The sequence below is a fragment of the Heteronotia binoei genome, chromosome 15 (assembly GCF_032191835.1).
Source record: "Heteronotia binoei isolate CCM8104 ecotype False Entrance Well chromosome 15, APGP_CSIRO_Hbin_v1, whole genome shotgun sequence".
Lineage (NCBI taxonomy): Eukaryota > Metazoa > Chordata > Lepidosauria > Squamata > Gekkonidae > Heteronotia > Heteronotia binoei.
The window spans coordinates 5,219,675-5,290,204 of NC_083237.1; the positions used below are offsets into that span (position 1 = coordinate 5,219,675).

Consider the following 70,530-nt stretch of genomic DNA (forward strand, 5'->3'; position numbering starts at 1 on the left):
CGTTCTCGGTCAGATCGGCCCTCTGCCTGGCACTTCTGCGTGCGCCACTCATGTCTCTGGGTCTGAGCGTGGGGTGGGGGAGAGGGCAGCTGTATGCCACAAAAGGAGTATCAGGATGGAGGGAATGGGTAGGGCCAGTGGGTGTTCTGCTCTTCTGTTTGTGGACTGCAGGTCTCCTTAGTTCTGAGCTGCCTGCTTGCCACCTATAAATGCATTTGTGCTCCACACGACCAGAGCCGGTTTGGTGTAGTGGTTAAGTGCGCGGACTCTTATCTGGGAGAACCGGGGTTGATTCCCCACTCCTCCACTTGCACCTGCTGGAATGGCCTTGGGTCAGCCAGAGCTCTTGCTAAGTGGTTAAGTGCATGGACTCTTATCTGGGAGAACCAGGTTTGTTTCCCACTCCTCTACTTGCAGCTGCTGGAATGGCCTTGAGTCACCCAGAGCTCTTGCTAAGTGGTTAAGTGCGCAGACTCTTATCTGGGAGAACCGGGTTTGATTCCCCACTCCTCCACTTGCACCTGCTGGAATGGCCTTGGGTCAGCCAGAGCTCTTGCTAAGTGGTTAAGTGCGCGGACTCTTATCTGGGAGAACCAGGTTTGTTTCCCACTCCTCTACTTGCAGCTGCTGGAATGGCCTTGAGTCACCCAGAGCTCTTGCTAAGTGGTTAAGTGCGCAGACTCTTATCTGGGAGAACCGGGTTTGATTCCCCACTCCTCCACTTGCACCTGCTGGAATGGCCTTGGGTCAGCCAGAGCTCTTGCTAAGTGGTTAAGTGCATGGACTCTTATCTGGGAGAACCAGGTTTGTTTCCCACTCCTCTACTTGCAGCTGCTGGAATGGCCTTGAGTCACCCAGAGCTCTTGCTAAGTGGTTAAGTGCGCAGACTCTTATCTGGGAGAACCGGGTTTGATTCCCCACTCCTCCACTTGCACCTGCTGGAATGGCCTTGGGTCAGCCAGAGCTCTGGCAGAGGTTGTCCTTGAAAAGGCAGCTTTTGGAAGAGCTCTCTCAGCCCCTCCTACCTCACAGGGTGTTTGTTGTGGGGAAGGAAGATAAAGGAGATTGTGAGTCACTCTGAGACTGAGATTCGAAGTAGAGGGTGGGATATAAATCCAATATCATCTTCTTCTTCAAGTGCATGGACTCTTATCTGGGAGAACCGGGTTTGATTCCCCACTCCTCCACTTGCAGCTGCTGGAATGGTCTTGGGTCAGCCATAGCTCTCGCAGGAGTTGTCCTTGAAAGGGCAGCTTCTGTGAGAGCCCTCTCAGCCCCACCCACCTCACAGGGCGTCTGTTGTGGGGGGAGAAGATATAGGAGATTGTAAGCCACTCTGAGTCTCCGATTCAGAGAGAAGGGCGGGATATAAATCTGCAGTCGTCTTCTAAAACCATCCTTCAGGCACTCTGCCTCTTATTGCTTCACTTTGCAATGGTGTTGCTTTACTCTGCTCTGGTTAGTCCTCAGCTAGAGTAGAGTATTGTGTTCAGTTTTAGGCACCACAATTTAGGAAGGATATAGACAAGTTGGAACCATGTCCAGAGGAGGACAACAAAGCTAGTGAGGAAGACCAAGTCCTATGAGGAAGGGCTGAAAGAGCTAGGGATGTTTAGCCTGGAGAGGAGGTGGCTGAGAGGTGATAGGATCACCATCTTCAAGTACTTGAAAGGCTGTCGTATAGGATAGCGCAGAGTTGTTTTCTGTTGCCCCAGAAGGTCAGACCAGAACCAACAGGTTGAAATTAAATTGAATGAATCTTTAGCTAAGCATTAGGAAGAACTTCCTGACCGTTAAAGCGATTCCTCAGTGGAACAGGCTTCCTCCTTGGGAGGTGGTGGGCTCTCCTTCCTTGGAGGTTTTCAAACAGAGGCTAGATGGCCATCTGACAGCGATGAACATCCTGTGAATTTAGGGGGAGGTGTTTGTGAGTTTCCTGCTTTGTGCTGGGGGTTGGACTAGATGACCCTAGGAAAAAAAAATTTGAAAAAATTAAATTAACCTGTCTCTGCTCCCCGCAGGTGGATCTCAAGTTCCCGACGTTTGTGCCAGAAGGGGCCCGCGATCTGATCTCCAGGTTGTTGCGCCGGATCCCCTCCCAGCGGCTCTCGCTGCAGGGCGTGAAGGAACACCCCTGGGTGAAAGCCAACTCTCGGCGGGTGCTGCCGCCAGTCTTCAATTCTGCACCCTAAAACTAGCAGCTCATAGGCTCACGAGGAGACCCTGGAAACAACTGGGGGAATGGAGCAGCTGTATCAGACTTCCTCCGTTCTGCACGATCTTTGCTGGAAGCTGAAGGGGCTGTAACACGTTTCTTTGGAGGCCCCGATGTGCCTTTTCAGAAATATCTGGGAACTGATGACAAAATTTCCCTGCCCAGCCTTACTGGCCACGAACCATTTAGTTCTTTTTTAATAATGCCTTTTAGCCGGGCTCGTTCTGAACCACTGATAAAACGTTTTATTAAAAGATACTTTTTTAAAAACCTTTGGTTGTCTAGCTGTATTTTCCTGAGGGGATGAACTATTTCTCCTCTGACTTTTCTATTTGTCTCTGTACTCTGTATGTCTCTCTTTCTCCCATTAAATGTTAATGATTATTTTGCAAGGAATTGCTGGTGGGCATTTCTTAATACCATGTAAATGGGTGACTACAACTAGCAGCCCTTGGCCCTGAAATTGGAGGGGGTGGGGAACACAGGTAAACATTGTCCAGAAAAGGGCAACTAGAATGATTAAAGGTTTGGAACACTTTCCCTATGAAGAAAGCTTAAAACGCTTGGGGCTCTTTAGCTTGGAGAAACGTCGACTGCGGGGTGACATGATTGAGGTTGACAAGATTATGCATGGGATGGAGAAAGTAGAGAAAGAAGTCGTTTTCTCCCTTTCTCACAATACAAGAACTCGTGGGCATTTGATGAAATTGCTGAGCAGTCAGGTTAAAACTGATAAAAGGAAGTCCTTCACCCAAAGGGTGGTTAACATGTGGAATTCACTGCCACAGGATGTGGTGGCGGCTACAAGCATAGCCAGCTTCAAGAGGGGGTTAGATAAAAATATGGAGCAGAGGTCTATCAGTGGCTATTAGCCACAGTGTGTATGTATATATATGTGTGTGTGTATGTGTATATATATAAATTTTTTTTGGCCACTGTGTTGGACTAGATGGGCCATTGGCCTGATCCAACATGGCTTCTCTTACGTTCTTATTGTTGTTCTCCCCCTGTGTACTCCCCGGTTGATGAGGAGTGCAAAGAAATGCATTATCTCCTGGAAGGCTTGAGATGTGCATTTGAAAAGTTTTTTCCCTCCTCTGGGCAGAGAACAGGCATTAGTGGGGGGAGGAGTTTATGCAATTGCTTTCCAGACATACCTCAGCTCAACTTTCATTCAAATGCTCATAGATCTATCAGGAGAGATAATGACTGGATCAAGATCTCCCCCTTCCTTCTAGCAGGGAACAGAGGTTTGGAGGATTTTAGATTAGCAAGGCTCCAGAACTAATCTCTGGTAAGAAGCTGCAGGAAATAGGTGTGCAAAACCTCAGCTTGAGACCCTGAAGAGCCGCTGCCAGTCTGAGAAGACAATACTGACTTTGATGGACCCAAGGTCTGATTCAGTATAAGGCAGCTTCATATGTTCAAATGTTTGCCTGGTCTGGCTGGGTCAGCGAGTGAAGAAACATGATAAAACTTCCAACTGGATGGAGGTCTCTCTTCCTGGAATGCTCTATGAGAGAATGCAGGCCCCTTAGGCCATTTTTGACCATAAAAAGATAAAGGTCCCCCCCTGTGCAAGCACCAGTCGTTTCCAACTCTGGGGTGACGTTGCATCGCGACGTTTTCACGGCAGACTTTTTACGGGGTGGTTTGCCATTGCCTTCCCCGCCCTTCTCTCTGAATCACAGACTCAGAGCAGCTTACGATCTCCCATATCTCCTCCCGCCACAACACACGCAGTGAGGTGAGTGGGGCTGAGAGGGCTCTCACTGCAGCTGCCCTTTCAAGGACAACAACTGCGAGAGCTACGGCTGGCCCAAGCCATTCCAGCAGCTGTACCTTCTCCCAGACAGTCTGCACACTTAACCACTACACCAAACGGCTCTCAGTGGTCAGCTGCAGTACCGCAGTCCAAGCTCTGCTCACGACCTGAGTTCGATCCCGGCGGAAGCTGGGTTCAGGTAGCCGGCTCAAGGTTGACTCCATCCTTCCAAGGTTGGGAAAACGAGTACCCAGCTTGCTGGGAGTAAAGTGCAGGTGACTGGGGTTGCTATGCAGAGGCAAGCAATGGCCAGCCACCTCTGCTGGCTTCTTGCTCTGAAAGAGGGCCACCTTCTGTTGGCTGTGGCTTAACAGCACCTTCTACCTCTGCCAGTGCTGCCGCATAGCAGATGTTGGGCTAGAATCTGGCAGGCCCAGGTCTGAATCAATGGGTCACTGAGCCTGTGTTTGCATTATACCCTGTTCAGGTCCTTCCCAAACTCTGCTCTCCCCATGTTCCACCCCCTTTCCCAAATCTCCAGGAATTTTCCAACCTGGAGTTGGCAACCTTTTAATACCAATGTGAGGTTTGGAAATCCCTGGAAATATGGGGTGAGGCTTGAGGGAGGGAGTTCCGTAGGGCTGTGATGCCCTAGAGCAGGGGCGGCCAAACTTGCTGAATTTAAGACCCACGTAGCATGAATGTCAGATGTTTGAGAGGCGGAAGACTTGAACATCAGATGTTTGACAGCTGCAAGACAGGAACATCTGAGAGCTGAAAGGAAAAGGAGGCAGGCAAATAGATTGGGGAGGAAGAGGTGGAAAGAAAGCAACTTTAAATGCATTCTCCAAGCCGCCAGCTGGCTTGGCGAAGTGGTTTAGAGAAATGCCTTCTTCACACCTGCCAACAAAGGGTTGAGAGCCACACAATGTGTGTGAAAGATCCACGTGAGCAGCCGTGTTGGTTTGAAACAGCAGGACAAAGCAGGAGTCAAGTTATACCTTTAAAACCAACAAATTTTTATTCAGAATGTAAGCTTTATTAAGAACATAAGCTAGGAAAGACATAAGGCAAAAGAAGGGGGCGGCAAAAGATGAGATGGCTGGACAGTATTACTGATGTAACAAACATGAATTTGAGCAGACTTCGGAGGATGGTGGAAGACAGGAGGGCCTGGCGTGACTTTGTCCATGGGGTCGCAAAGAGTCGGACTCGACTGCAACTGAACAACAACAAAAAAGCTTTTGTGTGTCCATGCGCACTTCTTCAGACGAGGAATCAGGTACAGTGCATGCACACACGAACGCTTACATTCTGAATAAAACGAGTCAAGTTGTACCTTTGAGACCAACCAAGTTTTATTGAGAACATAAGCTTTCGTGTGCGTTCTAAGTACACTTCATCAGACGATACTGATCCCGTCTGCTTTGTTCAACTCCTGCTTTGTTTAACTGCTTCAGACCAACACGGCTGCCCTCTTGGATCATTCTGAATAAATGTTTGTTGGTCTTAAAGATACTACTTGACACCTGCTTTGTTTTGATATGTGTGAAAGAGCCACATGTGGTCTCTTGAGCCACAGTTTGGTCACCCCTGCCCTAGAGTCCATAGATGGGCTGAAGGTCATGCCAAAACATTCCCCCTGAAGGTATCCACCTAATGCTGCCTTTCTGAGGAACAGCAAGAAGCAACTATGGGTGCCTCCGACCCTCTTTGGCTTCCATATTGGGGAAGGGGGCGTGTTTTGTGCTTTGGGTTTTCTGAAACGTTTCTTTTGAGCTTTCTGAAGTGACTTATTTTGGGCTTTGTGTTCTAAAGTGTTTATTTTGGGCTTCCTGAAGCGATTTATTTTGTGCTTTGGGCTTTCTGAAGTGATTATTTTGGGCTTCCTGAAGTGATTTATTTTGTACTTTAGGTTTTCTGAAGTGTTTCTTTTGAGCTTCCTGAAGCGATTTATTTTGTGCTTTGGGTTTTCTGAAGTGATTATTTTGGGCTTCTTGAAGCGATTTATTTTGTGCTTCGGACATTCTGAAGTGTTTATTTTAGACTTCCTTAAAAAAATTATTTTGTGCTTTGGGCTTTCTGAAGTGTTTCTTTTGGGCTTTCTGAAGCGATTTATTTTGTGATCTGGGCTTTCTAAAGTGATTATTCTGGGCTTCCTGAAGTGATATATTTTGTGCTTTGGGCTTTCTGAAGTGATTATCTTGGGCTTTTTGAAGAGATTTATTTTGTGCTTTGGGCTTTCTGAAGTGATTATCTTGGGCTTTTTGAAGAGATTTATTTTGTGCTTTGGGCTTTCTGAAGTGATTATTTTGGGCTTTCTGAAGAGATTTATTTTGTGCTTTGGGCTTTCTGAAGTGCTTATCTTGGTCTTTCTGAAGAGATTTATTTTGTGCTTTGGGCTTTCTGAAGTGATTATTTTGGGCTTTTTGAAGCGATTTATTTTGTGCTTTGGGCTTTCTGAAGTGATTATTTTGGGCTTTCTGAAGAGATTTATTTTGTGCTTTGGGCTTTCTGAAGTGATTATTTTGGGCTTTTTGAAGAGATTTATTTTGTGCTTTGGGCTTTCTGAAGTGATTATTTTGGGCTTTCTGAAGAGATTTATTTTGTGCTTTGGGCTTTCTGAAGTGATTATTTTGGGCTTTTTGAAGAGATTTATTTTGTGCTTTGGGCTTTCTGAAGTGATTCTTTTAGGCTTTTTGAAGTGATTTATTTTTTGCTTTGGGCTTTCTGAAGTGATTATTTTGGGCTTTCTGAAGTGATTTATTTTTGCTTTGGGCTTTCTGAAGTGATTATTTTGGGCTTTTTGAAGCGATTTTTTTTGTGCTTTGGGCTTTCTGAAGTGATTATTTTGTGCTTTCTGAAGAGATGTATTTTGTGCTTTGGGCTTTCTGAAGTGATTATTTTGTGCTTTCTGAAGAGATTTATTTTGTGCTTTGGGCTTTCTGAAGTGATTATTTTGGGCTTTCTGAAGAGATGTATTTTGTGCTTTGGGCTTTCTGAAGTGATTATTTTGTGCTTTCTGAAGAGATGTATTTTGTGCTTTGGGCTTTCTGAAGTGATTATTTTGTGCTTTCTGAAGAGATTTATTTTGTGCTTTGGGCTTTCTGAAGTGATTATTTTGTGCTTTCTGAAGAGATGTATTTTGTGCTTTGGGCTTTCTGAAGTGATTATTTTGTGCTTTCTGAAGAGATTTATTTTGTGCTTTGGGCTTTCTGAAGTGATTATTTTGGGCTTTTTGAAGTGATTTATTTTGTGCTTTGGGCTTTCTGAAGTGATTATTTTGGTCTTTCTGAAGAGATTTATTTTGTGCTTTGGGCTTTCTGAAGTGATTATTTTGGGCTTTTTGAAGTGATTTATTTTGTGCTTTGGGCTTTCTGAAGAGATTTATTTTGTGCTTTGGGCTTTCTGAAGTGATTATTTTGTGCTTTGGGCTTTCTGAAGTGATTATTTTGTGCTTTGGGCTTTCTGAAGTGATTATTTTGGGCTTTCTGAAGAGATTTATTTTGTGCTTTGGGCTTTCTGAAGTGATTATTTTGTGCTTTGGGCTTTCTGAAGTGATTATTTTGGGCTTTCTGAAGCGATTTTTTTGTGCTTTGGGCTTTCTGAAGTGATTATTTTGGGCTTTCTGAAGCGATTTATTTTGGGCTTTGGGCTTTCTGAAGTGATTATTTTGGTCTTTTTGAAGTGATTTATTTTTGCTTTGGGCTTTCTGAAGTGACTATTTTAGGCTTTTTGAAGCGATTATTTTAGGCTTTTTGAAGCGATTTATTTTGTGCTTTGGGCTTTCTGAAGTGATTATTTTGTGTTTTGGGCTTTCTGAAGTGATTATTTTGGGCTTTGGGCTTTCTGAAGTGTTTCTTCTGTGCTTTTTGAAGCCATTTATTTTGTGCTTTGGGCTTTCTGAAGTGATTATTTTGGGCTCTTTGAAGTGATTTATTTTGTGCTTTGGGCTTTCTGAAGTGATTCTTTTAGGCTTTTTGAAGTGATTTATTTTGTGCTTTGGGCTTTCTGAAGTGATTATTTTGGGCTTTCTGAAGTGATTATTTTGGGCTTTTTGAAGCGATTTTTTTTGTGCTTTGGGCTTTCTGAAGTGATTATTTTGGTTTTTCTGAAGAGATTTATTTTGTGCTTTGGGCTTTCTGAAGTGATTATTTTGGGCTTTCTGAAGCGATTTATTTTGTGCTTTGGGCTTTCTGAAGTGATTATTTTGGGCTTTCTGAAGAGATTTATATTATGCTTTGTGAAGTGTTTCTTCTGTGCTTTTTGAAGCCATTTATTTTGTGCTTTGGGCTTTCTGAAGTGATTATTTTGTGCTTTCTGAAGAGATTTATTTTGTGCTTTGGGCTTTCTGAAGTGATTATTTTGGGCTTTTTGAAGTGATTTATTTTGGGCTTTGGGCTTTCTGAAGTGATTATTTTGGTCTTTCTGAAGAGATTTATTTTGTGCTTTGGGCTTTCTGAAGTGATTATTTTGGGCTTTTTGAAGTGATTTATTTTGTGCTTTGGGCTTTCTGAAGAGATTTATTTTGTGCTTTGGGCTTTCTGAAGTGATTATTTTGTGCTTTGGGCTTTCTGAAGTGATTATTTTGTGCTTTGGGCTTTCTGAAGTGATTATTTTGGGCTTTCTGAAGAGATTTATTTTGTGCTTTGGGCTTTCTGAAGTGATTATTTTGTGCTTTGGGCTTTCTGAAGTGATTATTTTGGGCTTTCTGAAGCGATTTTTTTGTGCTTTGGGCTTTCTGAAGTGATTATTTTGGGCTTTCTGAAGCGATTTATTTTGGGCTTTGGGCTTTCTGAAGTGATTATTTTGGTCTTTTTGAAGTGATTTATTTTTGCTTTGGGCTTTCTGAAGTGACTATTTTAGGCTTTTTGAAGCGATTATTTTAGGCTTTTTGAAGCGATTTATTTTGTGCTTTGGGCTTTCTGAAGTGATTATTTTGTGTTTTGGGCTTTCTGAAGTGATTATTTTGGGCTTTGGGCTTTCTGAAGTGTTTCTTCTGTGCTTTTTGAAGCCATTTATTTTGTGCTTTGGGCTTTCTGAAGTGATTATTTTGGGCTCTTTGAAGCGATTTATTTTGTGCTTTGGGCTTTCTGAAGTGATTCTTTTAGGCTTTTTGAAGTGATTTATTTTGTGCTTTGGGCTTTCTGAAGTGATTGTCTTGGGCTTTCTGAAGTGATTATTTTGGGCTTTTTGAAGCGATTTTTTTTGTGCTTTGGGCTTTCTGAAGTGATTATTTTGGTTTTTCTGAAGAGATTTATTTTGTGCTTTGGGCTTTCTGAAGTGATTATTTTGGGCTTTCTGAAGCGATTTATTTTGTGCTTTGGGCTTTCTGAAGTGATTATTTTGGGCTTTCTGAAGAGATTTATATTATGCTTTGTGAAGTGTTTCTTCTGTGCTTTTTGAAGCCATTTATTTTGTGCTTTGGGCTTTCTGAAGTGATTATTTGGGGCTTTCTGAAGTGATTATTTTGTGCTTTGGGCTTTCTGAAGTGATTATTTGGGGCTTTCTGAAGCGATTTATTTTGTGCTTTGGGCTTTCTGAAGTGATTATTTTGGGCTTTCTGAAGAGATTTATATTATGCTTTGTGAAGTGTTTCTTCTGTGCTTTTTGAAGCCATTTATTTTGTGCTTTGGGCTTTCTGAAGTGATTATTTGGGGCTTTCTGAAGTGATTATTTTGTGCTTTGGGCTTTCTGAAGTGATTATTTGGGGCTTTCTGAAGCGATTTATTTTGTGCTTTGGGCTTTCTGAAGTGATTATTTTGGGCTTTCTGAAGAGATTTATATTATGCTTTGTGAAGTGTTTCTTCTGTGCTTTTTGAAGCCATTTATTTTGTGCTTTGGGCTTTCTGAAGTGATTATTTGGGGCTTTCTGAAGTGATTATTTTGTGCTTTGGGCTTTCTGAAGTGATTATTTGGGGCTTTCTGAAGCGATTTATTTTGTGCTTTGGGCTTTCTGAAGTGATTATTTTGGGCTTTCTGAAGAGATTTATATTATGCTTTGTGAAGTGTTTCTTCTGGGCTTTTTGAGCGATTTATTTTGTGCTTTGGGCTTTCTGAAGCGATTCTCTTCGACGTGCTTCCCCGTGTGTGTGTGTGGGGGGGGTCCATTCCCTTCTCTCTCCAGCCCTTCCTGGGGGGGGGGGAGGGCAGGACCCCCGGAGGAGCCAACATGGCGCCCGCCGCCTCCCCCTCCCTCCCCGCGCGAGTGCCCGGATGTGAGCAGCCCGGCCGCCATCTTGCCGCCTTCGCCGAGAGAGCCGCACCGTTCGGAGAGCGCGAGCCCAGCACTCCCTGCCGCCGCCGCCCCTGCCGCCCCGCCAGCCCCGCCGCGGAGATGTAAGTAGCGGCCCGTGCAAGGCGCCGAGGGGCGTGCAATGCTCGCGGGGGTGCAGAAGGGCAGGTGCACGCCCGATGGCGGGGCTCCGCCGCCTCCGTCCCCGCCGGGCGCCCATGGCTCCCCCGCCCACGCATGGTGGGGGGGAGGCTTGTTGGCCGCAAATGGGGGGGGGGGGGTTGCAATGCAATTCTCTCCCCCCGCCGCCCCGTTTGCGCGAGCTCTTGCCTGCAAAAGGCTTTCCTCTCTCTCCCCCCCCCTGCCTCCAGGGCGTGGGAATGCTTTCCACCTGCTTGGCCTTAAGAGGGGGTCTTGGATGGGGAGATGGGTAATCGGGAGGGGGGGGGGGAAAGCATTCCTTTAGATCTTAGTTTTCGAATCTCTGCGCGTGCATGCAAAAGGGGAGGGGGAGGGGGGGACCCACCGGTTGCATGCACCCCTGGCTTTGCAAGCCCCTTAGCCGAATCTGGCCAAACCGGGGTCCTTCCCATCCCCCTTTTCCAATGCATCCTCCTTCCCGGCTGAGGGGTGGCTGCCAAGGTTGCCTTTCCCCTAAACGCCAGGTGTCGGTGATGTCAGCGCCTTCCACTCACGGGTGGCTATGTGCAAAAGCCTCTGGACCGATTTTGCAGCTAGGGGATGTCGCCTGTTAGGAGAGGTGGGGGGTTCGACAATAGCCGACCCCGTCCTTCTCAGCCTTTCCCCACCATACAGTCTCTTTAGGCTTGCTTTGATGCTGCGTTGCAAATATTATATTTCAAATATATATATATATATATATATATATATATATATATATACACACACACACACACACACACACACACACACACACCTGTATGCATGGGCAAACTAACAGCTATTAAAAATGTATTCGGTCTGAATGCGCTGTCTCCTGAGACTCTACCACCTGCTCTGCTTTTCCTGCCTCTCCGCCCTCCTTTGCCCTTTAACAAAAAAATTATTTGCATCTCTTCCCATTCTCAGAATGCCTGGAGGAGGTAAAAAAAAACACGAGTCCTCCGTGTTTGGTAAAAATAGCCACCTGTTCTCTGGGTGCGAATGTTGCTCTCCTGTCAGGCTGCTGCGGGTGTGAGGCTGGATGTAAAGGGGAGGGGGGGGGGCTAGACGTGGCTGCTGCTCCCCTTGCAGCACATGAATGCCAAATGTGCTAGCGATTGAAATTAGCCCAGGGGGAGAGAGATGGCTTCCAGAGCATCCTCCGCCAGATGTTTCCTGGCTGCATCTGCTTTCATGCACGCATCCGGGGCAGGTTTTTTTCCCCCTTGATCAAAATGACCCTCAGCCTCCGAAATACAAGAACTTGAAGTGGGGGAGAAGGGCATGCATTGAAAACTGATGCTCCTTCTCTCCCCCCCCTCCCTTTACCCTCTTGCATATTTTTAGGTTTTGCCAACGCAAGCAATGCAGATGGGTGACGCTAAAAATACCCTTTTGGCAATAGGTGGTACCGCCGCTTTCCCTGCCATTGAATGGGGTCTTGTTTGTTCTGGGGTGTGTGTGTGTGTGTTGTGTCCGTGTTTTCCATCTTAGCAGAGCTGCTACCCTTCTTAATAGAAAAAGTCCTTGGATATGGATGATTTTGGACATTTTCCATCTGTCAGTTGCAGGTTGACTCCTCCTCTTTCCTCTGGAAGGAAAACACATTCTGGAGGAGGTGGAAAGCTTGAAGCCACAGTGGGGTGTGGGGGTGTGTAGATGGAACTTTGTGGGTGCCAAAAAAAAAAAAAGTTAAAGAGAGATCAATGTTTCCATCTGTTTGATATGGCCAGAGACCCATCAAGTAGTTAAGAGAGATAAAAGATGGATTTCTTTATTTCTTTGCTTTGCATGTGTCGAACAATAATGTAGCTCAAAATCCCTCATGAACAATAATGTGGCTCAAAATCCCTCATTCACCCATTTCTCTCACAGAGAGCTGTTTTGGTGTAGTGGTTAAATGTGCAGACTCTTATCTGGGAGAACTGGGTTTGATTCCCCACTCCTCCACTTGCACCTGCTAGCATGGCCTTGGGTCAGCCATAGCTCTTGCAGGAGTTGTCCTTTAAAGGGGCAGCTGCTGTAAGAGCTCTCTCACCCTCACCTACCTCACAGAGTGTCTGTCGTGGAGGGGAGGGGAGGTAAAGGGAATTGTGACCGCTCTGAGATTCAGAGTATAGGGTGGGATATAAATCCAATATCTAAAATCCAATATCTTCCAGTTGCGTTTCTCCCATGGGCCTCTGTGCTGTCTGCATAGGACATAGAATGGACTGATAAAGTACCTCCCTCCACAAAAAGTTGGATTGTTTTGTTTTTTCCTGCCAGTTATCTCTATTCTGTTATTGCACTTGGTCCATGATGCCCCCCTTTAAATGAAGATCTGAGTCCCCCAGTCCTTCATCTTAAAATATCAGAGTTGACATACTGTTACTATTTACTAGTTACAATCTCCTGTTTTATATTCCTATTGGTGATATTTATCAGATTTATGCATATCTGTACTGACAACTATAAGTAATTACTTGTGTTTTTAATGCCAATAAAGGTATATGTATGTATAAAATATCAGAGGAAAAACTGCCAAAATTAATTGGGGGTGTGTGTGGGATGGATTTGAAGGATCTGCTCAAATGAAATGTGAAATTACTTTCAAATCCTGGAAGGATTGCAGCTTTGGGTTAACCTTGATTGTGTTCTCTGGAGTCCTCTGCTTAATGGGTGTGGATCCTAGGAGATCCAGCCAGGACTCCTGAATCTGCTTCCTGAACAATTTCCCTCTGTGTCTTGGCCAGCAAATTTGAATTCCTCTTTGGCTACCTTTGATTGAATTAAACTTCCTGGGATTTGTATTTTAAAGCACTGGATATTGCCCTCGTGTGAAACAGCTTGTCTTCTTGCGGCACGAGTGATTTGGAAGAGGAGGTATTGTGTGTGTGCAGAGGGGCAGCTACTTCTGTGTGGCAGTAAGACTCTGGGCCCCTTTTGTGTTTCCCTAACCCCTTGCCCCTTGTGTGACGGCCTTCACAGTCTGCAACTACGCATCTCTGGATGAAGGACTCTCTCTCCCCCATACGTCCCTGTGAACCAGTTAGGGTTGTCTTGTTGCTGCATTTTGGCAGTTTCTCTCACCCAAGGGTGCCTGTTTGGAGTCTGCTTTAACCTGCTCCTTCTTTGTAGCGGGTCCCACATTAGACAGCAAGCTCCCCAAGGAACTAAGGGTGGGGGGGAAATGTCCATTGAAGGTGCAGCAAACCCTGTTTAATTTGTGAGGGCAAAGGGCCCTTAACTTGCCAGAGGTTAAGTAAGTCTCTGTTCCCAGGACTGTGAGATGATGATGATATTGGATTTATATTTTGCCCTCCACTCAGAAGAGTCTCAGAGCGGCTCACAATCTCTTTTCCCTTCCTCCCCCACAACAGACACCCTGTGAGGTAGATGAAGATATTGGATTTATATCCTGCCCTCCACTCCAAAGAGTCTCAGAGGGGCTCACAATCTCCTTTACCTCCCCCCCCCCACAACAGACACCCTGTGAGGTAGATGAAGATATTGGATTTATATCCCGCCCTCCACTCCGAAGAGTCTCAGAGTGGCTCACAATCTCCCTTTCCTCCCCCCCCCCCAAAACAGACACCCAGTGTGGTAGATGAAGATATTGGATTTATATCCCGCCCTCCACTCCAAAGAGTCCCAGAGCAGCTCACAATCTCCTTTCCCTTCCTCCCCCACAACAGACACCCTGTGAGGTGGGTGGGGCTGGAGAGGGCTCTCCCAGCAGCTGCCCTTTCAAGGACAGCCTCTGCCAGAGCGATGGCTGACCCAAGACCATTCCAGCAGCTGCAAGTGGAGGAGTGGGGAATCAAACCCGGGTCTCCCAGATAAGAGTCCGCACACTTAACCATTACACCAAACTGGCCCTCCACTCCACTGGCTCCAGATGTGCTTGGAACTGCACAGAACCTCACCAGAATGCTTGATCTTATTATTAGATTTTTTAAAAAGAAAGAAAGAAAGGGAAAGGCCTCAAGGCCCTGCCTAAAGTGGGATCATAAGAGATCCCATTGTTCCAAGCAAGGGGTAAACAAGCAGAGCTGCAGAAAGCCCAGCTTGGTGCGACCTTGCTGTGTTTTAAAACAAAGGCCTAGTCAAGAGATGAATCATCGCCCTTTTATCTGGGGTGAAGTCATTTCCCCCAAAGGCTGGTCATTCCTTGTAGAGGACTCGAAAGCTGTAAAGCTAGGGTGACCAACTCTGGGGTGGGAATTGTCTAGAGGTTTTTTTGGGGGGGACCTTGGGGGGGAACTCAGTGGGGTATAACGCCCATAGATCAGGGGTGGCCAAACTTGTTTAACATAAGAGCCGCGTAGAATGAACGTCAGATGTTTGAGAGCCACAAGACATAAATGTCAGATATTGGAGGAAGGGAGGGAGAGAAAGAAAGAAAGAAAGAAAGAAAGAAAGAAAGAAAGAAAGAAAGAAAGAAAGAAAGAAAGAAAGAAAGAAAGAAAGAAAGAGAAAGAAAGAAGGCAAGGGAGAGGTGGAAAGAAAGCAACTTTCTTTTAAGTGCGTTCTCAAAGCCACTGACTTGGAGAAGGGATTTAAAAACAAACAAAACAAAAGCCTTCTCCAAACTGGCTGGTGGATCAGTGGGGGCTTTGAGACGCAAGCCGTATGTGTGAAAGAGCCACATGCGACTCCCAAGCCACAGTTTGGCCACCTCTGTCACAGAGTCCCCCCTTCAACGCAGCCATTTTCTCCAGGGGAACTAATCTTGATTGTCTCAAGCTCAGCTGTAATAGCAGAAGATCTCCAGGTGCCCACCTGGGGGTCGGCAGCCCCTCCGTGTTGCCCACCAGTGAGCTTGTACCCCGATCGTCTCTCTTCCACCCCAGATGGAGGGGGAGAGAACACATCCGTTTAAATGCTTTTCTTGCCTGGTCACCTTGGGATGAGCAGCTGCAGGTGAACAGCTCTTTGCCGTTGTGAGCCGAATGCTTCTCTTCCCACGGCCGCCTGCTTCACCTTGAAGGCTGCCACATTGGTGCCCAGTCTGTGCCTCTTTGCCGAACATTAATAGCCGTGAGGTTCTGAGGTTGGAGACACGAAGCTGCCTTCCACCGATCGTCAACTCAGACGGGCAGTGGCTCCTCCAGGGTCTCAGGTGGAGGTCTTTCATATCCCCTTCAACTTGAACCTTTTAACCGGGGATGCTGGGGATTGAACCTGGGACCTCCTGCATGCTGAGCAGATGGAGCAGATGTTCTGCCGCTGACCCACGACCCCTCCCTGTTGTCACATATACTTCGTCATCGGGGGGGGAGAAGCCTGTTTTTCAGTAGCTGTTGGAATTATCCAGCTTTAATTGTGGCCGGATACGAATGTACTTCCGTTCAGGGACTCTCTGTGATAAATTCCTTAGACCAGGGGTGGAGAACGATAGCTCTCCAGATGTTAGAGCAGGGGTGGGGAACAGTGGCTCTCCAGATGTTTTTCAGCTGGGACTGATGGGAGTTGTAGGCAAAAAAAAAACAAAGAGAGAGCTACCGTTGGCCACCCCTGCCTTAGACTTATGTCGGTGATGGTTTTGAACTGATCTTGGTAGCAAGCTTACGACAGCTTTGTTATTGGGGGGGGGGGGCAGGGTTTCAAGGTCAGTCTCAATTTCTCTGGGGTAACTGACAGGAGCGGAGGATCTGGGGATTGGGTTGCCAATCCCCAGGTGGGGGCAGGGGATCCCCCGGTTTGGAGGCCCTCCCCCCACTTCAGGGTCATCAGAAAGCAGGAGGGGGGAGGGAAATGTCTCTTGGGCTCTCCGTCATTCCCTATGGAGACCAATTCCCATAGGGTATAATAGAGAATTGATTGGTGGGTAACTGGGGCTCTTGGGGGGCTGTTTTTTGTCGTAGAGGCACCAAATATGCAGCATAGCGCCTGGTGTCTCTCCTCAAAACAGCTCCCAAGTTTCAACAAGATTGGATCAGGGGGTCCAGTTCTGTGAGCCCCAAAAGAAGGTACCCCTATCCTTCATTATTCCAAATGGAGGGAAGGTATTTAAAAGGTGTGCGGTCCCTTTAAATGGGATGGCCAGAACTCCCTTTGGGGTTCAGTTATGCTTGTCACAACCTTGCTCCTGGCTCCGCCCCCAATGTCTCCTGCCTCCACCCCCAAAGTCTCCTGGCTCCACCCCCAACGTCCCCAGATATTTCTTGAATTGGACCAGGCAACCCTAGCTGGGGATGGTAGCTTTGGATCTTCCCTGTTGTGAAATAATGAATGGTGTGAGAAAGGGGTCAGAAGTAACGGGATTGATAGCATAGCACAGGCATGTATAGCAGGACAATCCCCAGGACACCTTTGCCATTTATATACATTCATTGTAACATTTCGATAGTTGAAGCAGCTGGTTTATTAATTGAAATCGACATCCCTGGTATCTAAGTCTGGCGGTTCAATATATCAGAACTGGCCACGTTTTCTCAGCCTCCTTATCCTAGCTGAGAAACAGGAGCCCAACTGAAAGGAGTGTTTTGTTTTTCTAATTCTTGCTACTCCAAACCCTGTATCCTAGCCTTTTTGCAGGTTTCTCTCAATTGTATTAAAACTACCGCAACGTTATTGCCGTACAGAAATAAACACAGGGGTAACCACGACAAACAGCTGAGGTATTATCCTGCTATGTAATCTCTGTATTACATAACACATCATGTTAATTCTTGTTTCAGATTTCTGCTTTGGTTTCAGATTTTTGCAGTCTTGGTGGGCTCTCCTTCCTTGGAGGTTTTTCAACAGAGGCTAGATGGCCATCTGACAGCAATGAAGGTCCTGTGAATTTAGGGGGAGATCTTTTTGAGTTTCCTGCATTGTGCAGGGGGTTGGACTAGATGACCCTGGAGGTCTCTTCCAACTCTCTGATTAACTTCCTGACCACGAGAGCGGTTCCTCAGTGGAACAGACTTCCTCGGGAGGTGGTGGGCTCTCCTTCCTTGGAGGTTTTTCAACAGAGGCTAGAGGGCCATCTGACAATAATAAAGATCCTGTGAATTTAGGGGGAGGTGTTTGTGAGTTTCCTGCGTTGTGCAGGGGGTTGGACTAGATGACCCTAGAGGTCCCTTCCAACTCTATGATTCTAATCCTATTACATTGTTTATGGGTTGTCCAATCCCGTTGATGGCTTTGCTGACCTAGCAGAATCTGCCCTGAGTCTCTGTGAGAAAGGCAGATGATAAATAATGGAACTAAATTAAAAAAGAGATAATTCTGTTACTGATTTTAAAAGCTCCATTTTTAATTGGTAGCGGAGCCAGTGTTGGAAACAACTGCTTAAGAAGTGAATTTGTTCTCTAACGCAGGATATTGTAAACAGCGAGGAAACTTCATGCACTGAGAATTGGAGAAGAGATATTGAAGATAGAAGAGATTGGATTTATACCCCGCCCCATACCCTGAATCTCAGAGCAGTTTACAGACTCCTATACCTCCCCCCCCCCCAAACAGACACCCTGTGAGGTAGGTAGGTGGGGCTTAGAGAACTCTCCCAAAAGCTGCCCTTTCAAGGACAACTCTGCGAGAACTATAGCTGACCCAAGGCCATTCCAGCAGCTGCAAGCGGAGGGGTGGGGAATCACAATATTGCTGAATAGATGCTACAATCAAAATATCATTGAAAATATTTGGCGCCACAGTGGCATTTTTAAGCACTGTGGGGGTGCAGTGCCTGGGATATGTTTTGTATGCTTTATACAAAATTTTCTGGCACATTTTCAGTCTGAAATGTACAAGGCTGAAGTTGGTTCCCCCTTCGTATTGAAGTTTCTGTTTTCAAATTCATCGGCAGGCACTGATTCTATCTGAACAGGTCTGCTCCTAGAATAAGTTCTGAACCACCCCTGTTTATGGAACCAGCAGGGGGCGCTCTGTAAGGAGCCGTGGAGTGATGGCCAGTTTGAAGTCTGGTCTTTTTTCTTTTCTTTTGCAAAAGACAAACGGAGTGAAATTTCAGAGGAGAAAAAAAAATCACATATGTTTTCGGGTTGGACGGGAGGGATGTGTACTTACCCTGTTTCCCATACTAATTTATGAGGAAGAAATCAGCAGTGGGCATTTGCTCACATGGAGAGAGAGAGAAACAGATACAGTAATTGGAAGGAAAACCCAAGCAACAGAAATGAGAACAGAAGAGAAGCCATGTTGGATCAGGCCAGTGGCCCATCCAGTCCAACACTTTGTGACACAGAAGAAGAAGAAGAAGATATTGGATTTATATCCTGCCCTCCACTCCGAAGAGTCTCAGAGCAGCTCACCATCTCCTTTCCCTTCCTCCCCCACAACAGACACCCTGTGAGGTGGGTGGGGCTGGAGAGGACTCTCACAGCAGCTGCCCTTTCAAGGACAACCTCTGCCAGAGCTATGGCTGACCCAAGGCCATGCCAGCAGGTGCTAGTGGAGGAGTGGGGAATCAAACGCGGTTCTCCCAGATAAGAGTCCACACACTTAACCACTACACCAACCATAAGAGAAGCCTGTTGGATCAGGCCAATGGCCCATCCATTCCAACACTTTGTGTCACAGAAGAACATAAGAGAAGCCCTGTTGGATCAGGCCAATGGCCCATCCAGTCCAACACTCTGTGTCACAGAAGAACATAAGAGAAGCCCTGTTGGATCAGGCCAATGGCCCATCCAGTCCAACACTCTGTGTCACAGAAGAACATAAGAGGAGCCGTGTTGGATCAGGCCAATGGCCCATCCAGTCCAACACTTTGTGTCACATAAGAACATAAGAGAAGCCATGTTGGATCAGGCCAATGGCCCATCCAGTCCAACACTCTGTGTCACAGAAGAACATAAGAGAAGCCATGTGGATCAGGCCAATGGCCCATCCAGTCCAACACTTTGTGTCACATAAGAACTTAAGAGAAGCCATGTTGGATCAGGCCAATGGCCCATCCATTCCAACACTTTGTGTCACAGAAGAACATAAGAGAAGCCCTGTTGGATCAGGCCAATGGCCTATCCAGTCCAACACTTTGTGTCACAGAAGAACATAAGAGAAGCCCTGTTGGATCAGGCCAATGGCCCATCCAGTCCAACACTCTGGGTCACATAAGAACATAAGAGAAGCCTTGTTAGATCAGGCCAAAGGCCCATCCAGTCCAACACTCTGTGTCACATAAGAACAGAAGAGAAGCCCTGTTGGATCAGGCCAGTGGCCCATCCAGTCCAACACTCTGTGTCACATAAGAGAACTCATGGTGGATCAGGCCAATGGCCCCTCCAGTCCAACACTCTTTGTCACAGAAGAACATAAGAGAAGCCATGTGGATCAGGCCAATGGCCCATCCAGTCCAACACTCTGTGTCACATAAGGACATAAGAGAAGCCATGTTGGATCAGGCCAATGGCCCATCCAGTCCAACACTTTGTGTCACAGAAGAACATAAGAGAAACCATGTTGGATCAGGCCAATGGCCCATCTAATCCAACACTCAGTGTCGCATAAGAACATAAGAAAAGGCATGTTGGATCAGGCCAATGGCCCATCCAGTCCAACTCTCTGTGTCACACAGTGACCAAAAAACCCAGGTGCCATCAGGAGGTCCATCAGTGGGGTCAGGACACTAGAAACCATCCCACTGCCCCCCCCCCCCAGCACCAAGAATAAAGAGCTTCACTGCCCCAGACAGAGTTCCATCAATATGCTGTGGCTAATAGCCACTGATGGACCTCTCAAGTATTGAAATCTCTTTTGGGAAGTTGGGAAGATTTCCTTTTTCTGTTTGTCTGGAAAGTTTGAACCAATACAATAAATTCCAGCTGTGTAGCGCTATAATAAACTGTTTTATGGCATTAAAGTGCAGTATTTCTGTGTCGTTATTCACTTCATAATCGCTACAGAGAACAATAACGTGAGAATCAACATGGGGAATATTTGTCGAGCTTGTGCAGCCAAAAGGCTAAATTCCAATGCCGTACACGTGGAATTTACCCTACATATTGATGGCAATAGAAGAAGTGTGAACTACAGTCGACTTCATTACCCACCATTGTCAAATTTCTGGAGGGCCTTCGTGGCAGCTTTTGGTACAACTGGAACTTTTTAGAAGATGATGATACTGGATTTATATCCTGCCCTATACTCTGAATCTCAGAGTCTTAGAGCGGTCACAATCTCCTTTACCTCCCCCCCACCCCAGCAGACACTCTGTGAGGTAGGTGGGGCTGCGAGAGCTCTTAAAGCAGCTGCCCTTTCAAGGACAACTGCTACAAGGCTGACCCAAGGCCATTCCAGCAGGTGCAAGTGGAGGAGTGGCGAATCAAACCCGGTTCTCTCAGATGGTAAGAGCACAGAAGATTTGTGGATGTTCTCTCCCCTCATTGGTGGATCTGTATAATATGGGATGTAAAAGGAAGATACAAATGATTTTAAGGGACCCTTCACATCTGGGCCACTTGCTATTTGAGATCTTACCGTCAGGCAGGCGATATAGAGTGTTGAAGGCTAAGACAAATAGATTCATGGGCAGCTTCTACCCAAGTGCCGTGGTTAGGCTAAATGCAGGGTTATGAATGGTTATTTGTTTTTAGATGCATTTAAATGGTCTATGTATATGTCCTTTTTGGGGGGGTGTTGATGTGTTGGTATGTTTGTGGAAGAGCACCTCATTTCGTTGCTCTCATTTTCTTTTTTGAGAACAATGACAATAAATTTATCTATCTATCTATCTATCTATCTATCTATCTATCTATCTATCTATCTATCTATCTATCTATCTATCTATCTATCTATCTATCTATCTATCTATCTGACATGTAGGGCGTTGGAATTTAGCCCATTGGATGCACAAGATCAACAATCTCCTTGTTATTGTTCCCTGCAGTCATTATGATGTGAATAATGACACAGAAACATTATACTTGAATGTAATTAAAACTTCTTTTATTATAGTGCTACACAGTTGGAATTTCTTCATTGCACTGGCTCTTTACCACCATGGGTTCTTTGGTCTGTATGTGGAGAGTCTGAAGGACAGGTCCGATGTGCAGTATGAGAATCCTGTGGGGTTTCTGGGGACCTTTTCTGTTTTTGATGCCTTGCCAGGGTAGTGTCTTGTGGTTCCAAGGAAGCAGGAGTTAGGGTCCTTCAGGACTGAGTTTGGGGTGCAGTCCTAGGTTTTTTAGCTGCTTAGCAAAATGAGCCAGTGGGATTTCCGGGGTCAGCCTACTTCGATGCCCTTTGCTCAAAACCTAAGCTATTGACTGGCATCTCTTTTGGCACCCAGCTTGGTGTAGTGGTGAAGTGCCCGGACTCTAATCTGGGAGAACCGGGTTTGATTCCCCACTCCTCCTCTTGTAGCTGCTGGAATGGCCTTGGGTCAGCCACAGCTCTCATAGAATTTGTCCTTGAAAAGGCAGCTTCTGGGAGAGTGCTCTCAGCCCCACCCGCCTCACAGGGTGTCTGTTGTGGGGAAGGAAGGGAAAGGAAATTGTAGGCCACTCTGAGCCTCTGTTCTTGAAAGAGCAGCTGCTGTGAGAGCCCTCTCAGCCCCACCCACCTCGCAGGGCGTCTGTTGTGGGGGAGGAAGGGAAGGTGATTGTAAGAGAGCCTGTTTAGTGTAGTGGTTAAGTGCATGGACTCTTATCTGGGAGAACTGGGTTTGATTCCTCACTCCTCTTGCAGCAGCTTGGGTCAGCCATAGCTCTTGTAGGAGTTGTCCTTGAAAGGGCAGCTGTGAGAGCTCTCTCAGCCCCACCTACCTCACAGGGTGTCTGTTGTGGAGGAGGAAGATAAAGGAGATTGTGAGCCACTCTGAGACTCTGAAATTCGAAGTGGAGGGCGGGGTATAAATCCAATATCTTCTTCTGTCTTCTTTTCCATAGGACACTTTATTTGAGGGATGTATGAGTTGGAGTTGGGGGAGTGGTTTGAAGCTCATTTGCGGGATAGGGGCTGGGAACCAATTTCAGCCTCATCCTCGTGCCCCAAAGGCTTGCAGAATAGAGGAAAAAGTCTTGTTGTAGCTGCTTTTGACAGGACAGGTGTTGTGTATGCTAATTTTTACAAATGTCAGCAGTTCAGAACTTCTCCTTCATTTCCTCCATGATTATGAGGACTAGAGATTTGAAAAGAAGAAGCCGCAGAGGAAATATTGTAGCCCAGGAAAGCAAGTCTGTTTATCTGCCTTCCCCCAGACAAATTTTAGGCTGTTATCTTCTTATTCAACTTCAAATGTGACAAACAAGAATCCTGAGCTTTTGGCCCTAGCTGATTTTGTTGGATCTGGTATCTCCCTCACCCTCACCACAGATCACTGTAAACATTTATAGTGTCTCATCAGTTTGTTTAAACTGCCTTTGTTGGCTGCCCTTTTCCCCTATGAATCTCAGAATAGGTAAAAGACATAAAATAAAATATATAAAGTCCATTAGAATTTTTAAAATCACTGTTTAGGACTTCAGGTATATGAACAGTTCTTAACGATGTCTTCAGCTGCCTCCTGAAGAAGGGTCTAGGTGTACCTCCCTCGGGGCGATTGTTCCATAATTGTGGGGCTGCCACCGAAAAGGCCCTACCTCATGTGGCCTCCGAACAAGCTTTGTTGATTGATGGGATAGTCCAGAGGGCCCCTCCCTTCTAATTTCTGGACCGGAACATACAGGAGAAGACAGTCCTTCAGATAGCCTGGTCCCAAGCCATGAAGGACTTTGGCAGGATTTTGTGCTGTTATAATTTGATGCGTGTGCAGAAGCTGTTGCTGGATAGATATGAGGTGCCTTTCTCTCTGCAGTGGATTTGGAGGATAGGTCATGGGTCACACCGGGCTTTTTGCTTTTCAGCAGAGGAAACTGGCAGCAGTTAAGGAGATGTTCCCAGCACCCCAAAAAGTCTCCTCTTGGGAAGACTGGTCTACAACTGCAAGAGTCGTCTGTGCCCTGCTAAACCCTGGGCGCTTCTGGCAAAACCTTGGTGGGTTGGTGGTGGGTTTTATCCTTTCCCATTATTCATTTTGTCCTTGCAGAACTCTCAAGAGCGTGGGATCTGCCTTGCCAGTTTGCCAGCATCTGCTAGCGCTGCGATTGTCCTTCTGCGTTCTCCTCTGGGAGTTTTTCCCAGGGTTATCTTTTATATCCAATTCTCACCACTGCGTTGTGGCTTCATTGCGTGTCAAAAAACGGACAGCAGGCCGTCAAAGACCCCAAGCCCTGCTTCTTTTCTCCTTTCGTGCTGTTGTGTCTTCTTGGCAACAGAACAGAGCTTTCTGTACTCCTTTCGGTGGTTTAGTAAATTCAGTATTTAGCGCCTGGGGCAGGGGAATGAAGCAGTTCTGAAGGACACTCGAATTGGTCAGTTCAGTGTGTGTGTTTGGATATTAATGGCATCTTGCATGATCCAGAACGACCAGAGGGGACAAAGTGTTTTGTGGGGGGGCAGAACCTCTACTGTATGCCCAGCAGAAGCCTAGATAAGGGGTGTCAAACTCATCTGTTATGAGGGCCGGATCTGACATAAATGAGATCTTGTAAGGCTGTCCCATGTGTGTACCTGTTTATGGTGTCAAACTCATCTGTTATGAGGGCCAGATCTGACATAAATGAGATCTTGTAAGGCTGTCCCATGTGTGTACCTGTTTATGATTAGGTAACAGAGATATAAACTTTATAAAGGACACAGACAAACACAAATATTTTTTTAAAAAAACCCTTTAAACATCCTTAAAATATTAGCACTTGGTCTTAAAGGTGCTTGCTTTGAGAGCCAGTTTGGTGTAGGAGAGCCAGTTTGGTGTAGTGGTTAAGTGTGCGGACTCTTATCTGGGAGAACCGGGTTTGATTCCCCACTCCTCCACTTGCACCTGCTGGCATGGCCTTGGGTCAGCCATAGCTCTGGCAGAGGTTGTCCTTGAAAGGGCAGCTGCTGTGAGAGCCCTCTCCAGCCCCACCCACCTCATAGGGTGTCTGTTGTGGGGGAGGAAGGTAAAGGAGATTGTGAGCCTCTCTGAGACTCTTCTTAGTGGAGGGCTGGATATAAATCCAATATCTTCATCTCTCCCATGGGGCCCAGGGAACTGGGCAAAGGAAGCTCTGGCTCTTTCCTTCCTTCCCCAGGGGACCAGGAGGGGGAGGAGCCTCAGCCAATAGAAGGAAGAGAGGCTTGGCTCAGTAGCTCTGCTGTGCGATGAGAGCCCAGCAAAGCAAGCGCTGCCTCCCTCCCTTCCTTCCCAAGGGAGGAGCCTCAGCCAATGGAGAAAATAGAGGCTTTGCTTTGTAGCTCCAGTGCAATTGAGCAAGCCTGGCAAAACAAGCTGTGATGCAGAAGGAAGCAAGAGAGAGGGAGAAGGAAGCAGATGACAGCCAGTTGCTCGGAGACCTGATCAAAACTCTCCGGGGGCCCAATTTGGCCCCCGGACCACATGTTTGACACCCCTGGCCTAGACTCTTGGATCTGGTTCTCACTAGCATGAGTTAATTTGTGTGTGGGTAGGACTGCTTCAAAGTGGAAGTTTGGAGCTCCCATGAAAAAAAGATTCACTCTGCATTGAAAGCTCTCATGTTGCAGAGAAGGCCGGGCTTGACCCCGTTTCCCTGAGAAGCTACTTTTCTGTGTGGAGGGAATGTTTTTGGTGTGGAGGATTGTTGTCAAGTTAGCCCCCACTTGTGGTCAAATGGCACAGCTAGGGTTGCCAGCCTCCAGGAGATCTCCCAGAGCTGCAACTGGTTTCCGGACAACAGATCACTTCCCTGGGAGAAAATGCCCACTTTGAAGAAGACTGCAGATTTATATCCCGCCTTTCTCTCTGAATCAGAGACTCAGAGCAGCTTACAATCTCCTATCTTCTCCTCCCACAACAGACGCCCTGTGAGGTGGGTGGGGCTGAGAGAGCTCTCCCAGAAGCTGCCCTTTCAAGGACAGCTCTGCGAGAGCTCTGGCTGACCCAAGGCCATTCCAGCAGGTGCAAGTGGAGGAGTGGGGAATCAAACCCGGTTCTCCCAGATAAGAGTCTGTGCACTTAACCACTTAGCAAGAGTGATGGCTGACCCAAGGCCATTCCAGCAGCTGCAAGTGGAGGAGTGGGGAATCTAACCCAGTTCTCCCAGATAAGAGAGCTCTGGCTGACCCAAGGCCATTCCAGCAGCTGCAAGTGGAGGAGTGGGGAATCTAACCCGGTCCTCCCAGATAAGAGAGCTCTGGCTGACCCAAGGCCATTCCAGCAGCTGCAAGTGGAGGAGTGGGGAATCAAACCCAACTCTCCCAGATAAGGGAGCTCTGGCTGACCCAAGGCCATTCCAGCAGCTGCAAGTGGAGGAGGGGGGGAATCAAACCCAGTTCTCCCAGATAAGAGTCCACACGCTTAACCACTACACCAAACTGGCTCCGAAGGGTATTATACTTTTGCTGAGGTCCCTCCCTAAGGTGCACCCCCCAATCTCCAGGGTTTTCCCCACCTGGAGTTGACAACTCTAGGTAGAAGCCAGGTACAGGTTTGCCTCAAGCAAACTGGGCTTTGAAGGTGTTCTCTTTTTTTAAAGGCTTCTTTTTCAAAAGATAAAACAGAAGATTATTAGGATGCAGAATTCTCCACTTCTCAGCTTCAGTCTTCTGCTGGTTTTATTTTGCATAACGGAACATCATATTCCCTGTTGACGATCAGATTCTGTGGGGTTGCGATAGGCTTTCGGTAGAGGCTGATGTTCAAAAATATATTTCTGTTCCTGGTAAGCTTGGGAGTTTTTTGGTGGGCTCTGGGGATGAGACAGTGTTGACAGAGACCTACCGCCCAACCACATTTTGTGGGCTCTGTTTTGCTCTTTCTCTGGTCCCCTTCCTAAAGTGAGCCGTTCTGTCACCCTTGGGTGCTGCCCCATTTCTTTTTCCTCCGGGGTGGATAATGTTGCTCCGTCCCCACTGGCCACTTTTGATCAGCAGCCTTAGCGTACTGGTATGAAAGGAGACACCTCCTGCAAATGTGTGGGAGCTAGGAGATATCTCCTTGTCTCTTCCTGAACATGATGCATTTCTCCCCCTTCTTACTCAGGGTGTTTTTAAATCCAAGGAGTTGAATGGGTCCAACGTCAGATTCTGGGTCTTGCAAAGGCTCTGTCTCGAAGAAAGGTATCTGGCACAGCTGGAGAAGATGATGATGATATTGGATTTATTTCCCGCCCTATACTCTGAATCTCATCGACTCAGAGCAGTCACAGTCTCCTTTACCTTCCCTCCCCCCCCCCACCGAACAGACACCCTGTGAGGTGGGTGGGGCTGAGAGGGCTCTCACAGCAGCTACCCTTTCAAGGACAACCTCTGCTAGAGCTATGGCTGACCCAAGGCCATGCTAGCAGGTGCAAGTGGAGGAAGAAGAAGAAGATATTGGATTTATATCCCACCCTCCACTCCGAAGAGTCTCAGAGCAGCTCACAATCTCCTTTACCTTCCTCCCCCACAACAGACACCCTGTGAAGTGGGTGGGGCTGAGAGGGCTCTCACAGCAGCTGCCCTTTCAAAGACAACTCCTGCAAGAGCTATGGCTGACCCAAGGCCATTCCAGCAGCTGCAAGTGGGGAAGTGGGGAATCAAACCTAGTTCTCCCAGATAAGAATCTGCACACTTAACCACTACACCAAACTGGCTCTCCAAATTCTGGGCACCTAAAAATCGGTGCTTCTCATATTCAGTTTGGGCAGTTTTTCTGGCTAATCTAGGTTTGTTTGACTCTGCTGCGGCCTTCTTACCAGGGATTAACTAAGGGGGTCCTCAACCTTTTTGAGCCTACAAGCAGAAGCCCCTTTGGAATTCTGAAACAGTGCAGTAAGCGCAACAGTGCAGTAAGCACAGTGGCTGCCCCAGAAGGCGGGGCCAGACCCACAATGGCTGCTGCAGCAGCTTACTTTCAGTAGCACAGCGGAGATCCTTGTCAACAGCCAATCAAATCTCCAGTAGCCAATAAGAAACTTTGCTGAGCAGAAGACTCGCCTGCCCCACCCACTTTCTGCAAATACTTGGCAGGCACAATGATAGCGCCTCTGGGCATTATGTCAGAGATTCCGGGATAAAAATACGGATCCTTCGCTCTTAGTTCTCCCCTCTAATGACAGCCCTTGCTTCCCCCCTGGTCAGCTCCCCACAACCTGTGGAATCTCCTGAGGACAAACGAGAGGACATTCTTTCTTCTTGGGGCCTGGGCTCAGACTGGCAGTTGCTGCGTCTGTCTTCTGTTTAATACCTAAAAGAAATTCAGAATTGCCTCTTATAAATAAAGGGTTTGGAGAGTCACAGTTAGCATGTTTTATTCTCGGAATGACACGTGGTCATTTTTTCCTTAAATTTTCCTGCAAGTTGTAGTGGGAAGGGCTGTGTTTGCATTTGTGAGAGGCCCTGGAAAGAAAATATTGAAGATGAAGAAGATATTGGATTTATATCCCGCCCTCCACGCCGAATTGTCTCAGAGCGGCTCACAATCTCCTTTCCCTTCCTCCCCCCCCACAACAGACACCCTGTGAGGTAGATGAAGATATTGGATTTATATCCCGCCCTCCTCTCCGAAGAGTCTCAGAGCAGCTCACAATCTCCTTTCCCTTCCTCCCCCACAACAGACACCCTGTGAGGTAGATGAAGATACTGGATTTATATCCCGCCCTCCACTCCGAAGAGTCTCAGAGCGGCTCACAATCTCCTTTCCCTTCCTCCCCCACAACAGACACCCTGTGAGGTAGATGAAGATATTGGATTTATATCCCGCCCTCCACTCCGGAGAGTCTCAGAGCGGCTCACAATCTCCTTTCCCTTCCTCCCCCACAACAGACACCCTGTGAGGTAGATGAAGATATTGGATTTATATCCCGCCCTCCACTCCGGAGAGTCTCAGAGCGGCTCACAATCTCCTTTCCCTTCCTCCCCCACAACAGACACCTTGTGAGGTAGATGAAGATATTGGATTTATATCCCGCCCTCCACTCCGGAGAGTCTCAGAGCGGCTCACAATCTCCTTTCCCTTCCTCCCCCACAACAGACACCCTGTGAGGTAGATGAAGATATTGGATTTATATCCCGCCCTCCACTCTGAAGAGTCTCAGAGCGGCTCACAATCTCCTTTCCCTTCCTCCCCCACAACAGACACCCTGTGAAGTAGATGAAGATACTGGATTTATTTCCCGCCCTCCACTCCAAAGAGTCTCAGAGCGGCTCACAATCTCCTTTCCCTTCCTCCCCCACAACAGACACCCTGTGAGGTAGATGAAGATATTGGATTTATATCCCGCCCTCCACTCCGAAGAGTCTCAGAGCGGCCCACAATCTCTTTTCCCTTCCTCCCCCACAACAGACACCCTGTGAAGTAGATGAAGATATTGGATTTATATCCTGCCCTCCACTCCGAAGAGTCTCAGTGTGCCTCACAATCTCGTTTACCTTCCTCCCCCCACAATAGACACCCTGTGAAGTAGATGAAGATATTGGATTTATATCCCGCCCTCCACTCCGAAGAGTCTCAGAGCGACTCACAATCTCCTTTACCTCCCCCCCCCACAACAGACACCCTGTGAGGTGGGTGGGGCTGAGAGGGCTCTCACAGCACCTGCCCTTTCAAGGACAACTCCTGTAATAGCTATGGCTGACCTGAGGCCATTCCAGCAGTTGTAAGTTGATTGGGACATGATTAGGCATATGCTGAGCTCTTTAGTTCCATGTACACAGGCTTAGTGCCTGTAAGGAACTGCACAAGAGGAAGAAACCATTTGGAGATACCATTCTCTCCCCCCCCCCCACCCCAGTATTCTGTACTCTCTTAAGAACTCTTAGGCTAAATTCCTTCCTCCTTTTCTTCAGTGGATGAGTCTGAGCTGCACTCAGAATTCTTTGCCTTCTAGAACAGGGGTGTCAAACTCATTTGCTTTGAGGGCCAGATCTTGACCTGGGCCAAAATGTAATGCCAGGTCAGGGAGATATAAACTTTATAAAGGATACAGACACACACACACAACTAAGCATAATCCACCTCACTGGGTTGCTGTGCCTCAGCCAACAGAAGGAAGAGAGGCTTGGCTCAGTAATTCTGCTGTGCAATTGAGAGAGAATAGAATACAATCTGAGAGAGGTCGCTATAATGGATAACACAACAAAAAATACAACTAGTGACCAATTTACTAAGAAATATATAGAAACCAGTCCAAATGTCCAAAACATGTACATTCAAATCCCGAAGTAGTGTGGTGACAAGCCAATCGATTAAGTACGCGTTTCTTTCCAGTCTTCATCAGACCTGGGACCAATATTTATTCAATTATATAGATTCTTTACATAATTTTTAAAAAAGGGGGACGCAGAGCATCTCCAACAGCAATTTCACATCTCTTGCAGCTCAATATGAGGGCTTCTTGCGTCCCCTTTTTAAAAAAAATTATGTAAAGAATCTATATAATTGAATCAATATTGGTCCCAGGTCTGATGAAGACTGGAAAGAAACAAGTACTTAATCGATTGGCTTGTCACCACACTACTTTGGGACTTGAATGTACATGTTTTGGACATTTGGACTGGTTTCTATATATTTCTTAGTAAATTGATCACTAGCTTGCATTTTATGTTGTGCAATTGAAAGAGCCTGGCATAACTAGCTCTCCTTCCCCCACTTCCTCCCCAAGGGAAGAGCTTTGCTCTGTTGCTCCTGTGCGATTGAGCAAGCCTGGCAAAGCAAGCTGTGATGCAGAAGGGAGCAAGAGAGGGAGAAGGAAGCGGACGACAGTGAGTGGCTCGTGGGCCTGATAGGAGCCTTCCAGGGGGGCTGCGTGTTTGACAGCCCTGTTCTAGAACTTCTCAGAATCATGCTGATTTTTGTTTTTCTTTGCTTGGTTAACTAACCCATATTGTGCTGCATATCTGGGAGGCCTCTGTGTTGTTTGTGGGTATCCCCTTTGTGCTCTTTTCTGTGATGGATAGCGGGACCAGCTAGATTCTTGTAAATATATTGATGGATTCTCCAGCATCAGAAGCTGAGTTGCATGCTGTAAGCTACACTTGGTGACTCGGGGAGCTCTAACCAGATCTCTGATCTTGCCTAAGCCCAGTGTAGTGATGGTGGTGGTTTGTTCATACCCCTACCCCACCATTGGCTGGAATAGAAAAGCTCGCCTGAGGACTGCATCCTCTCATATGGCTCCACCCAGAATTGGAAACCCACCAGTTAAGCCCCATTTTGGGGCAGAAGCATGGACTTCTCTGTGGTGACCCCTGCACTGTGGAACGCCCTTCCCCTGCATGCTATCTGGCTACCACTTCATAAGCCGGTCATGCTGTCAAGGGTTAACTTAGACTCTGTGGCTTCGGTCTACTTATTTTTATTATTGTCTTCCATTTCTAAATTAGATCTGACTTGTTTTGAAGTTGGGAAAGCAGTAACTCGGTTTCATACATGATGTGTGAACGTTAATCACTTTGGGGGAGTTTGCAAGATCTGGTATGAACACTGGGCATTATTTATGGACCTCCCCTCTAAGACTGTCACAGCATCGATGGATTAATGGCATGAATACTAATGAGTTAAAGACAGGTTAAAGACCCATAATGCTTTGTGTTCTCTACAGAGCGATGCTCCTAAAAGAGAACTGTACAAAAGTGCGGGGGACTAAATTGCTCTTTTCCTCCCCACAGGTCAGCTCCCGCTGCTGCTGCACCCCCCGCCGCTGGAGGAGAGGGGGGTGGCCCTCCTCCCCCACCCCCCAACCTCACCAGTAACAGACGACTCCAGCAAACGCAGGCGCAGGTTGATGAGGTGAGAAGCTGATGGCCCTGCCTTGCGCAGGGAGGGGTGGGAATCCGGAGAGCCGAAAGATAAGTTCTCGATGACCCCAGCATAAGAACACAAGAGAAGCCATGTTGGATCAGGCCAAAGGCCCATCCAGTCCAACACTCTGTGTCACATAAGAACACAAGAGAAGCCATGTTAGATCAGGCCAGTGGCCCATCCAATCCAACACTCTGTGTCACGCAGGGGCCAAAAAAATCAGGTGCCATCAGGAGGTCCATCGGAGGGGCCAGGACACTAGAAAGCCTCCCACTATGCCACCCAAGCACCAAGTATACAGAGCATCACTTGTCCCAGACATGAGGACATAAGAGAAGCCATGTTGGATCAGGCCAATGGCCCATCCAGTCCAACACTCTGTGACACACAGTGGCCAGAAAACCCAAGTGCCATCAGGAGGTAGACCAGGACACTAGAAGCCCTCCCACTGTGCCCCCCAAGCACCAAGAATATAGAGCATCACTTGCCCCAGACATAAGGACATAAGGGAATCCATGTTGGATCAAGCCAATGGCCCATCCAGTCCAACATTCTGTATAACATAAGGACATAAGAGAAGCCCTGTTGGATCAGGCCAAAGGTACATCCAGTCCAACACTCCGTGTCACATAAGAACAGAAGAGAAGCCATGTTGGATCAGGCCAATGGCCCACCCAGTCCAACACTCTGTCACAAAAGAACATAAGAGAAGCCATGTTGGATCAGGCCAATGGCCCATCCAGTCTGACACTCTGTGTCACATAAGAACATAAGAGAAGCCATGTTGGATCAGGCCAATGGCCCATCCAGTCCAACACTCTGTGTCACATAAGAACATAAGAGAAGCCATGTTGGATCAGGCCAGTGGCCCATCCAGTCCAACACTCTGTCACATAAGAACATAAGAGAAGCCATGTTGGATCAGGCCAATGGCCCATCCAGTCTGACACTCTGTGTCACATAAGAACATAAGAGAAGCCATGTTGGATCAGGCCAATGGCCCATCCAATCCGACACTCTGTGTCACATAAGAACATAAGAGAAGCCATGTTGGATCAGGCCAATGGCCTATCCAGTTCAACACTCTTTGTCACATAAGAACATAAGAGAAGTCATGTTGGATCAGGCCAGTGGCCCATCCAGTCCAACACTCTGTGTCACATAAGAACATAAGGGAAGCCATGTTGGATCAGGCCAATGGCCTATCCAGTCCAACACTCTTTGTCACATAAGAACATAAGAGAAGCCATGTTGGATCAGGTCAATGGCCCATCCATTCCAACACTCTGTGTCACACAGTGGCCACATATATTTACACACTGTGGCTAATAGCCACTGATGGACCTCTGCTCCATATTTTTATCTAACCCCCTCTTGAATCTGGCTATGCTTGTAGCCACCACCACCTCCTGTGGCAGTGAATTCCACATGTTAATCACCCTTTGGGTGAAGAAGTACTTCCTTTTATCCGTTTTAACTTGACTGCTCAGCAATTTCATTGAATGCCCACGAGTTCTTGTATTGTGAGAAAGGGAGAAAAGGACTTCTTTCTCTACTTTCTCCATCCCATGCATCGTCTTGTAAACCTCTATCATGTCACCCCGCAGTCGACGTTTCTCCAAGCTAAAGAGCCCCAAGCGTTTTAACCTTTCCTCATAGGGAAAGTGTTCCAACCCTTTAATCATTCTAGTTGCCCTTTTCTGGACTTTTTCCAATGCTATAATATCCTTTTTGATGTGCAGTGACCAGAATTGTACACAGTATTCCAAATGAGACCGCACCATCGATTTATACAGGGGCATTATGATACCAGCTGATTTGTTTTCAATTCCCTTCCTAACAATTCCCAGCATGGCGTTGGCCTTTTTTATTGCAACCGCACACTGTCTTGACATTTTCAGTGAGTTCTCTACCCCGACCCCAAGATCTCTCTCTTGGTCAGTCTCTTCCAGTTCACACTTTCAAGATATTATGGCACGCGGCACTGAGAAGCAAGAACCTGGCCCTTTCTCAAGGTCTTTAAACTGAGGAAGCCGTCTTGTTCCGAGTCAGGCCTGTGGTCCATCACGGGTGGTCTTGTCTACTCAGACTGGCAGAAGCTCTCCAGGGTCCCAGGCAGGATGGAATCATAAAATCTTAGAGTTGGAAGGGACCCCCAGGGTCGTCTAGTAGTCCAACCCCCCTGCGGAATGCAGGAAACTCACAAACGCCTCTTCTTAAGTTCACAGGATCAGCATTGCTGTCAGATGGCCATCTAGCCTCTGTTTAAAAACCTCCCGAGAGGTCCTTCACATTATCTCCTGCCTGGTCCTTTTTATCTGGAGATGCCGGGGACTGAACCTGGGACCTTCCTGCATGCCAAGCCAGTGCTTTCCCACTCAGCCACAGCCTCTCCCCAAAGAACATGCACACATGAAGCTGCCTTAGACTGAATCAGACCCTTGGTCCATCAAGGGCAGTCTCGTCTACTCAGACTGGCAGCGGCTCTCCAGGGTCTCAGGAAGACGTCCCTCACATCACCTACTGCCTGGTTGTTTTTTTTTCCAGGCAATGTCGGGGATTGAACTTGGGACTCTCTGCATGCCAAGCAAAGGCTCTGCCACTCAGCCACAGCCCCTCCTTTTTTGCATGCTGGATGATTCAGAGGGATAAAGCTGACGTCTCTCTCCCAGCATGGTCAGAGATGGGAGTTCCTTTGCAGTGTTTGAAGGGTCAAAAGCAGTGTCCCCTCTAAGCTGAGTTAGTGTGAGCTAGCTCATAGTTTTTTTAGCCTCCAGCTCACACATTGTTTTCTTAGCTCAGGAAGGATGACCCCAGAGCAATTGATGCAGTAGCTCACAACTTTAATGCCAGTAGCTCATGAGGTAGAATTTTTGCTCACAAGACTCCACAGCTTAGAGCAGGGGTGACCAAACTGTGGCTCTGGAGTCACATGCATCTCTTTCACACATATTATGTGGCTCCAAGGTCAAGGAGGAACTTAATGCAGACTTACTCTCAATGCTGGTCTTCCCTATGCTGGTCTTATGGGGACTGTTATTCCCAGCTTTTGTTCTTTAAAAAGTCTCCTTCTAACATGATCGTGTTATATTGGGAGGGACGGTGGCTCAGTGGTAGAGCATCTGCTTGGTAAGCAGAAGGTCCGAGGTTCAATCCCTGGCATCTCCAACTAAAAAAGGGTCCAGGCAAATGGGCATGAAAAACCTCAGCTTGAGACCCGTGAAAGCCGCTGCCCGTCTGAGTAGACAAGACTGACTTTGATGGACGGAGGAGGGTCTGATTCAGTCTAAGGCAGCTTCATATGTTCGTATGGTGCATACACATGTATTTTATCTTTCTGTGCAAAGAGAGCATCAAGAGTTTTCATAAAGACGTGTGTGTGTGATCTTTGTTAGTGTCTTGCGGCTCTCAAATGTCTGGTGTTTATTCTGTGTGGCTCTTAGGTTAAGCAAGTTTGGCTTAGAGGAAGCATTCGTCAAGAGTCTTTCACGTTTTGCGGTGTTGGAGGGGTTGTCACCAAAATTCGCCATGTGTCACTCTTGGATGGCTTTGTGTATCATCTGCCCCTCCCCCCTCCTCTCCTTGTTCCAGGTGGTGGACATCATGAGGGTGAACGTGGACAAGGTGCTCGAGAGGGATCAGAAGCTTTCGGAGTTGGATGACCGTGCCGACGCCCTGCAGGCTGGAGCCTCCCAGTTTGAAACCAGTGCTGCCAAGCTCAAGCGCAAGTACTGGTGGAAGAATCTAAAGGTAATGCAAATTTGGGGAGTCCTCAGATCCCTCCAACTGGCCACCTCCCCAGTGGATATCTTGGACGATGGGTTCTCAGAAAGCGCCCGACCCCCAGATCTGTTTATAACACCGCAAGAACGTCAGAGGAGCTCTGTTGGAACAGACCAATGAGGGTTCATCTAGTCCAGCCTCCTGTCTCACACAGTGGCCAGCCAGTTCCTCTGGAGGGCCAACAACAGGGCAGAGAGGCCGAGGCCTTCCCCTGAGAAGAACCTCGGAAGAGCCCTGCTGGATCAGACCAGTGAGGGTCCCTCTAGTCCAGCCTCCTGTCTCACACAGGGGCCAACCATTTCCTCTGGAGGACCAACAGCAGGGCAGAGAGGCCGAGGCCTTCCCCTGAGAAGAGCCCTGCTGGGTCAGACCAGTGAGGGTCCACCTAGTTCAGCATCCTGCCTCACACAGTGGCCAGCCAGTTCCTCTGGTGGGCCAACAACAGGGCAGAGAGGCCGAGGCCTTCCCCTGAGAAGAACACCAGAAGAGCCCTGCTGGGTCAGACCAGTGAGGGTCCATCTAGTCCAGCCTCCTGTCTCACACAGGGGCCAACCATTTCCTCTGGCGGGCCAACAGCAGGGCAGAGAGGCTGAGGCCTTCCCCTGAGAAGAACCTCAGCAGAGCCCTGCTGGATCAGACCAGTGAGGGTCTCTCTAGTCCAGCCTCCTGTCTCACACAGTGGCCAACCAGTTCCTCTGGAGGGCCAGCAACAGGGCAGAGAAGCCAAGGCCTTCATAGGAACATAAGGACAGCCTTGTTGGATCAGACCAATAGTCTATCTAGTTACAGCCTCCTGTCTCACACAGTGGCCAACCAGTTCCTCTGGACAGCCAACAACAGGGGCATAGAGACAGAGGCCTTCACAAAAACATCAGAAGAGCCCTGCTGGGTCAGACCAGGGAGGGTCCATCTAGTTCAGCATCCCACCTCACACAGCAGCCCACTGGTTCCTCTGGAGGGCCAACAAGGCTGAGGCCTTCACCTGACTCTGGGACTCAAAAGTTTACTGTCTCTGACCATGAAGGTCATCATGGCCAGTAGCCACTGATAACATAAAACGGATTATTGAATGCGGGGGGCTTCTGAGCACGCACCAAGTGTCTCCACGTTGAATGACCCAAAGCCTGCCATCTGGCCTATGGGAAGTGAGGTAGAAATTTCTTTGTGTGGGCCTCTCTTCTGAGGAGGGCTCAGCGTCTCTGCGCCCCCTCTCCAAAATTAGCAGCCCTTATTTTTTACTTTCTCGCTTTTTTCCCTTCTTCTTGCAGATGATGATAATTCTGGGGGTGATATGCACCGTTATCTTGATCATTATCATCGGTGAGTAAGAGTGGAGGGGGAGGGAGAAGAACTTCTTGCGCTGTTCTTGGGTGCGCTTAGTCTGGGCTCTGGTCAGAAAGCACAAAATGTTCACCAAGACCAGCGTTCCATCTCATCTGGCATCTTCCGCCTCTCAGGGTGGCCACTGCAATGCCCTGGGAAGCCTGTACGTGAACAGAAGAAGAGCCCTGCTGAGACCACTCGTCCATCTAGCCCTGCATCCATTCTTCTGGAAGGCCAACAAGAGGGCAGACAGGCCAAGGCCTTCCCCTGATGTTGCCTCCTAGCTCTGGGAGTCACCATGGCTAGTTGCCATTCAGAGACCTCTCCTCCATGAACAGGGGGGGCCAGGCTGCAGCTTGGGAGCCACACGCGACTCTTTCACACACATTGGTGGCTCTTGCAACCCCCACTGCCCCATCAGCTGGCTTGGAGAAGGCTTTTGTTGATTTAAATCACTCCGCCAAGCCAGCTGGAAGTTTGGAGAATGCATCTAAAGTTGAAGGAAGGGAGGGAGGGAAAGAAGGAAGGAAGGGAAAGAAGGAAGAAAGAAAGGGAGGGATTGAGGGAGGGAAAGAAGGGAGGGATTGAGGGAGGGAAAGAAGGAAGAGAGGGAAGGGAGGGATTGAGGGAGGGAAAGAAGGGAGGGAGGGAGGGAAAGAAGGGAGGGAGGGATTGAGGGAGGGAAAGAAGGAAGGAAGGGAAAGAGGAAGGAAGAAAGGGAGGGAGGGAAAGAAGGAAGAAAGAAAGAAAGGGAGGGAAAGAAGGAGGGATTGAGGGAGGGAAAGAAGGAAGAAAGAAAGGGAGGGAGGGAAAGAAGGGAGGGAGGGAGGGAGGAAGGAAAAGAGGAAAGCAAGGGGAAATAACCAGCGGCAAGACCAAGTATTACGTCTCTGTCACTGGTCATGTAGTGGTTAAGTGAGCGGACTCTTATCTGGGAGAACCGGGTTTGATTCCCCATTCCTCACTTACACCTGCTGGAATGGCCTTAGGTCAGACATAGCTCTTGTTAAGTGGTTAAGTGCACAGACTCTTATCTGGGAGAATGGGTTTGATTCCCCACTCCTCCGCTTGCAGCTGCTGGAATGGCCTTGGGTCAGCCATCGCTCACGCAGAGCTGTACTTGAAAGGACAGCTGCTGTGAGAGCTCTCTCAGCCCCACCTACCCCACAGTGTGTCTGTTGCGGGGGCGGAAGGTACAGGAGATTGTGAGTCATAGAGTGGAATATAAATCCAGTATCATCTTCGCCTTTCTGTTAACAATCCCTTTGGCTTTTCTTCCTCCACAGTCTACTTCAGCACCTAGTGGAATCTACGGAGCCATTTCTCATCCAGGAACAGCGGCCGGGAGAGGCGCGAGGGGCAACGCATCCCCCCTCCTCTAGATCTCAGCCATATCTTCCAGCCCCGCCCCCCCCCACACCTTACCCCCTCCCTTTCCTTCCCCCGTTCCCCTGTGTGTGTGTGCGTGGGTTTGCATTGCGTGTGGGTGTCTTGTAAATAGCCTGATTTGTTATTTATACATATATATATAATATTAATAATAATTATATTTTGTCTGTTTGTAGATTTATTACTAGACTTTCCATGTGTCATGGAATCTCCCTCCCTTGCCAACCTTCTGCCGATCCCCCCCCCCCCCCCCCCCCCAAATCTCCTCTCTCTCGGACGGTGTTTTTTCAGTGTCTTGATTTTTAATTACAATCTTTGAGGACCAAGGGACTCCCCTCTCAGCCGGGCTCAGAAATTCCTCGACGCCTCTTCCCGTTGTCCACCCCACCCCTAGCCCGTTATGTGGAGGCCCACGGAGCTCGTGCCCGGCCTTTAACCGAGGCTCTCCTCTGTTCTCTTCCTTCTACCTTGGAGATTTCAGAACGCTTCACCGATTGAGGGATCCGGAGCATGTCCCTGTTACTGCCTGCCTGGGTTCTCTGTACTCCCGAGTGGCTTTTTTTTTTTGACCGGACCGTGCTGGCGTGTCGTGAAATTTCTGTGCCCCGCTCTCCCCCCCCCCCCACCCCCCTTTCCCCACAAAACGAAATATTTACCCCCTTCTTTGTGATCTTCTGTAACATTCCTGGAGTTGTGCCGTGTGCTGTGTCTTGACAAGTAATCAACACTACACCTTAACGCTCCCTCCGGTTCCGAAACGGGGGAGGCAGAGGACGGGAAATCCTGCCGGAGGCGTCCCTGCTAAAAAGGACGATGCCGGTGATTCTTTTCCTGCCATAAAGTATCCTGTCTGGAAACTGCCTCGTTTTCTTTTTCTAAAAAAAGAAAAGAAATGTACATTCCACACCTCTCCTGAAGAGGAGGCGCAGAATATGCAGAGGGATCTCGGCCTGTGGTTCCCCAGAATAACTTTTAGATTCCTTCTGTTAGCAATCACTGCCTATTTAGTAGGGAATTGGTATGGATGTGAGTGTGAATGCGTTTGAGAGTGGGGGGGGGGGTCGCAAAGGGGTTTTTGTTTCTTTGGGGGAGGATATATCGAAAGCGTAGTTCAGAAAACCGTTATGATACGAAGAGAGATAGGAATGTTGGGGGTGTATGAAAGTGAGGCTGTGTATAATGTATAGGGCTAGTAGAAGACATCTTTTCCTCTCCGGTCCTGTTTAGATTTTGAGCCGCGCACCAAACGCCCCCTTGTGTCTCCAATCCTGCCGATGACCCGAGGCCAAGGAACCTGCTTAGGCTCTCTGCTTTTGACCTCTGATTGGAACTAACAACTGAGGGGTTAGTTCTGCTTGCGTGTGGCTGGAGAAATGTGAATCTCGAGGAGATTCGTCGGACGACTGGCTGGTTGGGAACACCCCCTCCCGCCCCCTTTTCCTTCCCCCCCCCCTCTAAATCAGCCAGTTCCACTCTGCAAATGTTATAATCGTGATTGTTGTGGCGAGTGACTCTCTCCAATTCTCTGTTGAGCACAAACTGCCATCTTTCTTGGCCCGTTTATAGCGTCGGTGACTTGTGACCTTTTCTTTTTTTTTTTAATTTTTTGGTACATCGTCCCCTTCCCCCTTTCTGCCCCCTTCCCCTCTCCGAGAAGAAACAAGAATTCTCCCCTTTCGACTCTCTCTGTGTACCGATCGCTCTCCGATGCCAAGGAATCGCAGGAGGAACGAGAAGAAGAAAGGCGTGGCTTTTTCATGGCGTAGTAGCGTGGGACGGTGGTGGGGACCACCCTTGCCAGCTTGGAGGGAAGAACTGGCAGGGAGTGCCCCACTCCAAAGGGATGTGAGTATGGGGAGGGAAGGGGAGGAAGGAAAGAAAGAAGTCAGGGAACGTTCTAGCTGCCAGTGTGGAGGGACATAGCAGCCAGGAAGTTCCATGACGGACATCCCTCCTTCCTCCCTCTGTCCCTTCGCCAAGCCAAGAATAGCCTCGGCCTGTTCTTGGGGGAGTGGCTGGCTTTGTGAACTGCTGGGGGAGACGGTTCAAGGTGTATAGGGGGTGTGCAATCGATGGGGGGAGAGAGGCTCCTTTGGGTAGCTGGTAAGTGTGATCGCTTGGCCCGGACCCCTTCTGCATATACTGTTGAGAAGGGAAACGTGTACCTGTTTAGGTAAAACGGGTGCGTACGCATTTATTTATTCGAGAGGAGGGGGAAGACAGAAGGAGCTGCAATTCTTCAGCTGGACAGCAGGTGTCACTGCTGCTCTCCAGCTCTTCAGACGGCTCTAGCAAGGCAGATCCAAAAAGGGGTAGAATTAAGAGTCTACACATTACATTAAGGGGGCTTATGGGGTTTAGGCTCCATGACTTGGTTGCCGATGCTCACCCCTCCTCCTCCTCCTCCCTCTTCCTCAGCAGGCCTGGGTTTATTCAGGAAGGGGTTGGATTCAGCATGGGCAGAACCGGGAGTGACTATGCTGTGAAAAAAAAAATGAAATTTTAAAAAAAGTACAATAAATGTCCTGTGGAGAACGCCCAACTTCTGTGTGGCATTTTTTTTTTTTTTTAGCTTTATTCTTCACACCGTCAGGCTTAATTGTCTCAGGAGGAAGGGAATTGAAAACAAATCAGCCAGTATCATGATGCCCCTGTATAAATCGATGGTGCGGTCTCATTTGGAATACTGTGTGCAGTTCTGGTCGCCGCACCTCTAAAAGGATATTCTAGCATTGGAAAAAGTCCAGGAAAGGGAAACTAGAATTTCCTTATGATGAAACGCTTTCCTTATGAAGAAAGGTTAAAACGCTTGGGGCTCTTTAGCTTGGAGAAATGTCGACTGCGGGGTGACATGATAGAGGTTTACAATATTATGCATGGGATGGAGAAAGTAGAGAAAGAAGCCCTTTTCTCCCTTTCACAATATGAGAACTTGTGAGCATTCGATGAAATTGCTGAGCAGTCAGGTTAGAACGGGTAAAAGGAAGTCCTTCTTCACCCAAAGGGTGAGTAACATGTGGAATTCACTGCCACAGGAGGTGGTGGCGGCTACAAGCATACCCAGCTTCAAGAGGGTTAGATAAAATATGGAGCAGAGGTCCATCAGTGGCTACACACATACGGTATATATATATTTGGCCACTGTGTGACACAGAATATTGGACTGGATGGGCCATTGGCCTGATCCAACAGGGCTTCTCTTATGATCTTATGTGACAGAGTGTTGGACTGAATGGGCCTTTGGCCTGATCCAACAGGGCTTCTCTTATGTGACACAGAGTGTTGGACTGGATGGGCCATTGGCCTGATCCAACATGGCTTCTCTTATGTCCTTACGTGACACGGAGTGTTGGACTGGATGGGCCATTGGCCTGATCCAACATGGCTTCTCTTATGTTCTTATGTGACACGGAGTGTTGGACTGGATGGGCCACTGGCCTGATCCAACATGGCTTCTCTTATTTTCCTATGTGACTCAGAGTGTTGGACTGGATGGGCCATTGGCCTGATCCAACCTGGCTTCTCTTATGTTCTTATGTGACACGGACTGTTGGACTGGATGGGCCACTGGCCTGATCCAACATGGCTTCTCTTATGTGACTCAGAGTGTTGGACTGGATGGGCCATTGGCCTGATCCAACATGGCTTCTCTTATGTTCTTATGTGACACAGAGTGTTGGACTGGATGCGCCATTGGCCTGATCCAGCATGGCTTCTCTTATGTTCTTATGTGACACGGAGTGTTGGACTGGATGCCTGATCCAACGTGGCTTCTCTTATGTTCTTATGTGACATGGAGTGTTGGACTGGATGGGCCACTGGTCTGATCCAACATGGCTTCTCTTATGTTCTTATGTGACTCAGAGTGTTGAACTGGATGGGCCATTGGCCTGATCCAACGTGGCTTCTCTTATGTTCTTATGTGACTCAGAGTGTTGGACTGGATGGGCTATTGGCCTGATCGAGCATGGCTTCTCTTATGTTCTTATGTGACTCAGAGTGTTGGACTGGATGGGCCATTGGCCTGATCCAACGTGGCTTCTCTATGTTCTTATGTGACTCAGAGTGTTGGACTGGATGGGCCACTGGCCTGATCGAACATGGCTTCTCTTATGTTCTTATGTGACACGGAGTGTTGGACTGGATGGGCCATTGGCCTGATCGAACATGGCTTCTCTTATGTTCTTATGTGACTCAGAGTGTTGGACTGGATGGGCCATTGGCCTGATCGAACATGGCTTCTCTTATGTTCTTATGTGACTCAGAGTGTTGGACTGGATGGGCCATTGGCCTGATCCAATGTGGCTTCTCTATGTTCTTATGTGACTCAGAGTGTTGGACTGGATGGGCCACTGGCCTGATCGAACATGGCTTCTCTTATGTTCTTATGTGACACAGAGTGTTGGACTGGATGGGCCATTGGCCTGATCGAACATGGCTTCTCTTATGTTCTTATGTGACACGGAGTGTTGAACTGGATGGGCCATTGGCCTGATCGAACATGGCTTCTCTTATGTTCTTATGTGACTCAGAGTGTTGGACTGGATGGGCCATTGGCCTGATCGAACATGGCTTCTCTTATGTTCTTATGTGACACGGAGTGTTGAACTGGATGGGCCATTGGCCTGATCCAACATGGCTTCTCTTAAGTCCTTATGGGGGTTCAACAAAACCGGCACACCAGGCAAGGCATCTTCTTTTGGCTTGGCTTCTTGAGGCCAAAGATGGCATGCAAAACTTGGCATATTGTCACCTCCCAGAGCTTTTGGACGTGGGGATGTCTGTCAGTACGTGATACAATGTGAGCCGCTTAAGATTACCCACATACCAACAGGGATTGACTTGGCTGAGGATACCGATAGGGCGTGTCCTTCATCTGACCGAGACAATCAACTGCTAGGTGAAAGAGAGCTTATCTCTAACGCTTGGGTTGGATTGCTCGATTGTAAAACGGTTTGAGCAATTAGGGAACAAATGGTAGAGAAATACAGCAATTAAATAAGTTACATAAATAAATAAAAAGCATGTGTGCTATGAAGCCACTGCACATAAAATGCTCCGGTGTTAGTTTCCTGTTTTGCCCTCAAATGCACTGCTATGGAATTGGCTAACGCAGTCACCTGCTAGTCCTCAAGTTTCATATATTCAAATATGGACGGATCAGAATACTCTGCAGGGCTTTTTTTGTAACAGGAACTCCTTTGCCTATTAGGCCTCACCCCCCCTGATGTAGCCAATCCTCCAAGAGCTTACAGGGCTCTTCTTGCAGGTCCTGCTGTAAGCTCTTGGAGGATTGGCTACATCAGGGTATGTGGCCTAATATGCAAAGGAGCTCCTGCTAGAATTCCAAGCTCTTGGACGATTGGCTACATCAGGGGTGTGTGGCCTAATATGCAAAGGAGCCCCTGCTAGAATTCCAAGCTCTTGGAGGATTGGCTACATCAGGGGTGTGTGGCCTAATATGCAAAGGAGCTCCTGCTAGAATTCCAAGCTCTTGGGAGTATTTGGCTACATCAGGGGTGTGTGGCCTAATATTCAAAGGATCCCCTGCTAGAATTCCAAGCTCTTGGAGGATTGGCTACATCAGGGGGTGTGGCCTAATAGGCAAAGCAGTTCCTGCTACAAAAAAAGCCATACATGTGTGCAAGCCAGGATTGCATCTCCAAGAATTCAGTGGGACAATTGACCACATATTTAGCCAACTCTTAACTGGAAGGGTTAGGGTTTCGTTTTGCCTGGGGGCCAGTCTCCTAGAATTTAAGTGTAAGCCTAAACTGTAAGCATCTCGGCAGTCTTGTCCCACCCGCCCGAAACTGTACATGGCTTGTGTTCATAGACACAGGAAAAACATAACACCTAAGTATTGCAAAATTAATTCTGGCTCACCCCTTCGGATCCACAGAAGTCCACTGCAAACGAGCCACTTTGGGAGCTCTGATGCAACAGAAGCTCAAGTGTTCAAGTCTGCAAGAATTTGAGTCCCGTAAACAAGATTTCCGGGATATAAGTTTTCAAAAGGCCGCGTTCCCTTCTTCAGACTGTAAATTGGCTTTGCTCTTTTGCAGCCTGTGATTAAAAGGGCTCAATCTGAGAAAGGGGGGGGGGATTTCTTGCTTCCCCTGCTGAAGCTTGTGGCTTCGGTCACTCCTTGGAGCTGACAGCACCGCTCTGCACGCCCCTTCCTGCCCTGTGGTGCGGTGGATCGAATGGTTGACCAGGAACCCTGGGTGATCCCTCCTCCTGCCGTAGAAGCCCTGCTGGGTAGCCTTGGGCCCTCTTAAAGGTAAAAAGGTAGTCCCCTGTGCAAGCAGCAGTCGCTTTCGACTCTGGGGTGATGTTGCTTTCACAGCGTTTTCACGGCAGAGTTTTTACGGGGAGGTTTGCCATGGCCTTCCCCAGTCATCTACACTTTCCCCCCAGCAAGCTGGGGACTCATTTGACCGACCTCGGAAGGCTGAGTCAACCTGGAGCCGGCTACCTGAATCCAGCTCCCACCGGGGACCGAAATCAGGTCGTGAGCAGAGAGTTCAGACTGCAGTGCTGCTGCTTTACTACTCTGAGCCACAGGGCTCTTAACATGTGGAAAGGAAAGGTCCCCTGTGCAAGCACCAGTGGTTTCCGACTCTGGGGTGATGTTGCTTTTGCAACGTTTTAACAGCAGACTTTGTACGGGGTGGTTTGCCATTGCCTTCCCCAGTCTTTTATACTTTTCCCCCCAGCAAGCTGGGGACTCAATTGACCGACCTCAGAAGGATGGAAGGCCGAGTCAACCTGGAGCTGGCTACCTGAACCAGCTTCCACTGGGATCGAACTCAGGTCGTGACTCGTGAGCAGAGGGCTCCTACTGCAGCTTTACCACTCTGCACCACGGGCTCTGCTTGACCTGGTCTATTTCACAGGGTTGTGAGAAACCAGAGGAGAGGGGGATGCTGCTCTAAGCTGCTTTTGAGTCCCAACAAGAGAAAACCCAGATGATGGCGCCCCCCCCCCCCCCCCGCTCCCGGTCAGTCTCCAGGTATTTTCCAAGGAGATGACAACTTCAAGAGCAAAGATTCTGGGGTGCAGGGTGGAAGAGACTACAGGGGAGTCAGGCCTCTTTTTGTAGAAAAAGTTCAGGAATCCTTTGCATATGAGGCCACACCCCCTGGTGCTAAGCCAGCTGGAACTGCATTCGTACTCAAAACAAGTGTCTTAATAATGCACCCTCCAAAGCAGCCGTTTTCTCACGGAGAACTGATCCCTGGGTGATCTCCAGTTCACACCTGCAACCCAAAGTATTTGTCCCTCTGGAGAAGGTTGCCGAGTCCAATTCAAGTAATATCTGGGGACTTTGGGGGTGGAGCTGGGAAACCTTGGGGTGGAGCCTGGAGCAAGGTTGTGACAAGCATAGTTGAACTCCAAAGGGAGTTCTGGCCTTCACGTTTAACAGGGACCGCACACCTTTGAAATGCCTTCCCTCCATTGGAAATAATGAAGGATAGGGACACCTTCTTTGGGGGCTCATAGAATTGGACCCCCTGGTCCAATCCTTTTGAAACGTGGAGGGTGTTTTGGGGGGAGGCGCTGGATGCTATGCTGAGAATTTGGTACTTCTACCTCAAAAAACAGCCTTCCCAGAGCCCCAGATAACCACAGATCAATTCTCCATTATACCCTATGGGATTCGGTCTCCATAGGCAATAATGGAGTGTCCAGCAGACATTGCCCTCCGACCCCCCACCCCGCTTTCTGATGACTCTGAAGAAGAAGACGACGACTGCAGATTTATACCCCGCCCTGAATCAGAGACTCAGAGCGGCTTACAACCTCCTAGATCATCTCCTCCCACCACAGACACCCTGTGAGGTGGGTGGGGCTGAGGGGGCTCTCACAGCAGTTGCCCTTTCAAGGACAGAGACTCAGAGTGGCTTACAGTCTCCTACATCTTGTCCCACCACAACAGACACCCTGTGAGGTGGGTGGGGCTGAGAGAGATCTCACAGCAGCTGCCCTTTCAAGGACAGAGACTCAGAATGGCTTACCATCTCCTATACACCCCCCCCCCGCAACAGACACCCTGTGAGGTGGGTGGGGCTGAGAGGGCTCTCACAGCAGCTGCCCTTTCAAGGACAGAGACTCAGAGTGGCTTACCATCTCCTATACTCCCCCCCGCAACAGACACCCTGTGAGGTGGGCGGGGCCGAGAGGGCTCTCACAGCAGCTGCCCTTTCAAAGACAACTCCTGCCAGAGCTCTGGCTGAGCCAAGGCCATTCCAGCAGCGAGGAATCAAACCCGGTTCTCCCAGATAAGAGTCTGCACACTTAACCACTCCACCAAACTGAAGCAGGGGGAGGGTCTCGAAACCAGGGGTTCCCCTGCCCCCCACCTGTGGATTGGCAACCCAGGAGTGTTCAAATTACCTCCATTTCCAGCCAGACTGCTCCAAGTTTAGTGGAGATGGCGGTATGAGACGGCCAGGTGTGTTTGCGAGGAAGGGAGAGGCCGGCCGATTGGTACAATCTGGTTGATGCCCATTTTTTTTTGTTCCCGGGGAAGGCTCTAGAGTGCTTTTTTGCCCCACTAAACAAGGCTAGGTGTGGCCCGTGGTGAAAGCCCAAAGAAGCGTCACCGCGGCTCCAGCCAATGGCAGGATGTGGCGAATTGCTTTTCCAGCTGGTGTGGGTGGAAGAGAGAACAGCTAGGCCCCGGAGCTGCTCTATTAATAATTCCAGTCAGACGGGAACAAAATGTCCTCACCTCCTGACCCAGCTTTCTAGGTTGTGCTTTGCCGTGCTCTGGAGCAGGAAGGACATGCCTGTGGCAGGTGGATTCCTGTCACCAAACTGGAAATAGTCTGCACCCGCCAACGATGCGAGCCATGGGGCAGAGGGGAGGAGTTCAACGTGCCTTGCGGAGCCGTGGGTCGGCCTGCAGGCAGAAGTCCCTGCTGTGGGGCGGAGGGAGGGGGTCAACTCTGCAGGAAGGCAACTGGGAGGGAGGGCCCCAGGTAGAACCTCTGCATGCAGAAGGTCCCGGGTTCGAATCCTCAGCATCTGCCTGAGATCCTGGAGCGCTGCTGTCAGTCACAGTAGACAATAACAATCGCGATGGACGAAGAGTCTGAATCAGTATATGGCAGAGCTTCATGTGTACACGTGTGTCTGAAGGAAGGTTAGGGTGTGCTTTCTTTTCTCGGTCTTGATGTCTACTGGAAGTAGAAGAACTAAAGTTGCCAACCTCCAGGCGGGGCCTGGATATCTCCTGTTGTTCTCTAGACCACAGAGATAAGTGGCTGGTTTGGAAGGTGGATTGCTGAAGTCCCCCCCCCTCCCTTACACACACACCAATCTCCAGGAATTTTCCAAGAAGGAGATGACAACTCCAAGGGCAAAGATTTGAGGGTGCAGGGTGTGTTTTGGTGTAGTAGAGGGACTACAGTGGAGTACAGTGTCCTCCTAATCCACAGTCCCTCCACAATTGGGGAGGCACGGTGGCTCAGTGGTAGAGCATCTGCTTGGTAAGCAGAAGGTCCCAGGTTCAATTCCCGGCATCTCCAACTAAAAAGGGTCCAGGCAAGTAGGTGTGATAAAACCTCAGCTTGAAACCCTGGAGAGCCGCTGCCAGTCTGAGTAGACAATACTGACTTTGATGGACCGAAGGTCTGATTCAGTAGAAGGCAGCTTCATATGTTCAGTCCATTTACTGCAGGAGAACTGGAGACTGGCAACTCAGTCTATTCTGTCTTTGCCCCTCAGAACTGTTAATAAGGATCACCTCCATTTCCACACAGATTGCTCTGCGCGGCAAAACAGACAAGACTCCGGCGGATGCCTTGTTTCCAAGTCAGGGCAAAATTCCACCTGCTGAATTCCTGCCTGAGCCACAGCGGCTAAAAGCAAAAGAACTGGGAGGCGGGGAAGAACCTGGAGGCTAATGCCACTTATAACCCTCCAGTTCTCAGCAGATTTCATCAGAAGGAAGTCCTCTGGAGCTTATTGGCAATGACATCAGCGCAAAGGAGTCCAGAAACTTATCTGCTTTACAGGCACGAGGCCAAAGCGTTTATATTTACCCAGGCTTTGACGTGAAGGACAGTTTCTCTTTTCTTTTTAGCTTTTTAAAAATGGGCTGCTTCTAGCCTATTTTAAGATCACTTTTAAGCTGCTGAGTCTTGTTTCATGCTGTTTCTAGGCCCTGCTTTGTTTCGATATTGGTGATTTTTTTTATTGCAGGTTTTCTTACATTGTTGAGCTACCTCGTTTCTGGACCGATGGCATTTTCTATGCATATATATTATTTTTGCTTTGTTTATACCCCGCCTATTTCTCCAATGGGAATCCAAAGTGGCTGACATCAATTTCCTCTCCTCCACATTATCCTAGTTAAGCTGAGAGTGTGCCATTTGCTCAAAGTCACCCAGCACCAACAGCCGGATGCCCCATATTTATACATTTCATTTATATCCTCCTGCTTTATCTTCACAACAACCCCATAGGGTAGTTTGGGCTGAGTTTGCACCAAGCAGGTTTGCTAGCCTCCAGGTGGGACCTGGAGATCGCCCACTTTTGGGCTGGGAAATCTAAAGAAGAAGCAAGAAAATACTGGATGAAATTTTATGCCTGGTTAGATAATCAAGATTCTGAAGATTCTCTGGTGTGAACTTATTTTTTCTTCTTCTTTTTTCCCCTGTATTTTATACTATAAAATCTACCTTTATTGGAATTGTCAAAATTATTAGATAACTTTAAGAAAAGGTGTATGCTATAAAATTTGAAAATGGATTATGTACAGTTGAGACAAAATAACGAGGGACAATTTATGTAAAGAAAAATTGCAGAATTAAGCTTTTTGAAAGTATTTTTTTTAATGAAAATGATACCAGAATGTATTGTGCTTTTTATTTTCCCATTCCCCATCCCTATCTTTTTCTGAAACTAATAAAACTTTTTGAAAATGAGATCGCCCGCTTTTACAACGGATCTCCAGCCGGCAGAGATCAGGTCCTCTGGAGAAAATGGCTGCTTGAATGGATGGACTATGGCATTGTCCCATGCTGAAGTCCCCTCCTCTCCCTAAACCCCACCCTCTCCCAGCTCCATCCCCAAAGCCTCCAGGTATTTTCCAACACAGACCTGGCAGCTCTAACACCAAGCAAACTTCCGTGGCAAAGGGGAGATTCGAACCGGGGTGTTGCAGACGGTCTTTTCTCCCTTTCTCACAATACGAGAACTCATGGACATTCCATGAAATTGCTGAGCAGTCGGGTTAGAAGTCCTTCTTCACCCAAAGGGTGATTAACACGTGGAATTCACTGCCACAAGAGGTGGTGGCGGCTACAAGCATAGACAACTTCAAGAGGGGATTGGATAAGCGTATGGAGCAGAGGTCCATCAGGGACTATTAGCTACAGTGTATTGTTGGAACTCTGTCTAGGGCAGTGATGCTCTGTATTCTTGGTGCTTGGGGGGCACAGTGGGAGGGCTTCTAGTGTCCTGGTCCCACTGGTGGATTTCCTGATGGCACTTGGGGGGGGGGGGGAGTTATCCACTTTGTGACACAGAGTATTGGACTAGATGGGCCATTGGTCTGATCCAACACAGCTTCTCTTATGTTCTTATTGCAGTCTGACTACTTCATGCAATTCATATTATGAAAGAATGGTTATGACATTGAGGGCAACCTCTCTCCTCTCCCTTCTCTGTCACCTTCTTTCCTTCCCCCTCAACAGCCATCCAGACAGTATCCTGCCTAACCCCCCTTTAACTGCATCCCGTCTTCAAACTGGTATGGCTCAGGGGTGGACTTAGGACTGGGGTAAATCTTGTTGTTAATGGAGGTTTTCCCTCAAAGCTGGATGAATGCCCAACCATAAGAACATAAGAGAAGCCATGTTGGATCAGGCCAATGGCCCATCCAGTCCAACACTCTGTGTCACACAGTGGCCAAAAATTTTATATATATAGACATATATATACACACACTGTGGCTAATAGCCACTGATGGACCTTTGCTCCATATTTTTATCTAACCCTCTTGAAGCTGGCTATGCTTGTAGCTGCTACCACCTCCTGTGGCAGTGAATTCCACATGTTAATCACCCTTTGGGTGAAGAAGTACCTCCTTTTATCCGTTCTAACCCGACTGCTCAGCAATTTCATCGAATGCCCATGAGTTCTTGTATTGTGAGAAAGGGAGAAAAGTACTTCTTTCTCTACTTTCTCCATCCCATGCATAATCTTGTAAACCTCTCTCATGTCACCCCGCAGTCGATGTTTCTCCAAGCTAAAGAGCCCCAAGCGTTTTAACCTTTCTTCATAGGGAAAGTGTTCCAAACCTTTAATCATTCTAGTTGCCCTTTTCTGCACTTTTTCCAATGCTATAATATTCTTTTTGAGGTGCGGTGACCAGAATTGCACACAGTATTCCAAATGAGACCGCACCATTGATTTATACAGGGCCATATATATGCATACTAATTGCTGTATGAAAGACCACATGCTTTATTTGATGGATGAATTGCCACACAAACCAGGGAATGTACCAAAATGTGCACCCAAATATATTGTGTACATACCAGTGCTCGTGTGGTATAGTGGTCAAGAGCGTTTAATTAGTATCTGGGAGACCTGCGTTCGAATTCCACTCTGCCTGCTGGGTGACCTTGGTCCACTCACAAACTCTCAGCCTAACCTACCTCACAGGGTGGTTGTTGTGAAGATAAAATGGAGGAAATGAGAACAATGTAAACTTATTTGGATCCCCACTGAGGAGAAAGGCAGGTTACAAATAAAGGAAATAAATATAATATATACAAAACCTTTTTTTTTAATTTCATCTGTAATACCCACAGTAACAATAATTGGCCCTCCTACTGGTGTTTAATTATATCCTATCATTAAAATTCTAACTATATTTTGATGTTTTCATGTTCATTGCCTTGTGGACCCTGACTGGATGGAAATGCAGCATAAAAATGTTTTAAATCAACAAATAATACTCCTGATGAGTGTGTGTGTAGGCATGAAGTACGCATTAAATGAATTAAATGAGTTAAATACAGTTGGGTGGCCTGTTAACTTTTGGGAAGAGAATGCCTCACGCATTTAAGTTTCACAATCCTGTCACAATTATCAATGTTATGTAAGTAATGTTGTTGTTGTTGTTCAGTCACACAGTTGAGTCTGACTCTTTGCGCCCATGGACCAAGTCACGCCAGGCCCTCCTGTCTTCCACCATCCTCTGAAATCTGCTCAAATTCATGTTTGTGACATCAGTAACACTGTCCAGCCATCTCCTCTTTTGCCGTCCCCTTCTTCTTTTTCCTTCTGTCTTTCCCAGCATCAGGATCTTCTCCAGGGAGTGCTCCCTTCTCATGGGGTGGCCAAAGTATTTGAGTTTCAGCTTCAGCATCTGACCTTCCAGGGAACAGTCTGGGTTGATTTCCCTTAGGACTGACTGATTGGATCTTCTTGCAGTCCAAGGGACTCTCAAGAGTCTTCTCCAGGGAGTGCTCCCTTCTCATTGGGTGGCCAAAGTATTTGAGATTCAGCATCAGCATCTGACCTTCCAGGGAACAGTCTGGGTTGATTTCCCTTTGGACTGACTGGTTGGATCTTCTTGCAGTCCAAGGGAATCTCAAGAGTCTTCTCCAGGGAGTGCTCCCTTCTCATTGGGTGGCCAAAGTATTTGAGCTTCAGCTTCAGCATCTGACCTTCCAGGGAACAGTCTGGGTTGATTTCCCTTAGGACTGACTGATTGGATCTTCTTGCAGTCCAAGGGACTCTCAAGAGTCTTCTCCAGGGAGTGCTCCCTTCTCATTGGGTGGCCAAAGTATTTGAGCTTCAGCATCAGCATCTGACCTTCCAGGGGACAGTCTGGGTTGATTTCCCTTAGGACTGACTGGTTGGATCTTCTTGCAGTCCAAGGGAATCTCAAGAGTCTTCTCCAGCATCGCAGCTCAAAAGCATCTGTTCTTCTGCGCTCGGCCTTCCTTATGGTCCAGCTCTCACAGCCATACATTACTACTGGGAATACCATCGCTTTGACTATATGGACTTTTGTTGGCAGGGAGATGTCTCTTCTTTTTATTATACTGCCCAGGTTCGCCATAGCTGTTCTCCCAAGGAGCAAACGTCTTTTAATTTCATGGCTACAGTCACCATCTGCAGTGATCTTGGATCCCAGAAATATGAAGTCTGTCACTACTTCCATGTCTTCCCCTTCTATTTGCCAAGGTGTGATGGGGCCAGATGCCGTGATCTTGGTTTTTTTTGATGTTGAGCTTCAAGCCTACTTTTGTGCTCTCCTCTTTCACCCTCGAGAAGAGGTTCTTTAGGTCCTTCTCACCTTCTGCCATTAGAGTAGTGTCATCTGCATATCTGAGGTTGCTGTTTTTCTTAGCAATCTTAATTCCAGCTTGTGCTTCATCCATGCCAGCATTCCACATGATGTCCTCTGCATATAAATTAAATAAGCAGGGTGACAATATACATCCTTGTCGAACTCCTTTTCCTATTCTAAACCAATCAGTTTGTTCCATATCCTGTTCTGACCATTGCTTCTTGACCCTTACACAGGTTTCTCAGGAGACATGTGAGGTGGTCTGGCACTCCCATCTCTTTAAGGACTTGCCAGTTTGTTGTGATCCACACAATCAAAGGCTTTAGCATAGTCAACGAAGCAGAAATAGACTTTTTCTGATACTCCCGTGCTTTCTCCATAATACAGCGAATGTTGGCCATTTGATCTCTAGTTCCTCTACCTCTCTGAAACCCAGCTTGAATTTCTGGTCAATGACGTACTGCTGAAGCCTAGCTTGTAGGATTTTAACATGACCTTGCTGGCGTGTGAAATGAGTACAATGGTGCGATAGTTTGAACATTCCTTGGCATTATCCTTCTTTGGGATTGGAATATAAACGGATCTTTTCCAGACTTGTTGACATATTTTGTGCATCACTTTTAACAGTATTTATCTTTTAGGATTTTGAATAGCTTAATATGTAAGCCACAATATCCTATCAAATGAGATTTTAGACTGTTACGTTTTAAAGATATGTTATTCATAGGAGTGATACATTTTGAAAATGTTACTTAAGTTTCTGAGGAAAATAAAGATTTTTTTTGTTTAAAAGTTCCTCAGATCCAGCAGCGCCCCTCCCCCACCGCCTCGTCACCCCCCTCCAACGGTTCCCCCCCCAAGGCCACGCCCCTCCACTCTGGCCACACCCCCTGCCTCGCGCGGCTATAAACATATAGAGCAGCAGCGGCCCCGTGAGCCTTGCCGCACGTGTGTTCCCTGCAGCGGAAGGCCGGGCCTCCGCCAGCCAATCGGAATCAGAATTTGAAGCCGCAGCCAATAGGGACCGAAAGGGGGCGTGGCCAGGGCACGCGTAGCGTAGCATGCTGCCAGCAGCCGCCCAATCCGAGGCGAGCGAAGGCGGAGAGGCGTCAAGGGCTGGGAGGGGGGGGCGCACCTGGCCGCGGACGGGCTTCGGCTTCACGCGTCTGTGTGCATGTTGCAGAGCTGGGTGACCAATGATGCGGCGACGGGGGAATGACGACCGAGGACGAGCGTCCAATGGGGGCCGGCGGAGGGGGGGAAGGGGGCGGAGAGCGCTTAGAGAGTCGGCCAATGGGAGGACGGGGAGAAGGGGGCGTGTCGGACGGCTGTCCAACTCACGCAGACGGGTGCATGGTGGCGGCGACGCGGCTGGCTGGACGGAGAGGGTCGCAGAAGAGGGTCGGTTGTCAAAGTAAGAGGGGCGGGGAAGCACCAGCTGGGGGCGGAAATAGGATCTTGACTGGGCAGCAGAGGAGGGCTGGAGGACAGAGGAAGGGAAAGGGAGGGCAGCTGCAGGGGAACTGGGGTGGGGGAAGACTTTGGGGTCCCAAATAGTGGGGGAGAAGGCGGGCTGGAGGGCAGGGGGTCACCCCTGGGGCAGGGAGGGGGAGGGCAGCTGCAGAGGAGCTGGGGTGGGGGGAAACTTTGGGGTCCCAAAATAGTGGGGGAGAAGGAGGGCTGGGGGACAGGGGTCACCCCTGGGGCAGGGTGGGGGAGGGCAGCTGCAGAGGAACTGGGGTGGGGGGGAAACTTTGGGGTCCCAAAATAGTGAGGGGGAAGGAGGGCTGGAGGAAAGGGGGTCATCCCTGGGGGGAAAAGGGAGGGCAGCTGCAGAGGAACTGGGGTGGGGGAAAACTTTGGGTCCCAAATAGTGGGGGAGAAGGAGGGCTGTAGGACAGGGGGTCATCCCTGGGGGGAAAAGGGAGGGCAGCTGCAGAGGAACTGGGGTGGGGGGAAGACTTTGGGGTCCCAAAATAGTGAGGGGGAAGGAGGGCTGGAGGACAAGGGGTCACCCCTGGGGCGGGGAGGGGGAAGGCAGGTGCAGAGGAACTGGGGTGGGGGAAAACTTTGGGGCCCCAAAATAGTGGGGGAGAAGGACTTCGGGGTGGCTGCAGAATGGGGGTGTGGGTAAAAGGAGGCTATTTTTGTGGGAAAGATGGCAGGCAGGGTGGGGTTGGGGTGGCAGGGTGGGGTTTTGAAGAAAGGGAGGCGGAAGATCAGGAAGGAGCGGTGGCCCAGTGATCGAGCATCTGCTTGGTCCCAGGTTCAATCCCTGGCATCTCCAACCAAAAAGGGTCCAGGCAAGGTCTGAGACCCTGGAGAGCCGCTGCCAGTCTGAGTAGACAATACTGCCTTTGATGGACTGAGGGTCTGATTCAGTAGAAGGCAGCATCATATGTTCATATATGTACCAGGTTCTGGGGGTGGTGGTGCTGGAGTTCTCTGGGAATACTCCCTCTAAGCTGCTGGCAATCAAATTGTGAGCTAGTGCATAAATTAGTTTGCTCTGGGGCCATTTTTCCTGAACCAAAACGAAAATGTGAGAGTTATAGGCTAGAAAACTGAGCTGGCTCCCATTAACTCAGCTTAAAGGGTGCACTGGGCTGGACATCTGATTTCCAGACTACAGAGATCAGTGGCCCTGGAGAAAAGGGCAGCCTAGGAGAGTAGACTGTGGTATACCACAGAGTCTAGGAGAAATGGAAGTTCTAGAATACCTCTGCATCGCCAAGGAATTCCCTTCCCAGCCACCAGCCTTTCTAGCACTGCATTAAACCTCCAGGAATTTCCCAAGTCAGAGTTGGCATGCCTAGAAGAAGGGGAGAAACTCAAGGGGGCAGGGCGATTGGGATATCTAGGGGGTGGCTGTGTCTGAGTTGGGTAGGAGAAAACAGTGGGGGAGACTGAAGAAAGGGGCTTTTGAGGAAGAGGGGTGGGATTTGGGAAGCAGTCTGGAATGAGATGGGGGGCTAAGGCAGCAAGGGTAGAAATCAAAGAGGTGAAAATAGAAGGAAGTGAGTTAGGAGGGGTCGGGGGTGGGGAGAACAGCTCCCTGAGGGACCTTTTAAGATTTGGAGGAAGGGAGCAGCAATGTTAGGAAGGAGGGATGAGAGAAATTGGGGGAGGGAGAGGATTTGGAGCGGGTTAAGAAAGAAAAGGGGTGATGGAAGTTACTAGGGAAGGGGGTGTTTGGTTGGGAGTCGGGTGGGGAAGATGGAGGGCTGCGTTATGGATGGTCCAAAATTGAACACCGTTTGGGGGCTGAACTGGGTTGGGAGTTTGATGGGTGGGAAGAAAAGCCGTGTGGGGCTACGAGAGGCCAGAGAAGGAGCTGGGCCAGAAGCCCTGTAGATCTGAAGAGCAAAGCTAAGCATAGACCTGGGGGGGGGGGGGGAGAAAAGAGGATTAAGTGATGGGGTTGGGTGGAGGTGGAGCTGGGCAGGATGAATGGATGGAGGCTAGACGGCGAAGGAGCGATTAGTTGATTCTTTTCCAGAGGAAAAGATGGGGGGAACGGGGAGCACATAGGCTGGATTTACGCCAGGTGATTTCATGCTGATATTTTGTAAACCCCCTCTTTCCCTCCATTCTTCATGTCTTCCTAATGGAATCTGGTTTTTGTGTGTGAATATGTGTGTGCACAAGCATATAAGGAGACTGCTATTCAACCTAAATGGTTTGTTTTATTCAGTGTTCCACTGGAGTTATTTGGCTAAATATATTAACGACTACCTCTATTAATGTTCCGTGTTTGGTAAAGCGTCCGACTCCTATAAACAAGAAAGCTGAGATTATTTTTTTGGAGGAGGTGTGTGTTTAATTGTTCAACTGTCTGGTTCCAGAAAGCAACAATAGAGGTGGGCGGACGAGGTATTCAGATGACGCCAATAAGTCAGAGAATGGAGCTGGGTAAGAAAATAAAATTGGCGGGGGGGGGGGTGGAGTAAATAGAAATTCTGGAGATCAGAAAATGAGTGGAAAAAAACAGTGATTTGGGGTGATATTAAGAAAGGAGGGACAGTGCTGAGGAAGGAAGGGGTGTACAATGAGACCCTTGGGAAGACAGAAAGGTAAGTTATAAGTTTTGTAAATAATAGTATTACTTGATCAAGTATTGAGGGAGCTGGTGAGAAAAGAGTGGGAAGGTAGTTCAGGGAGTATTGGGGGGGGGGATATGCCAGAGAGCAGGACCGTACCATATCTAGACTTTATCTTTGGGGTCAGCATTCAGCGGGGTTAAAGGTCTGTCCCTGGGAAAAATCTCTGGTGAGTGGGAGACTTGAACCGGAAGAGCAGAAGGGGTGTTGGGGATATGTCTGTAGAGAGAAGATCCGTAAAGTACAGGAGAAGAATAAAGTCTGCTTCTTGGGAAAGTTCTATAGCAAGAAATCTCTTACATTAATCGAGAGGTGGAAGAATGCAATCGGTGCACAGGTGGATCGGGAAAGCTATATTGCAGAGGGAAGAATCGGGAGCACGTTTGCAAAAGTTAAGACGATTTGTATTTTATCCCTATGGGTCCTTGATGGTAGCCTGTCTCCTGAAAAGTCAGGCTGTGCATGTTGACGAGCAGGTGGGGGACTCCGGTGGTTCTCTGTGGGGAAACAGGAGCGGCTTTTTGCCACCGCCCTTGTGCAGCTGCCCGCCTTCCCTCCGCTCACCACCTTGTGCCTCTTTGAAACCGAGCGTGCCTGTTTGGTTTTCTTACCGCTAGTGGGCAGAAGCCCGAAGTCTCCCTTCCCCGCCGCTCCAGAAGGCCAAAAGGGGGTCTGAGGAACTGACGGCAGCAGTTTGCTGACATCTGAAATGCTCTTTTCCTATGCAGCCGTGGGTCTCCGATTTCTGCAGGTGCTGGAACCCCGGGAGAAATGGCTTGATGCAGACCCAAAGCGGGCAGATGTACCTACGTGCGTCTTTCGTTAAGAACTCTGCGATTAGATAACGGCTGCTAAGGATAGTGTGGCACTGGCTATCGGCGGGGATTATGTAACACCTGCAGAGTGGGGGGGAGAGAAGCGTCTTGCAGGAGGCCTGCTGGGTGCACTTTTTGGGGGGGGGTTCGCTCACGTAATATTCCTTGGGAGAGTGAGTCATATCACTGGGCTTCATCTGCTTCGTTGCTCAGGGCTGGGGCTTATCTGGATGGGCAGGCACGTGAGGCTGAGGGCGAGACGAGCATGGGCGGGGGGAGTTTGGAGATGGGGGTGAGCAGCCGCTTTGCTGTGGTGTGTGTGGGGGGGAAACGTGGCCTTTCTCTCTCCGCAGATGAGTTTTTGGGCTGTCGCTTTCCTGTTTGGTGCCTGTGTAGACAATTTTATGATAAAAAACCGACAATGCTGTCGGTGCAAAATTCGGAACAGTGAGACACCTGGAAGCTCAGAAGGCCTTAGTAGATCGGACCAGTGAGGGTCCATCTAGTCAGCCTCCTGTCTCACACAGAGGCCAGCCAGTTCTCTGGAGGGCTAAGAGAGGCCGAGGCCTTCCCCTTAGAAGAACATCAGAAGAGTCCTGCTGGACCAGACCAGGGAGGGTCCATCTAGTCCAGCCTCCTGTCTCACACAGTGGCCAACCAGTTCCTCCAGGGGGCCAACAGCAGGGCAGAAGGCCGAGGCTTTCCCTTAGAAAGACATCAGAAGAGCCCTGCTGGATCAGACCAGTGAGGGTCCATCTAGTCCAGCCTCCTGTCTCACACAGTGGCCAACCAGTTCCTCTGGGAGGGCCAACAACAGGGCAGAGAGGCTGAGGCCTTCATAAGAATATCAGAAGAGCTCTGCTGGATCAGACCAGGGGTCATCTTACCTAGTGGCCAACCAGTTCCTCTGGAGGGCTAACAACAGGGCAGAGAGGCCGAGGCCTTCCCCTGAGAAGACAGACACCCTGCGAGGTGGGTGGAGCTGAGAGGACTCTCACAGCAGCTGCCTTTTCAAGGACACCTCTTGCGAGAGCTATGGCTGACCCAAGGTCATTCCAGCAGCTTCAAGTGGAGGAGTGGGGAATCAAAGCCGGTTCTCCCAGATAAGAGTCCATGCACTTTAGCACTACACCAAACTGATCTCCTACTGTTCCCACCCCCCAGCGCCCAAGAATACAGAGCATCACTGCCCCAGACAGAGCATACTCTCTAGACCTTGTGGCTAATAGCTGTGAGACCCTGGAGAGCTGCTGCCAGTCTGAGTACGCAATACTGGCCTTGATGGACAGATGGTCCCATTCAGTATAAGGTAACTTAATGCGTTCATCTGTTCATTTTCCTGCCTTATAAAGGAATGCTGTTGCTTGCATAAAGGCCTAGAGTTACTCTGCTGGGAAGATCTGCTCAAACTCTATGGAAACGAGGGTTGTCCCAGAGCTCTTACTTGAGACGGGTGACTTTCAGATTCACCACTCGCTTTCAAGGGATCTGCGGTGGATCTGTTTCCCTGTTCTTTTACGTTTTCGGTTTCGTAAGTTTACGGGTTGAGTTTTATTAGCTTTTAATCGCCTTTTACCCAAAGGGTCTCGTGGCAGCGTGCAACATAAAAGCAGATAACAAACATAAAACAGTATGTTAAAAACTATTAAAATATGTGGGAAGCTCCATACCACTAACAAGAACAGCCCAAGCAGGTGGATTGCACACCAACCTAACCTAAACGATTCAACTTGCAAAAACTCGGCCTGCAAAAACTAAACATGTCCGGCAGGGCACAGGTGTCATCCAGAGTGCGTTCCGCAGCCGGGGGCCACAACGGAGAAGGCCCTTCCCCTGGTGACAGTTAACTGAGCCATCCTGAGGCCAGGCACCTGGAAGAGAGGGGATCAAAGGGAGTAGGGGGTGGGGTGGGGTGGGGTTGTAACAGGAGAGGTGATCCCATAGGTATGAGGGTCCCAAACCATTAGGGTTTTAAAGGTTAACACCAACACCTTGAATTGGATCCAAGACTTAATTGGTTGCTAGTGCTGTCTGCCTATGGAAGACAATTGAGGCATTAATTACCTGTGTGGTTCAGACCAGAAATAAACATCTTATCCCTAAGCACCTGCGATAGCTGGACCAGCAGGACCAACAGATACTCAACGATCCCCCCCCCCTCGGTCTTCTGCCTTTTTGCTTGCTCCTCTGAAGTTCTAGGAGGCATTTTGCTGGAGAGACCAGAGAATCTAGCCCCTGTGGAAACCTAGAGCAAGGCCAAAGAAATCAGGGGGGTCCCTCGTGTCTGTTTCCCTCCAGTTTGGTGTAGTGGTTAAGTGTGTGGACTGTTATCTGGGAGAACCGGGTTTGAGTCCCCACTCCTCCACTTGCATAAGAACATAAGAGAAGCCATGTTGGATCAGGCCAACAGCCCATCAAGTCCAACACTCTGTGTCACACAGTGGCAAAAAATTTTATATACACACATACACTGTGGCTAATAGCCACTGATGGACCTGTGCTCCATATTTTTATCTAAACCTTCTTGAAGGTGGCTATACTTGTGGCCGCCACCACCTCCTGTGGCAGTGAATTCCACATGTTAATCACCCTTTGGTGAAGAAGTACTTCCTTTTATCCCGTTTTAACCTGTCGAAGTACTTCCTTTTATCCGTTTTAACCTGTCTGCTCAGCAATTTCATCGAATGCCCACGAGTTCTTGTATTGTGAGAAAGGGAGAAAAGTACTTCTTTCTCTACTTTCTCCATCCCATGCATTATCTTGTAAACCTCTATCATGTCACCCCGCAGTCGACGTTTCTCCAAGCTAAAGAGTCCCAAGCGTTTCAACCTTTCTTCATAGGGAAAGTGCTCCAGCCCTTTAATCATTCTAGTTGCCCTTCTTTGGACTTTCTCCAATGCTATAATATCCTTTTTGAGGTGCGGTGACCAGAACTGCACACAGTACTCCAAATGAGACCACACCATCGATTTATACAGGGGCATTATGATACTGGCTGATTTGTTTTCAATTCCCTTCCTAATAATTCCCAGCATGGCGTTGGCCTTTTTTATTGCAAACGCACACTATTATTGCAGTTGCTGGAATGGCCTTGGGTCAGCCATAGTTCTTGCTAAGATGTTAAGTGCATGGACTCTTATCTGGGAGAACCGGGTTTGATTCCCCACCCCTCCACTTGCACCTGCGGGAATGGCCTTTGGTCAGCCATAGTTCTGGCAGAGTTGTCCTTGAAAGGGCAGCTTCAAGGAGAGCCCTCTCAGCCCCACCCACCTCACAGGGTGTCTGTTGTGGGGGGAGAAGACATAAGAGATTGTAAGCTGCTCTGAGTCTCTGATTCAGAGAGAAGGGCGGGGTATAAATCTGCAGCCTTCTTCCTCCCTTTTTTTCTGTGTTCTTTTTTTCCCACAACGTGAGTCACACTGTTTCTCTTTTTTTTACACCCGCTTTTGTGACAGGTGTCGCACCAGTTCAGCTTCCTGTCATTTTACTGGGTCAGTCTTTTGTGTGTCTTAATTCCGCTAACAGAGAATGTGTTGCGTTCACTAAGGGAGGAGGAAATCCAGCAGGACGGTGGTACCAGAGTACCCTTTCTGCGAGAAATCCCTCTTCCAAAGGAAGAAAAATCAAGATGAGAAAGAATGGATAGATAGGTAGGTAGATCCCAGCTTTTATAGGCAACCAAGGTTCTTTAAAAGCAGAAGACGACGACGACATTGGATTTATATTCCGCCCTCCACCCAAGAGTCTCAGAGCGGCTCACAATCTCCTTTATCTCCCTCCCCCACAACAGTCACCCTGTGAGGTGGGTGGGACTGAGAGGGCTCTCACAGCAGCTGCCCTTTCAAGGACAGATCTGCCAGAGCGATGGCTGACCCAAGGCCATGCCAGCAGGTGCAAGTGGAGGAGTGGGGAATCAAACCTGGTTCTCCCAGATAAGAGTCCACGCACTTAACCACTACACCAAACTGGCGAAAGAGCTGGAATATTGCACAGCTGCGTGTGGGTCGTCCCGAACTCGTGAATGAATGAACACCCTCCCCCAAGAGCTGGCGATTCCTCCGTCATCAGATGACCCAGAAAGCCAGTCAGATGGAGTGGAGGGAGCCGGCGAGTGCCACTTTACGCGGTTCACGCTCCCGGACCGGCGGGCAGATGGCGGGGCAGAATGTGAGACAGAAAGAGGACAGCTAAAGCGAAGCTTAACTCTTGAGGGCAGAGGTGAACGGCCACCAGAGAGCAGGATTAGCGCCGGGAACATCCCCGGCTGGTGCATCCTCGCGGGTCAAGGCCTCTTCGGCGGGATCAGTTAGAATTATCTCCGTCCCGAAGGAAGGCACCGCTGACGTTCCTTTGCGAAGTTTACGGGTTCCTGTGGGCGATCGATCGGGTCCCCCGAGGAATGACCCACTTGAAGGTACTGGCTTCTTTCTTTCCTGGGAATCGGAGAGGAGGAGGAGGGGGGAGGGAAGGGGAGAGTTGCAGGAGACCCGGCTTGGGACCGCGTTGGCTGGTGAGATGCTCCTAACTTGGCTTCGTAAAGTCTTTAAAAACTAGCAGACAGTAGATCAGAATGTTTTGCGCTTTTATCTCCCCCCCCCCATACCCTTACCCTCCTATTCTTTTGGAAACTAATAAGACTTTTGAAAACTGCAAAAACTAACAGACAGCAGAGTTGGGTGCAGGGAAAGACTCTCTGCCAACCAGCCCAGCTGGAAAGCAGGAGCTGGTAGGACTTTATGCAGAATCAGCCAAGGGTTTAAGTCAGGGGTGGTCAAACCTCCTTAACATAAGAGCCACATAGAATAATATGTTAGATGTTTGAGAGCCACAAGACACGAGCATCAGATGTTTGAGAGCTGAAAGGGAGGGAGGGAAGGAAGGAAGGAAGGAAGGAAGGAAGGAAGGAAGGAAGGAAGGAAGGAAGGAAGGAAGGAAGGAAGGAAGGAAGGAAGGGAGATGGATCGAGGGAGGTAGCGGTGGAAAGAAAGCTACTTTAAATGCATTCTCCAAGCTGCTGATTGGCTTGGCTTGGAGAAGTGATTTAAAGAGAGAAAAGCCTTCTCCAAGCCAGCTGACTGGGCGGTGGGGGCTTCAAGAACCACGCAATATGTGTGAAAGAATGCTGTTGAGCTATCTAAGGAATAATCTCTGGGGTGGGGTGGGGGGGGGCGGAGTTCCGAACTGGTGGAAATACCAGGCTGGGCTTCATATTTCTGCTACGGCTCGAGCGAGCATTGCAGAGCGAGATCGTCGGCAGACCCGGGAAACTGGAAATTTCTGCCAGTTCCCCTCCTTTTAGCAACTTTACAGTCGCCAGCCATTGGGTATATGCAGTAGGGTAAAGGTTGTTGGGGAGGCTGGATGGAGGCGCGATGACTCAGGTTCTGGGTGCCAACATCTTTCTGGCGGCAGTGTCCCGGGGCGTGTGCGCGGCGTGTTTGGCCACGTGCGGAGCCCTGTTTCCCAGCGTCTCTGCCGCGCACCACTTCCCTCCAAGGCACTGCCCCAGTTCTGGTGTTCTGGAACATAATGTCCCGTAGAAGTGTGTAGCTGGGCGAGGCCGTCTTGCAGAAACAAGCTGCCCGACTGGCATTCCTGGGCAAGGCCGGGCACTGCCAGCAGGGGGCAGCAGTCTTCCCAAGCCGGAGAATCTGGAAGCGCTGCCTTGAACCTTGCTGAAATATTAATTTGCTTCGCCGATATACCCCACCTTTCTCCCTGAGGTGGCTCACAGCATTCTCCTCGTCTCTGTTTTATCCTTGCAATCGCCCTGTGAGGTAGGTTAGGCTGGGAGCGCGTGAATTTCCCAAGGTCACTCTGTGAGCTTCCGTGGCAGGCCTGGGATTCGAACCCGGGTCTCCTAGATCACACTTGGAAATGCTGCTTCTGGGGCTAGGTGCATGAATTGGCACCCCGGGATACTTCCAGGCTGTCAGTGATGCAAAGAAAGTTGGGGGTAAGTGTTTTAAACTCTGCCAGCGAGTCCCTTTGCTGTGAGGGGCGTCATGGGCTGAATGGGGGTGGGAGGGTGGGTCTCTGGAAGCCCTCCTAGGCCGATGCATCATAATCAGCTCTAGAGAGGTGGCGGCGCGTTAGCCTTTTGCACCAATAAATCGTCTTGCACCTTCTTGAAAGATGAAGCGATTGTGGGAGAAGTTCTCCCAAGCAGGATCTCAGCTTTATCCGGTGGGAGGGAGGGCAAAAGGCCAAAAAGTGCCAACCCCCTCTTTGGATCATTAATCCCCCCCCCCCCGCGCTAGTAGGAGAACCTGGAAAGCAGCCAGCTTGATTGGAGGAAAGGAAAGGAAAGGTCCCCTGTGCAAGCACCAGTTGTTTCCGACTCTGGGGTGACGTTGCTTTTACGTTTTCACGGCAGACTTTATGGGGTGGTTTTGCCCTTGCCTTCCACAGTCATCTACAGTTTCCCCCCAGCAAGCTGGTGACTCATTTTACCGGCCTCAGAAGGATGGAAGCCTTAGTCAACCTGGAGCCGGCTACCTGAACCCAGCTTCCACAGGGATCGAACTCAGGTTGTGAGCAGAGCTTAGAACTACAGTACTGTAGCTTTAACACTCTGTGCCACAGGGCTCTTATAGAAAGTAGGGGAAAGGAAAGGAAAGGTCCCCTGTGCAAGCACCAGTCATTTCCAACACTGGGGTGACGTTGCTCTCACAACGTTTTCACAGCAGACTTTTTACAGGGTGGTTTGCCATTGCCTTCCCCAGTCCTCTACACTTTCCTCCCAGCAAGCTGGGGACTCATTTGACCGACCTGGGGAAGGCTTAGTCAACCTCAAGCCGGCTACCTGAAAACCCAGCTTCCGCCGGGGATCGGACTCAGGTGGTGAGCAGAGCTTAGGACTGCAGCACTGCAGCTTTAACACTCTGCGCCACGGGGCTCTTTGGAAGGAGGATTCAAACCCACAACCTGGTGGGAAGGGCTCACACCGCTTCCTGGAACCTTTGGCGGTCTCTACCCCCCCCCACAAGCCATGCGCACTTTTCCTTTATGCATCGCGCTTTTACCGCTAATTGTTTCAGCTCTCCTCCTCAGGGCTATTTTGCAGCCCCCCCCCCCATTGGGCTGGGTATAAAAAAATGGGGGAAGTGGGTGTTAATATCCTCCCCCTCCGCTAAAAACAAATTTAGAATGTGCGTCCCCAGAGCTTCTAGCCTTCCCCTGTGCCATGCCACTCGGGCTTCGTTGTCTTTGGTTTTTGTGTTGCCTTGCCATTATCTTGTCTGTTTGAAGAGCAAAATTAGCATGTTTTTTTTTTTTTCCGTGGAAAGAAGGGAGGGAGGAGCTGGCAGGCGCCCGAACTCGCCCGACAGAGAGAGCCAAGAGAACGCTATGTTCCCGTCTGCCTTTTTATGGGCCGCCTCCTCTTGTTCTTGCGGTTGGCGGTGTGGAAATAACTACCCTTGGGAACGCAACAGGCGGGCAGGCGGGTGAGCAGAAGGGGAGGAAGGGGGGAGAGGAGGGGCTTGTGGCAGAGGCTCCGCCTCCTCCCAGGCGTAGGTGGGGGGAGCACGTACAACACAACCCGTGTGAGCTTGAGCTGAGCTGGGAGGTGTTACATAAGAGCCAGCTGCGACCGGCGGACCGATCAGATGACCTGGTTATGGAAAGAATGTGGATCACGCTTGTTCAGAGCCAGGGTTTGCTCTGATTACGGGCTGAGCTGGGGAGAAGAGTGTGGGGTGGGAGGGGGGGGGAGGAAATCTGCAGCGGGCGGGCCATTTCCTGGGCAGTGTTGCCAACCTCCAGGTGGTGCCTGGAGGGTCACGGCTGATCTCCAGATAAGGGAGATCAGTTTTCCAGGAGGGAAAGGGGTACTTTGGAGGGTGGATTCTATGGCCTTCGACCCTTCAAAGGTCTCTCCACTCCCCCTAAACCAGGGGTGGCCAAACTTGTTTAACGTAAGAGCCGCATAGACACAAATGCCGGATGTTTGCGAGCCGCAAGACAGGAAGGGAGGGAGGAGGGGTGGAAAGAAAGCAACTTTAAATGCATTCCTCAAGCTGCTGACTGGCTTGGCTTGGAGAGGTGATTTAAAGAGACAAATGCCTTCTCCAAGCTGGCCAACAGGGCAGTGGGGGCTTTGAGAGCCACACAATATGTGTGAAAGTAACCAGTAACTGGAGAGCCAGTTTGGTGTAGTGGTTAAGTGTGCGGACTCTTATCTGGGAGAACCGGGTTTGATTCCCCACTCCTCCACTTGCACCTGCTGGCATGGCCTTGGGTCAGCCACAGCTCTCATAGGAGTTGTCCTTGAAAGGGCAGCTGCTGGGAGAGCCCTCTCCAGCCCCACCCACCTCACAGGGTGTCTGTTGTGGGTGAGGAAGGGAAAGGAGATTGTGAGCCACTCTGAGTCTCTGTCCTTGAAAGGGCAGCATCTGTGACTGCTCTCTCAGCCCCACCTACCTCACAGGGTGTCTGTTGTGGGGGGGAGAAGATAGAGGAGATTGTAGGCCACTCTGAGACTCTGTCCTTGAAAGGGCAGTTTTGTGAGTGCTCTCTCAGCCCCACCTCCTCACAGGGCGTCTGTTGTGGGGGGAGAAGATAGAGGAGATTGTAGGCCACTCTGAGACTCTGTCCTTGAAAGGGCAGCTGCTGTGAGAGCCCTCTCCAGCCCCACCCACCTCACAGGGTGTCTGTTGTGGGGGAGGAAGGTAAAAGAGATTGTGAGCTGCTCTGAGACTCTTTGGAGTAGAGGGTGGGATATAAATCCAATATCTTCATCTACCTCACAGGGTGTCTGTTGTGGGGGGGGGGAAGGGAAGGGAGATTGTGAGCCGCTCTGAGACTCCTTAGAGTGGAGGGCAGGATATAATTCCAATATCTTCATCTACCTCACAGGGTGTCTGTTGTGGGGGTTGAAGGTAAAGAAGATTGTAAGCCCCTCTGAGACTCTCCGGAGTGGAGGGCGGGATATAAATCCAATATCTTCATCTACCTCACAGGGTGTCTGTTGTGGGGGTTGAAGGTAAAGGAGATTGTAAGCCGCTCTGAGACTCTCCGGAGTGGAGGGCGGGATATAAATCCAATATCTTCATCTACCTCACAGGGTGTCTGTTGTGGGGGTTGAAGGTAAAGGAGATTGTGAGCCGCTCTGAGACTCTTTGGAGTGGAGGGCGGGATATAAATCCAATATCTTCATCTACCTCACAGGGTATCTGTTGTGGGGGAGGAAGGTAAAGGAGATTGTGAGCCGCTCTGAGACTCTCCGGAGTGGAGGGCGGGATATAAATCCAATATCTTCATCTACCTCACAAGGTGTCTGCTGTGGGGGAGGAAGGGAAAGGAGATTGTGAGCTGCTCTGAGACTCTTCGGAGTGGAGGGCGGGATATAAATCCAATATCATCATCATCATCATCTTAAAGAGCCACGTGTGGTTCCCGAGCCACAGTTTGGCTACCCCTGCCGTAAACTTTACCCTCCCCATATCTCCAGGAGTTTTCAAATTCAGAGTTGGTAACCCTGTTCCATGCCAGGGGTTTCTGCCCCCCCCCCCACGTGCCCGTTTCCCAGATTCTCTGCTTTGTTGTTGTAGATAATTTGGACTTTAGCAAGCTGGAAACTAGTCAAGGCCTCCAGGCTGAGGGTGGCCTTAGAATGATCTTGGGGTCTGGATTCCTGGAGGCCTTTGGAAAAGGGTGGAGGTTGAGGCAGAAATCTAGTCACAAGCCCCCACCCCTCCAGAGAGACAATAAGCCCTTTAAAGGGCGAACCAAAAAGGAGACCATAGAATAATAGAGTTGGAAGGGACATCCAATAATAATTCTTATTATTGGACCAATAATAATTCTTATTATTGGACCAATAATAATTCTTATTATTTGACCTTTGGCCCTCCTCTGCTGTCCCTAAACAGCAGAAGAATTTTATTTCCTTATTTGTAGCGACAGCTAGATTAACTGTTGCAGCTAGGTGGAAATCATCACTTCCCCTCTCTATTTATGGCCAGAGAAACTTTGGCACTACTATATTATAGGCAGGATTAGGAATACTTTTTTTTTTTTAAAGAATGAATTAAATGTCTCTCCTCAAGAGTATGAAAATATCTGGGCTCCTATGCTACATTTAAGTGATCGAAAAATCGTATCTACCAACTGGGAACGTGCTCTGCTAATATAAGGGGAATTTCTGGTTTTGATGATGCAGTTTGGGAAGTCTTAACATTTTTGCTCTCAAGCGTTTGATTTTGCATTTGCTGCATTGTATGAGCTTAAAATATTTTGAAAAATAAAAGAGTTGGAATGGACCTCCAGGGTCATCTCAGACAACCCCCTCGCACAATGCAAGAAATTCACGAACGCCTCCCTCACCTCATCTTGTGAGCTTGGTATCTTACATGGGCTGGAGAGTCCTGGGAGGTTTATTCTTGCATTAGAGCTCCGGCAAATGTTGCAACAGGAAAAGAAAGTGGGTTCAGGAAGCGGGGCTGGCCCCAGAGGAAAACTCAGCCTGAAGGGTTAAAACAGAGAGCAGTGAAGTTGAAGCTTCCACTTGCTGTTCCCATGCGCAATGCTGACCCATCTCTACAAGATTGTGCACGGGATGGAGAAAGTAGAGAAAGAAGTCCTTTTCTCCCTTTCTCACAATACAAGAACTCGTGGGCATTCAATGAAATTGCTGAGCAGTTAGATAAAAATATGGAGCAGAGATCCATCAGTGGTTATTAGCCACAGTGTTTATATATATAATTTTTTTGGCCACTATGTGACACAGAGTGTTGGACTGGATGGGCCACTGGCCTGATCCAACAGGGCTTCTCTTATGTTCTTATGTGACCGAGTGTTGGACTGGACGGGCCATTGGCCTGATCCAACATGGCTTCTCTTATGTTCTTATGTGACTCAGAGTGTTGAACTGAAGGAGCCATTGGCCTGATCCAACATGGCTTCTCTTATGTTCTTATGTGACCAAGTGTTGGACTGGACAGGCCATTGGCCTTATCCAACATGGCTTCTGTTCTGTTCTTATGTGACACAGAGTGTTGGACTGGATGGGCCACTGGCCTGATCCAACATGGCTTCTCTTATGTTCTTATGTGACCGAGTGTTGGACTGGATGGGCCATTGGCCTGATCCAACATGGCTTCTCTTCTGTTCTTATGTGACACAGAGTGTTGGACTGGATGGGCCATTGGCCTGATCCAACATGGCTTCTCTTCTGTTCTTATGTGACACAGAGTGTTGGACTGGATGGGCCATTGGCCTGATCCAACATGCCTTCTCTTATGTTCTTATGTGACACAGAGTGTTGTACTGGATGGGCCATTGCCCTGACCCAACATAGCTTCTCTTATGTTCTTATGTTTTTCCTTAGTGTGTGCACCTGAGAAATCTCTTCTGGCCTGTGGGGGGGGGGGCGGTCCCCTCTTTCCCTGGGGGTAGAGTCTCCCCCAAGGTCAGCCCTAAACTGTCTGGCACCCTAGACAAAGCTAACTTCTGGTGCCCCCCCCCCGCATTGATAACATCAGCGGGTCACATGGGGAGGAACCCAATTTGGTGCACCCCAGAAGGCTAGCGCCCGAGGCAATTGCCTAGTTTGCTTAGTGGCAGGGCTAGCCTTGCTCTCCTCCCCCCAAATGGCTGCCTAGGCTTGTACTGATCTCTGGCTGCCTAGGAAGCTGCGTTGACTTCCTCTTTGTAAGGCACTGCAACTGTGCTTGTGTGGGGGAGTTTGGGTGTATGTAGTGTGTCTTTTGGATAGCCTCAGGTGGGTAGGCTATCAAAAGCAGGACTCAAAACTTTGTTCCGTCTTTTGGATGTTTTGGGAACAAGAATGAGCAACTGCGTCTTCTGTTTCCTCCTCTCCCAAGTTCTGATCATCTGTTAGAAATGTAACTATCTGGATAATTACTGTAACAAAGGGATGCTTACTTACTGAGGTGCTTTCCCTGGAGAGACTGTGTGTGTGAACGCATCTATCCCGCATCCTTTTTAGTCAGGTACATTGTGGATCCAGTTATGAAAAGTCACATGAATTTGATCTGGATTTGGCCACTCATAGAATCATAGAGTGGATGGAAGGGCCCTCCAGGGTCATCTGGTCCAACGCGCCCCCCCCCCCCCCCCCGCGCAATGCAGGAAACTCGCAAATAACTCCACACACACACACATATAGATCCCCCATGACCTCTGCTCCATGGCCAGAAGATGGCAAAAACCCTCCAGGATCCCTTGCCAACCAGACCGGGAGAAAAATCGCTGATTGACTCCAAAATGTCAGATGCGTCATCAGCCTTAGCGGTTTCCTCTTTCTCTGCCACTTTAAAAGGACTTTCACCCTGTTCCTCTCTTATGCTAAGGGTTTCTACCACAGCTACCGCCGATGACGGCTAATGAATTCTCCTACCCCTGCCGTTCAGTACACTTTTGAGTCTGTGCAATTAACACCAGTTCCACTGCTGGCATCACAGCGCAGAAGGAACCTGCGGAGTGAGTCTTCGTGGTGGCGCAAACCAGGTCCCAAAGCCACTAGCTATTTTTATTTATTTTTTTTAATACAAACCTGCTTTTTTGAAAAGTATCCGTGTTAGCCGTTTGACATAAAAGGCATTAATTTTTATAAAGCATCCCTGTGCAGTTCCTTTTGGGGGGCAGTTCTTACCCTCCACGGGTGAGCAAGCCGGCTGACCGACCGTATCCCCGATCCCCTTTTAATTGGTCCCTGGGTTTCGATAACCCGTGTTTTTAACGGGGCGGAAAGACCACCAGAGGAGCTGAAGTCCTGCATCAGCGTTCACCCAGCCCTGCACTTTTGACTCGAACCGTGTCATCCCGTCCGATGCGGAGTCTTTTCAAAGGTCTTAATGCTTGCACTTTTGTGGGCGGCTCCCCCTTTGTCAAGAACCGCTGTGTGTGTGTGTGCAAAGCTTGACAATGGTGTTTTTGAATTAGTCACCGGGGCCCTTCCAGAGGCCGTGGTTGGGGTCCTGTTCATCACCGCTCTTCATTATGAGCGAAGGCCTCTTCTGTGGATGACTCCGCCGCTCACTATAGCAGCTCGTTCGCCTCTCTCAGGAGGTTCTTTCCGGCTTATTTGTCCGCCGTCTATTTAACCATCATGGGTTTCCTACAGGGGACTATCAAGAGAATGGCTGTGCTTATTGGTTTGATGAACGCTGCAGAGAGACCAAAAAGAATATATGGAGGTACGAGGGTAAGGATGCTAAGTTGGTTCAAAACGACAGTGCAGACGTGGAGGAAAAATAGAATAATTACTTCCGCGTGATGCTGGGGGATTGGAGAAAGTGCGTCTTCCTGTCTGTCGCCATGTGAAATTTATTCCCCCCCCCCCGCTTCCTTTGCCGCTGTTTCCATTTTGGTTTGGCACAATCATATGTGAATATTCTGGAAACAAGAAGCAGCCGTGTCTACTGTGCTTTGCTTGCCATCTCCTTTCATGTATTTCGCGCAGGGCAGAGAAATAGCTGGGTTTTTTCATTGAACCCAATAAAGGGTTCCATGAAGATTCACATTTGCGGTAGCTGCCTGTTTTTTTTTTTAAAAGAGAGTCAGTGGATAGAGTGGTGGGACTAGGGCCCTGGGTGACTTGGGTTCGAATCCTCAGCTGCCGCGGAAGCTTGCTGGGTGACCTTGGACCTCCCCCAAACTCTCAGCCTGGCGTACCTCACAGGGTTATTGTTTTGAGAATATGGAGGAGAGGAGAACCATGTTCTAGAGAGCCAGTTTGGTGTA

The 70,530-nt window shown here is 48.7% G+C and overlaps 2 protein-coding genes across 2 annotated transcripts in view; both read left to right on the forward strand.

Annotated features, from left to right (window-relative positions):
* AURKB (aurora kinase B) overlaps positions 1 to 2,485 on the forward strand; it is a 27,775-nt gene extending 25,290 nt beyond the window's left edge. Inside the window, 1 exon segment of the mRNA XM_060256507.1 lies at positions 2,022 to 2,485. Coding sequence (XP_060112490.1) covers positions 2,022 to 2,192 — 171 coding nt within the window. The 3' untranslated portion in view covers positions 2,193 to 2,485.
* Positions 2,486 to 10,152: 7,667 nt separating this feature from the next.
* LOC132584597 (vesicle-associated membrane protein 2) lies at positions 10,153 to 40,127 on the forward strand. The gene is made up of 5 exons (XM_060256499.1): positions 10,153 to 10,319; positions 30,910 to 31,078; positions 34,682 to 34,840; positions 36,142 to 36,193; positions 37,483 to 40,127. Exons 1-5 carry the CDS (start codon positions 10,153 to 10,155, stop codon positions 37,497 to 37,499), a joined length of 564 nt encoding a protein of 187 aa, XP_060112482.1. The 3' UTR covers positions 37,500 to 40,127.
* The last annotated feature ends 30,403 nt before the right edge of the window (positions 40,128 to 70,530 follow it).

Bases quoted from the DNA above. Each gene is read 5' to 3' on its own strand.
- LOC132584597 (XM_060256499.1), top strand. From the start codon at position 10,153: ATGGCGCCCGCCGCCTCCCCCTCCCTCCCCGCGCGAGTGCCCGGATGT. The intron at 10,320-30,909 runs GTAAGTAGCGGC...CTCCTAAAAGAG, and splicing joins GCCAGCCCCGCCGCGGAGAT to AACTGTACAAAAGTGCGGGG. The intron at 34,841-36,141 runs GTAATGCAAATT...TTCTTCTTGCAG, and splicing joins ACTGGTGGAAGAATCTAAAG to ATGATGATAATTCTGGGGGT.